General features: G+C 42.3%; 1 protein-coding gene across 1 annotated transcript; it reads left to right on the top strand.

The window, feature by feature from the left end:
• Positions 1-24,151: 24,151 nt before the first annotated feature.
• Positions 24,152-71,384, top strand: DCP1A (decapping mRNA 1A). The gene is made up of 10 exons (XM_054978673.1): positions 24,152-24,311; positions 27,185-27,225; positions 31,321-31,448; positions 45,705-45,771; positions 48,868-49,006; positions 53,910-54,020; positions 55,651-56,406; positions 57,452-57,517; positions 58,881-59,099; positions 67,375-71,384. The coding sequence occupies exons 1-10, from the start codon at positions 24,177-24,179 to the stop codon at positions 67,453-67,455; spliced, it is 1,743 nt and encodes a 580-aa protein (XP_054834648.1). The 5' UTR covers positions 24,152-24,176; the 3' UTR covers positions 67,456-71,384.
• The last annotated feature ends 705 nt before the right edge of the window (positions 71,385-72,089 follow it).

Genomic DNA, 72,089 nt, shown 5'->3' with positions numbered 1-72,089 from the left:
TGAATCCACACACCCGCGGAGCATCCCGGTGTTGCGCTAAATGTTCGCTAAACACCTGGAAGTGTAGCGTCTTTCTAGCACGATTCGCTAGAATTGCGCTAGAAAGACGCTACCAGGTGTTAAGCGAACATTTAGCGCAACACCGGGACGCTCCGCGGGTGTGTGGATTCAGCCCTTGTTTTAAATTAACAATTGCCTTTATCATGGGGGAAATTCTGTCAAAACTAGCCTCTCTCTCTCTTTCTTTCTTTTATTTTGTCTCCAAAGTGTTTACAGAAAAAATGGCAGCTAAATCTCTGCCCTAGACGATGTGTACTGCTGGTACTTCTCAACTTTTTTCTTGCAAAATAAGCTGTAAATTTTATTAATACAGTTAAACTGTATGAACAAAGAATGGGAGGAGGGCATCACATTCACAACCATCTTGATGCAAGTATGAGATACTGAATATATTTGCGAATAACTACAAGTTCTTCTCACTGACACCCCCACAGTTCCAGTGACATCAGCATATGTAAGTAGAGAACTAAGCCTTCCTTATCCATAATATTCACTACAGCATACATATATGACACAGCTTCACTACCTGCCAATTTAGATGGATGGATGGACGGATGACAGATTGACAGACAGAATCACTGGAAGACCTGTTGTGAGGCACTCCTAGGTACACAAAAAGGAACACCCATACTGCCTGCTGAAGAATTATAATGGATCATGGCAATAGAAAAGCCTGATTGTGTTTCCACAAAGCATATTCCATCCAATGATACTAATGACTGTTCCATCATCAGGCAAGCTTGTGTGAATCTATGAGCATTCAGTTCCTTCCAGCTGAAAAATGTCTTCTATTTTCATCTTTGGAAAATGTTTTGAATCCCTGAAATATGGGTGGATTTCTTTTTACTGTATATATCTACAATATACTTTTATTTCTTTAAATCTATAATATACTTTTATTTTTTTTATTAACATTATTTATAGTCTGCCATTCTTACCAACTCAAAGCGGATTACAAAATGTAAATCAATACAACCAATAGTATTGTAATACGATGTAATAAGTAATGTAATAGGACTAGAAATTGCAGAAATTTGAAACAGCGGTCTGAACAAAACATAGTGTAATGATTATATAAGCATCACTACCAGTAGGTGGTGCTATTGCACATCTGAGTGCTTGAGTTGCTTCTATATTGGTTGTTGCTTTATGGAAGTTGACATTTTATCTTAGGGGACCCCAGCATGGCAACCATTGGTGCCACAGTGGCCATCAATTTTTAGAAAGGATTTTAGAAAGGGCCAGGCAGGGCTTTTGACTGGCCACTGGAAATCGGATTGCCTGTGCAGATTTCTTTTTTTAAAAAAACATTGCTTTGGCAGCTGTTGGTGCCACAGCACAAAGATTTTCACTGCTAGAATGAAAGTAAGCTGTGAGTATTCAATTTTAAAAAAATACATTCATTTTAAAAGGTATCCTAGTGAACAGAGCTTATGCCTGATGAGTTGAAGAGTTCTTATTAGAATTATGCATGGCCTCACTTCTTAACACTTCCTGAGGCAGCCATTTTGTGGTTGCACCAACCATCCTGTGTCAGAATTCCAAAGGTACCCACAGGCTCAAAAAGTTTGAGGAGCCCCCATTTAACTGCAGTAATGGTTTTTAAGATCTCTGCTAGATAGGATTGCGAACCTCCAAGTGGTTGCTGTAGATCTCCCAGAATTACAAATGATCTACAGTTAGGGGTCCCAAGACCCAAGATAACCATGAACTCTCTGAGAGTTCTGAAGCTTCTTAAGTGCAAACTGTAGGCTACTTACACTAGCTCTCAGATGTACACACTGAGTGGTTGTGCAAACAACAGTTTTGCAGTTATTCTATCTACTTTCATGAATTATCAAGAGGATGCAGCAGGACTTGAGTCCAGGGGCACCTTAGAGACCAACAAGGAGAGGATGTGCATGAAGGGATGAGCTGGTGCTAGGCTCTTGTGGCCCTTTCTTATATGCCCAGAGTAATGCCAATCACCACTTTGGGGTCAGGAAGGAATTTTCCTTTGGGCCAGATTGGCCAGGGCTCCTGGAGTTTTTTTACTTTCCTCTGAGCATAGAGCAGGGGTCACTGGGAGAGGTGAGAGGGGCGATAGCTTTGAATTTCCTGCATTGTGCAGGGGTTGGACCAGATGACCCTTGGAGACACTTCCAACTCTTATGTTTCTATATATCTAGAGTGTAAGCTTTTGTGAATCAGAGCTCCCTTCTTCAGAGCGCTGACTCTCAAAAACGTACACTCTGAAAATCTTGTTGGTCTCTATAAAGTGTCACTGGACTCAAATCCAGCTGTTCTACTGCAGACCAACATGGCTACCCACCTAAACTATCCCCATGAGGATACAGAGTCTTGTAACAAACGTGTACCTGGTATCTCATCTCTGTTCTGTCTCTCATGATTTACAACTTGTATATAATCAATTGTGGAGAGATTGTTTGTCTGTACCTGTTGTTCTATTGCATTGTTTATATTATTAGTAGATTGTGTACCTTGCATTTGGAAATACACGTTGATAATTTTAGTCTTGGGTAACCCATCCTTATTATTCCAAGGCATTATGTTATCTTAAAACACATATTCCAAATTGGGTGGGTTATTATTCTGCTTTCCATACCTGTTGGCTTTGCTTCTTTTGTCTTGCCTTTGAGGACTTTTTGGCTCTGCTCTATTAGGGTGTGGTGGCCTACTTGGCAACAACCTACCTGGCAGGGGCAGAAGGCACCTTTGGGGCCAGTAGCAAGGCTGGATGAAGCAGAGAGCTACCAGGGCCAGAGGCTGCAGCCAGAATAGCCTTGGTGACAGGGCAACTTGGGCAGCCTGCCATAGAGAGGCTCAGAAGGTAAAGAAGCAGTGAGCAAGCCTCGGTGGAGAAGCCCTGGCTCTTTGGACCTGGGTAGTATAAAGCAGGGCATGGCTATGGGAGAGCAAGGGCTGGCTAGCCAGCAGAGAACAGAGTCAGGGAAGGTGGAGCTCAGCTCAAGGCTCAAGCATAGAGCTGGGTCTATAAAAAGGCAGGAACGGAAGCTGGAAGGAGGTTGGCTGGAGGGAGAGGGCCCACCAGCAGAGAAGAAAACCCAAGCAAGCAAGGAAAAGAGGCAGGAAGGTAAACTGCAGCATCACAGATCTTTTTCCAAGTAATGCTATGTAACCTGAAGGTTTATTCATCAATAAAATGATCTGTGTAAGAAAGGATTGACAGGGCTGGTTCTTTCAAGTCCCCATGGACCTCAGGTATGATGTTCCCCTGCCCTCAAAGGGTGCTACAGTGGTGGAGAATGCAGGCAAAGAGGCAGATATGGAGGTCCAGGGGATCCTAGGGAAGCCCCACAGCTGTGGTGAGCCTGGATGTCTGAACAGCAAAGCACCCAGGCACAAGAGCAGGAGAAACTATGGCAGCAGCTGGTAGTTCTGCAGGCCTAGATATTTGAGCAGATGCTGCAGTCACAGCAACAGGTTTTGCTGGCATGTGGAACTGGGTGCCAGAGACCCTGCAACCCTCACTCCAGTAGCTGCTCCTGAGAAAAAGCCAAGTAGCCTGAGCCATGGATGATATGCTCTGGAGTCCATCCACATTTGTAAGATGGGTCTGGAAGATGACTCTGAGGCGTTTCTGAACACATTTGAAAGGATAGCGACCATAGCCTGGTGGCCAAAAGACCAGTGGGCCTTAATATTGACCCCATGTCTGACTGGCCCCACCCAAGAGGCAGTGGACACATTCACTCCTGAGGAAGCAGGAGTGTATGCTAAGATCAAATCACCTATCCTGAGCATACGATTGCCAGGGGGCCCAGTGACCAAAGTGGAGGTGCAGGGGGCTGGAGGAGTTGGGCAATGGGATACTTACCTCCCATACTCCCCTGTTGTGCCAGAAAATTACATCATTTTCCAGCATGATGGGGCCTGCTGAAGCTCAGTTCCGTAAAAATTGTCCATTTGGAGCATAATGGGCATGGCAAGGGAGGATGTGCTTCTTCCCCCCTGTGCCCCCCATTGGTCAGCTAATTATTATTATGAATACATTCAATGTGAATGAAGAGACTTACAGATGGCAGTTATGCAGCATTATGTAAACTGAAGGAGCCAACTCAATGGCTATTTACCAGAAGATTTGGGCCAGTGGTCTTGCAGTACATACCACAATAGAGATGGTACTGCTGATTGAAACCTGCAGTACATACTACAACAGAGATGTCTGATCTGATTTTTCTTGAACAGTCTGCTGCCATCCTACCAGCAGCAGCACATAACTGGGTGTTGTGCCAGTCCCCAAAGGCTTCAGAAGTGGCTACCCAGCTGATGGAAGCCTATACCACAGTGGAGCCCCTCACCCATGGCCAGTGCTGTTGGGCACTGGACCATAATGAGAACATCAACCCCTGTCAGAGTTTCACAGAGGGGCTTCTGCGAGGAACAGTGCATCTGTACAGGCTCCAGAGTCAGCACATGTGTTAGCTGCTTCTCATCAGGTACCTTCAACGAACTTTAGACATTACCCAGCATCCATCCTTGCTGTGGGGCAACCACAATTAAACCTCATCCCAAAGCGCTCCCTAGTGTCCAAAAAGGTGCTGAGGCCCACCAGATCAGGTTCAAGGTTCTGGTTCTGACCTATAAAGCCCTAAACGGACTGGGACCAGCATACCTGAGGGACCGCCTCTCCCCATATGTACCTCGGAGAGCTCTTAGATTGGCAAGTAAATACCTACTGGTGGCCCCTGGCCCCAGGAAGCTTTGGCTGGCCTCGACCAGGGCCAGGGCATTTTCTGTCCTGGCCCCAACCTGGTGGAACTCTCTGTCTGAAGACACTCAGGCCCGCCAAGATCTTGCATCTTTTTGGCAGGCCTCTAAGACAGAGATGTTCCGCCAGGCATATGGTTGAGGCCAGCACTGGATCCATCTAATTAGCTTCCCTGCCGGTCTCCTGCCAATGGGGGGGAGCATATGGTCCATCTGCCTCCCTATGCTTGAGGAGTTAGAGGTTCACCAACTCACACCTCCACCTTTTTCTTCCCATGTGTATGGTGGGCAGGGGAAGGGGGAAGGGTGTACCACCTGGAATGTTGAAATCCATGTTGGTACTGAGTTGTATTTTACTGGGTTTTTTGTTGTAATTTATCTATGATTGTAACCCACCCTGACCCTGCTTGCAAGGAGGGTGGGCTAAAAATCCAATCAATCAATGTTATGAATGTGGACAAGCTGGATACATAGATTGTTCAGTGGCAGAGGCCTGGACTACTGCACAGATAGGAGATCCCACTCAAGTAACTGCTCCAGTGGTAGAAGCCTGGGTGGAGGTTGAGGATCTATTAGATAATAGCTGTGGTCAGACCCTAGTCACTCAGTGGAAGGTGGACCCCTGTGGGTGAGTCACCTATATAAAATATATACACAGGGATGTGAAATTGTATAGGATCTGACTAGTCCAGATCACAGTAGCCGGCAAAACCCAAGCATTGTGAGCAGGGGTGAGTTCTCAGTTACACCACTCATTGGCCGTCGTCACATGGCCATAAATTTAGTGCCAAACTAATTTGACGCTAATTTAGCGCCATCTCCCACTGAATTCTCACCTTATTCCGGCTCTCTTGCGATTTCGCCATTCTCCCCAATTCACGCTTTGTGACTCTTTATGTTGTCTTTATCCACTTCCATGTGAATGCCCTGGATCGAATATGAACGCTTTGCAACAGCAAAACGCTCACTCTCCCTGATCATCTGTCTCACCTAACACTGATTCTCCTGCCCTACACTCCCACAAGCCCTAGTGCGACCCGCAATTAAGCCTCAAAGTAATTTTTTTTAAAAAGTCAGCCTTATAGCACTATAACGGTATAGCGCTATAGCGCTATTCTGCCATGGGTGGGAAACCTCTGCTACCTATCACGGTTGGTTTTTGGGTTGGCCCAGCACAACATTATAATAGAAGAGTGATATAACGCAAATATGCAAAAAAAATTTTTTTAAAGGGGGCGGGATTTTTAGGGCCCCATTTCTGGAAGCACTTTGACTGACCGTCGAATTGTGCTTTTCCCTTTTAATGTGACTGACTGGAAGCACAAGCAGCCATCAAAAGATGGGAGAATCCGTTCTAATAATGATAACAGAAGAAACGATTTCTAGTGCAAAACTGTCGAAATAAGGGCCCGTGTGATGACGGCCATTAATTGCAGGCAAAGATTAGCCTGATCTCTCTTCTCTCATTGGACAGGCCACTTCCCAGGGACCTTAATGGGAGAGGTAGGGAAAGACCTCATCCCTCCAGAGGTAGGGCACTGGGGTATGTTACTGCAGGAGGATTCAACCTTGGGTTACATCACCCTATGGGAGGGTGCAGCCCAGAGGAGGGAGCAGCCTACCACCTCAGGGGAAGATTGGGGGACCATCCCTCAGGGTCCTTACTTAATATTAGACCAGGGGTTGCTATATTGCATTCCCCAGAATCCAGAGACTGGCAAACATTGGACTCAGCTCCTGGTACCCCTAGGACAACACCTCCTCTTGGTGTGGTTGGCACATGGCATCCCCATGGCAGACCACCTGGCATTTGAGAAAACCTTAGACCTGCTGACACAAAGATTTTATTGGCTGGGTATCCATGAATGGGCATGGTGGTATTTTGCTTCCTGCCCAGGATGCCAGCTTACTCTGCCTGATTCAAGGAGAGCTTCTTTGGGTCTTTGAGGCTTCTTCACTGGTCTGAACAGTTAGGTCTGTTTTGGCTGCTGTCTTCAGCCTTTGACCTGCTCTTGGCTGCACAGGATCCATGTCTGATAACTTGCAGGTTACCTTACTGGCACGTGGCAACCCATTGCTTTGGAATCATTGGGGCTGCTTCTAATGGCAGCAGATTTAAAAATGGATAGACAAACAGTACAAAAGCTGTAACTGTGACTGAATAGTGTACAAATTTGCATTATGGCTCTGTAGGCTATCAGGAAGAAAAGTCCTTAGAAGGCATTGGAGACAGATTAAATGAGGGCTTTCCACCCTTGTTTTATCAACTGTGAGAAACACTTTTGTGGCTCTGTGGGAAGAGAACTGCTTTTAACAAACAAGCAAACAAAATCTGTGCTGATAAAATGTTAGATGTCCTCAGAGCACCAGTTAAGGACACTTGTTCTTTAGATAGTAAATTCACATCTGAAGTATGTGATGCCTCCCTTTTGCGTTGGATTTGTAGGGAATGTGCCTTTGATTCGTTTTTTTCAAAATTACTGCTTAATATTCACCTTCAGTCATCTCCCGGCTGGTAAACAGCTAATGATGCAGTAAGAGCATGCTGCACTGATATGAGCTTTAAGATGAAGCTGCTAAGTAGTTCAAGTTTCAAGTGCAGGATGATGCAAAGAAAATTATTTAGAAATTAAAAACAAACATCCTAAACAATGAACTTAAAAGGTATAATTCTATTTAGGATTGTACTGTAAATTCCTTTAAACAATCTAAATAGTTCTTTTCCCAAAATAAGTTATTTCCCATCCCCCCTCTGGTCCTAGAATATCAACAGGCCTAGCAGGCAGCAAGACCATAAAAGTTAAGGGTAATGAATCCCAATGTGTTAAGCTTTCACAACAGTATGGAAACCTCTTTTATGCTACATCTGGAATGTCTGATTAAGTGAGGTCATAAAAAAAGACAAGACAAGCTGTTTATCACAGGGAATTCAGCTGAAAAAGTGGGGCAGTCCTATGGGCAGGTGACACCTTCAGTATATCAAAATTAGGCTCTGTACTGTTTCTAAGACAGTTGGAATTTAAATAGTTTTGCTCCTTTAGTTTAAAATTGAATGTTCTGTTCTCTCTCTTTTATGAAGACAGTAATACAGCTAAAGGCTAAAGTAAACAAGAAAAAAAATCAGAGTTCTCAACAGTAAAGAGTGTGTTAGTTAGGGCAAAGTAGTTGATCAGAGAGCTGCCTGACTCTGACATTAATATTATGCAGGTTTCCTTCCTCTATCACCTTCTACCTCATGCCTTTCTCCTGCGGGGGAAAAACTGTTGGTGAACTCTATTCTTCCTCTTTCAGCCTACTTGGAAGCATCATCAATAAAACTGAAAGCCAGTTTGGTGTAATGGTTAAGAGCGACAGGACTCTAATCTGGAGAGCCAGGTTTGATTCCCCACGCCTTTGCTTGAAGCCAGCTGGGTGATCTTGAGTCAGTCACAGCTCTTCCAGAGCTCTCTCAGCCCCACTCACCTCACAGGGTGATTGTTGTGGGGATAATAATAACATACTTTGTGAGCCACTCTGAGTGAGTGTTCAGTTGTTCTGAAGGCAGTATATAAATTGAATGTTATTATTAGAACTAATTATTCCAGTAGGAACCTGCTTGGTAGTTGGAGGCCCTACTCTTGGTATCCCATCCTCAGAAGTAAGAATTGATACAAGTTGCTTTCTGTGTTAGGGTTGACTAGTTTAGATTGGGAAATTTGCTGAAGATTTGGGGGAGGGGGAGTTTAGGGAGGGTGGGGGTTGAGGAGGAGAGGGAGTTCAGAAGGATGTAATGCCAAAGAGTCTACCCTCCAAAGCAACCATTTTCTCCAGGTGAACTGATCTCGGTCATCTAGAAATCAGTTGTAATTGGGAGAGATCTCCAGGCCCCACCTAGAGGCTGGCAACCCTATGCTCCAAGTCCCTTTATTTATTAGAGACAGGCCACATTTCCAGGTCACTGGCAAATCACTAACTCTCTTTTCCCCTGTTTTTGCCTTAATAGACTCTTCTTCAGTTTAAGAATCTCAGGCTTTTCCTGGCCACATGCTCCAGATTATCCTGGATGTAGGAGAAACCTTGAGAATCTTGTTTGTCAGAGTAATTCATATTCTACCTTTTCTTTATACTGTGGTAAGCATGGACCAAATCAGGCTTTTATGTGGGTGCAAACTAGAGCTGCCAGGTTCCTAGTTGGCCTGGGAGACCTCCTTCCCCTGACTAGCCCTTCCCATCACCTCTCAGTTGGGTAGCAGGAGAAAAATGGGGCTGAAATATGAAGGGCAATCACCAGCATCCTGATGTGATAATGACACTTCTAACATGACTGGAAGTAACATTATCATGTTGCCAGTGACACTCTAGCATTCAGTAAAAACTCTCTGATCACACTAGCAGTGATATTATCACATCAGGATGCTGGCTAATCTCATCATGTTGCTGGTGAGGCAACTCCTCAACTGGTCACGGCTCTCCAGTTACGGGCTTCATCCTAGCAACCATAGTGCAAACAGGCCACCATAACATTAATTTTTAGTCACTGAATGCAAAAAGGGAAAAATACAGATGAGTGAAAATTATCTGTTACTGACAGACAGAAAAATAGAATGAGAAATAAGGCAATCCTCTCTCTCTCTTTATGTCTAAATTTTGCCTTTATAATCAAGAGGAATGTAGGATCATCTTAAAGGTAACAGATTGCTGTTTCAGGCACTGTTTAGGTAGTGTCTTCCCCAGTCAACCCTAAGTGTTTTAGGTGCACTAGACTTTTCCATTCCAAAGTCAGTTCTTCTTCCCACATCAGTGCCAACTTATCTTCTTTTCCCCCAAATAAAAAAGGCCTCCTCAAAAGGATAAATTTTCCCCTTTGAATCTCATTGGACCATACCCATCTTACCTAATGAAAAATTACTTCAAGCTCTAGAAAGTTCCCTAAAGTTTCATCAATTACACGAAGGCAGTGGTGCCACAGGAGCTGTTCTTTTGTTCTGCTGGTTAACCCACATTAAATTAGGAATTATCCAACTCCTAGACTGGCAGACTGAAGACTAGACAAAAATCTTTAATGTCTTACCTACCTGTAAAAGTGTTTTTAAGTTCACCTCCGATCATTCACAGAATACAAATTAGACATCTGCATTAGAAAGTTTGAACTGTTTTTATACAGATGGCAGCAGCTGAAGTGCCTATTCATAACAGTTGCAATTTCATCTGTGAGAAGGGTATGTGGGTTGCAGGGACTGTATTACTTCAGTCTTGATCCATCTACACTGAATTCCCATTTGTTTCCAGGCCCAATTCAAGGTGCTGTTGCTGATTTTTAAAGCCCTGTATGGTTTGGGGCCAGCATAATTTAAGGACCATCTACTTCCATATGAACCTACCCAACCACTATGGTCACCTTCTGAGGCCCTGACTTCTGAGGTTAGACAAGAGAGAAAACCCAGATAGAGTCTTCTTGCTAGGGTTGCCAGATGGGGTCCAGAAGATGGGGTCCAGAATAATACCGGACCCCAGGGGCAGCGCTGACCTTTCTTTCACATTCATGTATGCAGCATGTGTGTGCTCAGGACGGCATGACGACGTCCCTAATGAAAGTGATGTTATCGTACCGACCCACTTCTGGGCCCACAGGCTGGCTGGCCATGGCTGCTAATGCCACACAGGAGGCAGGGCATCTGGACTGGCTGGCCACTTCTCCAGGCCAGCAGCAGCACCATACAGCTGCAAGAGGCTGGGTGGCTAGGTTGAGTAACAGAGCAGTGGGGGAGGGAGGGGAAGGGCCAGGTGGACGTATTTGGAGAACAGTTCCCCTGGACAGTCCCTCAAAATACCAGACTGTCCTGGTGAAAACCGGACACCTGGCAATTCAGCTTCTTGGTTGTGGCACCAAAACTGTGAAACTCCCTCCCAGGGATATTCATCTATTCCCCTCTTTCATTGTCTTCCACCTGCTGGTGAAGACTATTTTGTTTCGTCCAGCATTCCTTCAACCCCTACTTCTCACCCTGTGTTTTAATTGCTGGGTCTGTGTCTGTATATATGTATTTTATGATTGTTTTTATGATTTCTTACACTGTTTTAATTGTTAGCCATCTTAGAGGCCCTGGTTGGCAGAAAGGTGGAACATAAATTCAATGAATGAATGAATGTAAATATGTTGTGGTGCTTTATTTGGGGGAAACCCTTTCCTCTATCTGTTCTTAACACGATATATGATTACTTTTTGAGCCCAGGCCAAGAAATTTTTGTTTGCTGGGTGGTGGATGTAAGTATATGGGGATGTATTTTCTCTTTTCTTACTCCCTGTCTTTATAACTGGCTGTTTTGTGCTAGTTTAGGGATACCAGTCCTCCAGTGGTAGTGGGGGATCCTCCACTCCCACTCTCTTCCCCTGCCACCCCTTACCTGGTGCACTCCTAGAACAACATGATGATGTCACTTCCTGGGAGTGATGCCATTGTGCTGGTGACATCATCACGCAGAAGCACTCACGAGAGAGACACAGAGAAGGTAATGGGTGCCCACCCTCCAGCCAGGAGGGTAAGGGGACCTGGCTACCCTATGCTGGTTTATTGCCACTGTTAATAATTTGATATGTGCCTTTTACATTTGTATTACTATTTCTGGTCTTTTTGCTTCGTTCAATGTTTTATTTTCTTGTATTTAATTTTATTGTAAATTGTATCATTTTAAATATTTTAATGATGGAAAGCCTCAGTAATGTTAAATTTACATTGAGGTACATAATATATCAAGTAAATAAACAATTGGTTCATTATGGTTAGTAAAAGAAAGCTTAAAACTATGTACTCACTGAAAACTCATTAAAAATATCTATGAAGTTCTCTTTTGCACAGTACAGAGCTTCAGTATGATAGTCCTTAAAGCAATTATACAGCATCAGCACGTTTTACATGTAGCAAACTGAGCCTGTACTCTGTTCCTGGGATGTACATGAGATATATACATGCACAGCATTCTGAGACAAATGCAGTTAATTACAGCAAGAAAAAAAATCTGCTTTCTAAGAGGAAAAGGCTATTTCTATAGTTAATCGGAGAAAACTGCTGATAATTAAAAACATTTGTATTTAAAACACACAGAAAGCAATACATTGTTATCACCCACATTGATTCATGAATACACATAAAAAATCGTGCAGATAGCACTTTTTAAATTGTGTATGTTTAGACTCCTGGATCATGATGACAATTGTGCCAGAATGCTGAATAACCTGGAGGATTTTAGTACATTTGAGTCCACAGGGATATTCTAAATGACATTGTTTTGCAATGCTCCTCTAGTTCTGATGACTAGAGCTTGTAGACCACTTTGTGTGTCAAATCTGCTGGTCACAGCATATACTGATTTTTATTTTTTATTTATTTACATTATTATGAATGTGTTAGATAATTCCTGACATTCGGCTCTTTACTTCTCAATGGAATGATTAGGCAGTCAGTTATTTTTGAAAGATAGTCAGCTTTGGTGCGCCGACCACATGTAACAGGAGCAAATGCCCCTCCCAATATGTGAGGTCACCATTTTGTGTTAGTGGGGCAATATGCATAGTTAAATATGTGTACAGCTTTGGGGAAGACATTTGTGCATACCAAAGCTGGATGCATGTAGAAAAATGGTTTGCTCAAAATGGCCACTACAAGGATAAAGGAATAACAGTCACATTCTGGCACTTATATAAGCATAAATTATATTTCTTAATGTTCATCAGTTGTACTATAACAAAAATGGTTTTCAGTACAATAACACCAGGATCCGGTTAAGCCTGGAGGTGGCAGCTGGGATAGTTAGCTCTCTCCAAGACCCGGTGGAGCAGAACCATAGCTGAAAACAAACCCTCCTCCTGATCTGAGATCCCATAATAGATGGGAAGCAGGGAAAACATCTCTCCAGCAACAGTGGCAGCATTTCTGTAAAAGGGAGTTGAACTATCTATGTACATTCTTTTTATTTCAAGGGTCTCTCAGCCACCTGTCCTCAGACATAGAGATCTTGTGGTAGAGAGAAGATAGAGCAAGAAAGATTTCCAGGCTGATATCCATCAGTGGATGAGAGAAATGAGGAAGCTGCAGCAAGAGCCAGGTTGTGGCCAGGTTTCCCAGGCAACAGCAGTCTGGCAAGCTGAAGAAAAAGCCATGATGTCTCATGGGGTATCTGTGCAAGGCTGGATTTAAAATTAAGGGTTGAGGAGGATGCAACTGGAAGTGGTAGCCCGGGTAATAAGCTAAAAAGCAACTGGAGGAAGAGCATCATGGTGAAAAATTGTGACATTGTACATGAGCAGGGAGGCAGGAAACACATCCCTATGGGAACAGTGGTAGCACCTCTAGAAAGGGGACTGAGCCATCTAGGCAGATTTTCCTCTCCCCAGGGGTTCTCACCAGATAGGTGTCCTTATTTTACGGTTTGTAGCTTGATATTGATAGCATATTTTGTCTACTCAGACTGGCAGTGGTTGTCTAGGGCCTCTGGTAGAGTTTTTCACATCAACTCTCACCTGAACCTTTTACCAGGAGATGCTGGGGATTGAACTTGGGACTTTCTGCATGCCTAACAGATGCTCTGCATAGCCTCGCCCCCAACAAAATTCCATCCAGAACTGACTCTGGGTAATGTGACGAAACCTTTGACTGTACGTTCAGCTTGGGGTACTTTTAAAAGTCATTGGCAAGAGACAGTTCTGATGAACATGTGAAGCTGCCTTATACTGAACTGAATCATACCACTGGTCTATCGAGGTCAGGATTGTCTACTATTACTGGCAGGGGAGCTCCAGTCACCTACTACCTGATCCTTGTCACTGGATTTGCCAGGGATTGAACCAAGACCCTTCTGTATGCAACACCCATGCTCTTCCACTCAATGCCCCCCTCCTGATAAATGTGTTCTCTGAAGGCTAATGTACCCCTAACCCATCCCCTCCTATGACTGCTCATAGAAATGTCCATGCTATCAGCATATGAATACTTATGCAGGTGTGACTGTTTACTATACTCCAGCCTTCCTGATTGTATTGTCTGATAAACTCTTTATGAACCAATGCTCCATACAAGAACAAGGAAATACAAATCAGCCCAGACCATGTTGCAGCTGTGTCCATCAAGGGATGGTCCCTGCTTACAAAGCACACCAGCACCTTTTACTAGCAGAATGTAGGACTAGAATTGTTCCTGCTACTATTCCAGAAAAACAAACCTGCCTAAGGAGACCATCCATCCTATCCCACAGTGATCTTCTTGGCTGAAGGACTGTTGGCTGAAGTTAAGTCCATCAAAAACAGAAGTCATGTAGCTGGCTCGGTCCGTGACGATAAAGGAACCTGCTCTTCCATCACTTGATGGAGTCCAGATTACAGTGGTGGACTATGTCAGGAGTTTGGGACAGTGGCTGGATTCCACACTATCCATGGACAAGCAAGTGTCCATGGTGGCGAGGTCAGCATTCTATCATTTCTGCCAGGCCCGCCAAATATTCCAGTATTTGCCTCAGTCTGACCTTGCCTCAGTGATTCATGTTATGGTCACCTCTCATCTAGACTACTATAACTCACTCTGCATAGGGTTACCCTTGAAGGTGCTTTGGAAATTCCAGTTTGTATAGAATACAGCTGCTAGACTGCTGACGGGCCCACCACGGTCAATGCATATCACTTTGATCTTGAAGCAGGTGCACTGGATTCCAGTTGGCTTCCGAATCTCATTCAAGGTGTTGGTATTAACTTTTAAAGCCCTTAATGGTTTAGGACACTCATACCTACAGGACCACCTTTCCCAGTATAACCCCCCACATGCCCTATGGTCCACAACTCATTTGTAAGATCCACAAGAAATGGCAAGTTTCCACATGTATAGCATTTCAGAGACTCAGACCCTATGCAAAGCTGTCATAATGGTAATATGAATGGCAGGCAGTTGAATGAGCACGGTGCAAATTCCACAGCTCTCTGAGGCATTATGCCAGAGAGACAGATAGAGGACTTTCTCCTTTTCTCTATATGCATGTTATTTACATAGTAACTCTCAGAAAGATGTGAGTATTGTGGCATGCTTATTAGTCATACAATTAAATATAGATTATAGTATATTTATGAAACTGAAAGCAAGCATTGAACAGCCTGTCAGGGCCTTGGAAGATATATTACAATCTATCATGTAAACTGGTACTTAATCTTTAAATAATCTCTTTTGATAATTACAGTCTACTGAGAATTTTTTTTATTAGTTCACTAACCAGTGACCTGACACAATCTATTACCCCTGCACAAGCTCCCATCTTTATTTTAGCAATGCACTAAGGCCACATGGTAGCAGTTATTTCTGTCTGGAACAGTTGCTAGGTCTCCTTACCATCCTGGCAGGAGGAGGGAGACCTGGCTCTTACTTCCTTCTTCCTTTCTTTATGTTTTACTCAAGCATGTGCAGTGCACGTGGTCCCACGGCTGCATGATGATGTCATTTCCAATGTATGTGAGCTTCACTGAAGGCCAATTTGGGTCTCAAACAGGCCAAATTCAGCCTGTTTGGGGCCCAAATCAGCCTGAAGCAAAGCACAGGAGTGCTCTTAGGGCGACGCGATGACATCAGTGACATTGTTGCGCTGCCATGGGAGTGCGCCCAGGAGTCCTGTTCCTGTGCCTTCTTCCCCAGCTAACCAGGTAAGTGGAGGCAGGGAGCGGAGGGTGAAAGCAGAGATCCCTTGCCCCCACTGGGGGAATGAGATCTCTAATTTGAAATATTGCTTCAAGAATTTAACAGAATTCATGTTGTACAAAGACATTTTAATGGAGCTCTTATTATCAGGCATGCACAACACAGGACCCAAGTGGGGCACCAACAATGAGTTGTGGGGGGGATTTCATTTCCCCTGCCCCACTATGTCCTCTTTCCATAGCAGCTCCCATACCTCTCCCCTTTTCCTGCTTCCTTCTCTTTTCCCCACCTTTCAGCCAACCTACCATTATTTGTCTCCCTGTCTTTTTCTGTAGAAAGATCTGTCTTGTCAGTTCATGGCTCTAGTCTTGATTTTAGTATCGACAGATTTGGCCATGTTAGATTAGATTATATATTTATTAGATTATAGATTATTTATTTATTATATATTATAGATTATATTATTATTTATTATAGATTATATATTTATTTTGGGATACAATGACTTCAAACCCTGAATGTATTATTCTGGCACAGTTCAGATTATACTTGCAACTCTGGTTTCTAATATTTACAACTGAATCACAAATATATAGATATGTGCGTACACACACCGAACTCCACAGTGTGGCTAGAGCACAAAATACAGTTTTCAAATAAGAAACGCATTGTTCTAAAGAACATTTGAGACGACAGCTGGTATCAAGAAGCTCATGCGTACAGCATTTCTAATTCTGTCCAAAGAGAAAAACGGTGGTGTCTACAATAGGGAATACATTCTGCTTCAGTTCTCAAAGCTAAATTTAATTAATTGGATTTCATCACTTCCTGCTTTCTAGTAGCTGCTATGTAACTACTTTCTAGTAACTACTCATTTTAATCAACAGGGATACATACATAAACTTGAAGTAGTGAGATCAAACTCTGAGAGGGTATCATCAACCCCCAATGCAGATTTTAAAACAACAAAGACTATTATAAAATAGTAAAGCTTCTTTGTAAAAAAACAAATAAAAATGAACAAACAATGCTGGATTAAAAGCCAAACATAAAATCTGCATAAAAGTCTTTGGCAGATAAAGCCCAGGATTATTCCACAATAATAACTGCTTCAAAACAATCTGTTACTAATGTAAATGATACTAGTACACAACCCATTACTCATTTTCTAGTTAATGTATTCAGTAGAGGCCAATTTATCCTCAGCTGTAGAATCTGTTTCCTTTCTAAATCACATACAAAAGATGGTAGCAATAACCAATATAAGGAAAGCTTTGAATACTGGTTCCTATTCTCCCCATGTTCAAAACAAGTGTAATTATCATTATAAAATCCATCACACTTGCCATAATTCCATTGTGCTTATGATTGCTATATGTCACATCTAAATTCACAAGTTTGTTCTGGGCGCCTTCTAGGTGGAAGTCATGATTCTAGCAATAGTTGCTGTGGAGACTGCACCACCCAGAGATCACAGATGTAATGGCTCCTTCCTTAGTAGGGATCCCATTTCCCTAGTGGGGTGGGGGATCCCCTTCTCCCATTTTTTGCCCCCTGACGTCATTGTGCTGCTCCGAGAGCGCTTCCACACTTCACAGTGGGCCGATAAAGGCCCCAAACTGGGTCCGTTTGGGGCCCAAATTGGCCCATTGCAAAGCACGTGCATGCTCCTCAGCCTTGCACGATGTTGCGTGCATGCTTCGCATGCAAGAATGATCCCAGCAGCATAGGGAAGGTAAGCGCTGGGTTCCCACCCTCCCTCCCCTCCACCAGGAGGGGAAGGGAATCTGGCAACCCTGTGTCTTTAAATACTTTTAGGATACTGAAAAACATACGCTGAACAAAGATAGAAAGCTCAGATGACTAACGAGGTTAGCCTACAAGTAAAGGCTATTGATGTCAATGAGACATGCTACTTCATCCAAAGCATTTTTACTGAGGAGTCTTGTTTTGTTCAGTGGGGTTTACTCCTACTTTGAATACGTTGCAGCCTTTTCCCTAGTAAACAAGAATGAAGTTAATTCTTTGGTGACTTCTTAAACCAGAACACTCAGGAAACTCTGATTCCTAGTAGTGAAATGGCAGTGTTTTGAACTACATTCATTTAGACATTATTTCTAATACAAAAAACTGGAATCTCTCTGTTTTGTTTTGTTATGTTCAGCATCTATGCTATGTCCAAAGTGCTCCAGCTGCTTACTGTAGACTCAGAGTATCTTGCTGATTTCAGTGTATCTACTTCTCAGATATTTGACAGCTCTAAGTCTGTATTATCAACATTCAGGAAAAAAGAAGAGCAAATATCTGTATACTGTCCTGTTACAGTGACAAAGATTTCTGATATTTAATGGACTATAATAATTGAACAAAATGAGAAGACTGTATATAAATCTATCACCTGACCAGAGAAATGAGTAACATTCTTACCACATACACAAAAATAAGCAGAACATAAATGCAAATTGTAATCTCTGACAGGTTATTTGTTTTAATAACTAGTTGTCTTTACTTTGTGCTTCTTTCAGAATCAGATTATTTTCAGAGTAAAAATGAATACAATTTGAGAACCAAACATTTATAGTTGACAAATCTCCAGGTTTACCTCTGTGATTAAACCACTTACCGTCCTCAAATGGAAGATGTCCTATTCATGAGGCAAATTCTGGCAATTTGTATGTCTCCAGCTGGCAGACCAACACTGCCTTTCTATAAAAGTTGTCACCTTTACACAGTCCCTTGATGAAATGGCATCTCATGTCAGAAGGATATAGGAGATTGGATTACCTACCTACATCAGATCATTGTTTCTAAGAGATAATCCATAAATTATTAATCCTTCTAATGTTCTTGAGCAATTTAAGGAGGGCTGCTTGTGACCTATTTCAACCTTTTTGACTGTTGCTGTGAGAACTGCTTGTTGTAAAAATAAAACTGGCTATTCTTACCATCAGCTATTAGTGGATCATCAATGCAGTTTACAGTAATTTTCTTCAACAATGGCCACTTTACATCTGTTATCTGAACCCAAATTTGTGATGATAATTTTACTTACAACTATAGGGAAACACAAAGATATTTATGTTGTTATACTTGTACTTTATTAAATTACACAGTTCAATTAGAAAAGAACAAAAGACCAATAGCACCTATAACTCACGGAAGCTCATCCCCTACCACAAATTTTGTTAGTCTTATAGATGCTACTGGACTCTTGCTCTTTTCTGCTGCTATAGACAGACTAACATGGCTACCCAACTTGATGGTTCAATTATTAATAGTTGTTTTAATGCTTCCCCATTCCATGTAATTTCCTGAATGTTTTCATCAGCTTCATAGGAAAGAACAAAGCTTTAGCTTCCCTAAACTTAGCTTCCCTAAACTTACTCTTCCTGGTAGGGCTGGAGGTGGTAAACTTCAGGGTAAACAGAGGAAAATGCACCTTATATTCCAATGCATTACATTCAAAATTACATGCTCAAACAGTGTAGTTGAATAAAATAATTTGTCTACTTTCTGTTTTTCTAATTTTTCACTGTTTCTACCACTTGGTATTTATATTGAAAACTCTAAAGTAGGATTCATTACCCTAAGAAAAATGATAACTTTTTACAAAAAATCACAGTATACCAGTATAAGGACCTTAACTGGTGGCATATAAGGGAAGAAGCATCACTGAGCCATGTCCCCTAGGGTACTGTCTCTGACTCTGTGATGGACTGTACTTTTTAAAGGCCTGGAAGTGCTGTACAGCTGAAGGACTGTTAAGGGTTAATCCCTCACAGACACAGAGAGCTTTTGAGTGGCAGGCTACTCCAAGGAATCTGATTGGATAGCATGAGCTGAAAAGCGGAAGGTCTGTTTTCAGTCCTAGTTGAGAGGAAACCAGTGAAAACAGTTGGGAGATGGAGATGTAACTGAAAGCAGTTTGACACTGACGGGAGAACTGGGGAAAAGTTGGCAAGGAAGTTTGGGCAGAAGGTGCAGTCTCCCATTTGGGTCAAAGAAAGGGAATAGATCTTCTTAGGAGAGGAGACTTTCCCTACCTAGCTAAACAGGGAGGCAGCTCTGGAGAGTAGAGAGATCCCTGATTGGGTGTGGTTGGAAACTGCCTTTCAAAGTCTTAAGATTCAATTTTAAAAACTGAAGGAAAGCCCTGGTGTTGGAAGAAAAGGGGAAGAGAAGGCTAGTACCCACTAGAAACTGGGTACTAGCCTTCTTAAACCCAAAAGAGAATGAGAATAATAAAGTGTGCTAGAGTATTTGAGGAAAACACGGAAACAAGAATGTAAGTATCCGTGAAGAGCATAAGAACTAAAGACTGGGCATGTACTGATGTCATCGGCGACGTCGGATCTTAACCCGTCCTGTATTGCGCGATTCTACCAGGGATGTGGACGAAGTATAGTGCGAGGCAGCGGCAGCAAGAGAAGAGATGTGAACACAGACTGGGACATTGCGGGATAGAATCCAGTGCGATTAATGCACATGAAAAATGGAAGGTAGGGAAGTGTGGATTTGGCCAGTATCTATGGCAGTGTTTACCAACATTTTTTTCCTCATGTACAAATCCCTAAATTAATTTTTGAAATTCCAAGGACCCCATACCTATACAGATGTTTACAGGCCAGAAAAAGGTGATGACAGGGAGCACAATCCAATTACTGCGCAATTCAATTATTGCAGTTTACATTATAGGGAAAAAAGTGAAGCATTTTTCTTGTCTGTTTTGTATTAACTAAAATATCAAAATACCAAATCAAAATAGTTCAATCAAAATAGTGTTCACATCCAAAGTCAATATAAGGTTTGCTTTCAGTGTAATATTTGGGCTTGTTTGTTTTTCCTCAAATGTTGAATTCTTGATCGATTTCTTGCAGAACTCAAAACCCTGGTTGAGAAACTCTGGCCTATAGTGTTGAAAACATGGAAGTGATAGAATACGAGTGCAGCATATGAGCATGGACACCTTGACACAACTAGGTCGGGAGGTCACATAGGTCAGAAGGACATTCTTTCATCATCACCACTACCTCTACCATCACCACCAATATAGCTAATTCTCAACATAGCCAAATTTTCAGATACTTAAATCCAGAGATTGGGGCCATATACAGACAAGATAGATCTTTCTACAAACCTGAAAAAATCCCAGATTTGCAGAAAATCTGAAATCTAAAAAAACAAACAAACATGGGGGGATAGTTTATGTAACAAATGAGCAAGCACCCATAGCTTTATGTAACAAATGCCCTTGGTAGCCACTGTAAGGAACCACAACAGTATTCAAGCCTTGGGTGTTTTCTGCATATGGTCAATTTACAGCGAATCAGATTATACTCTGCTTCTCTTAATCTCCAGAATTCCACACAAGAAACACAGGCATCAGATGCAGAATCAAACTTTCCCTCGCTTTTCCCCATTTTTCCCTGCGCACTAGAGATGGGCATGAAATGAACCATGGAACGGCCGGTACGTTTGAAGAGAAACACGTGTTCCATGAGACTGCGTTTTTCTGGAACAAATGAATTTTTCCAGCCATTCCGTGGCCAGTTTGGAGTTTCACAGACCCTGCGCTAGATTCAGCCCGTTGGCTGAACCCAGTGTAGGGTCTGTGAAACTGACAGCCTCTTTCTCCTGCCGCTCAGGCAGCAGGAGAAATGTTTCACAGACCTCCTGCTGGAAATGGCCTGGGGTCTGTGAAACTGACAGCCCCTTTCTCTTGCTGCCCAGGGCTGAAACCGGTGCGAGGTCTGTGAAACTGACAGCTTCTTCTGCTGCCGGAGCAGCAGGAGAAAGGGGCTGTCAGTTTCACAGCCCCTGCACTGGGTTCAGCCATGGGATCTGTGAAACTGACAGCCTCTTTCTTCTGCTGCACCGGTTCCAGCACGAGGTCTGTGAAACTGATAGCTCTGGCAGCAGGAGAAAGGGGCTGTTGGTTTCACAGACCCCACACTGGGTTCAGCTGATGGGTTGAAACCAGCGCAGGCTCTGTGAAACTAACAGCCCCTTTCTCCTGCTGCCTAGGCAGCAGGAGAAAGGGGCCGCCTGTTTCAACCGGCTTCAGCAGCCAGTGTGGGGCGGTTGAAATGCCACGAACCACGAACCAATTCCCAAACTGGGAAAAGGTCAGAAGTTCGTGGTTTGAGGTTCCGTGGAATGCTACAAACCACGACTCACGTGGTTCAAGTTTTTTTTGGTTCATGCCCATGTCTACTGTGCACATATGGCAAATTGTTTTTGAAGCTACCATTAAGTCAGCATTGATGCATCCTATATGTGCGCTGAATTCTTAGTTCTATACTACTTCGCGAACTCCCCTTCTGTGGTTTTCGTTTCCCTGGATTCTGATTGCAGTAGAAAAGAGCAAGAGTCCAGTAACACCTATAAGACTAACAAAATTTGTAGTAGGATATGAGCTTTCGTGAGCCATAGCTCACTTCTTTAGATACAACTAGAAAGTGAGTTCATCTGTCCTTATACCTTGGAGAGCGGAGTTATTACAGAAGCGGAATGAGTTGGGGTTCTGATTTGTTGGCCACCCAAGGGAAAGCATTCCCTCCCTCCATCCCTAGCTCTTCACATTCTCCCCATCTCCTTTAAACGAGGTAAGAGTTGTTACGCTGCAACGTCATTTCTCATACAGCTGTACTGTGAATCAAGACTGTAAATTCATAACCTTACAAACTGTGCCTGCAAATTACATTTTTCTCATCTGACCAACTCTTTGGCATTAGGAGAAGCCTGACAACAAATCCCAGGCAGGTGACTATCCAACCCCCCTTTATTTAAATTAGGGGAGAACCACAACACTGTAACATTCATGTGTTCTACCCCATTAAGCTGTGTCCTGTTACCTGATGGCAATCCACATTTCCAGATGATAGCTTCTTGGGTTTATTTTTTTATTTCCTTTCTGTATAACCATGGCTCATGATCATGGTAACTTGGAAACAGGGCGGTGGCGGGGTGTGTGTGCTCATCTCCAGAATCCATCCTCCCCATCCCAGAATATGGCCATATGATGTGAGGAGGCCAATGAGAATCCTGGTTTTTGGGGGCATCAACATTTGGACATTTTGCTCTGGCAGATGTCATGTTCAGAAAACTTTCATGTATGCTATTACCAAAGAGACTCCATTTTAATCCCTTCAGTATTATGAGTGCTTTCTTCACAGGTGCCAAGATGTTCCCAAGCAGCTATCTCACAGAAGAGGATTGTTTTGGCTACCGCTGTTCCAGCCTTGAAGAACTTTCACTTTCTTGGCTTCAAAGGGATTGTTATGAGAACTATGGGGGGAGGTTGGGCCTGCTGGGTTCTGTTACTTTGTACCTCATGCTTTGCCTGTCATTGGTAACAATTCACATGTACCATCCTGAATATTGTATTCAGGCTCGTGGACTATAATGAATTCTTTCTTCAGTAAACTTTTGAAAACAACGGGCTTTTGTCTGATTGCAGAAGGTAGTCTGGAGTAAGGACATTATCTAGCCACAGTTCTGACAGCAGAGAGGTGTCACTTTGCGCCAAAGCAATTCAAACCACACATGGCAATCACAGAGAACAGCAATGGCTGCAATCTGCTAGTGGAACAAGCTTTGTAGGTTCCCCCTAGAACTTTGCTGCCAATTGCCTCCCCAGAATTAAAAAACAAACAAACAAACAAAAAACAGGTCGGCACAGGACTGTCCAATCAGTGAATAGGGGAAGTGGGATGGTAGGCACAACGGCAACATTACAACACGTGTGATTTTTTTTTTTTAAAAAAGTGACATTGGCTGCAACCCTGACAAAAGGCAACTTCAAACAGACACATAACACATCTGGAATAAAAAAGAAGATGCATATTCAACTAAGTTCCCTCGCCTTGGCCCCTTGTTCTTGGGCCCTTGGGCCCACCTGGACTCCGTCTTTGAACTTTGAGGGCTCCACCTTGCCCGCATATCAGACTTTTTAAAACTACCAACTCTGTTATCTTTTTCTACAGGGTTGTTGTGATATTTAAGTACTGCTGTTAGACTCTTGAAGGAAGCATGGCAATGCCTCCCTCCTCACAATAAAAGGGGTTTTTAATGAGTACATTTGAAATAATTAAAACACTGCATTTTAAAACGTTTTCTACTCCAGTATTCATCCCAAAACGCTAACTGCTACATAAAAGGGTTAAAGCGACTATTTAAAAAATCAGATTACTATTATTTTAAATCTTTTTTAATTGCCAGGTTGAATTCTTGCAGTAGGCAACACAGAATTACCAAATGTACTGCTTCTGCGGCTTAAAATGCTTGCATGTTCTAAGAAGAAAAAAAAGGTTTTAAAAAGTTTGCCCTTAAACTTTTTTTAAAAAAACCTTTTTGTCCTTAGGGACGCAGAAAACAACTTGTGCGTCCCCAAATATAACATAAACACTTTCGTGCATACAGGAGAAGTTTTTATTTTTTAAAAAATCTTATTTACAGATGCGAAGGTTCCAGGATTTCTGACACTGTTTTGGGGGTACCCAATTCGCCTCCGGTCCTGGTAAACAGCAGACGGCGAAGCGAGCGCACGCAGGCGCAGAGACTTTTCAGCTCCTTGAATTCCCGAGAGAGGGAACGGAACGGAAAGCGCAAAGCAGCCGTTTCCTGTCGGCGTAGGGGAAAGTTGCTCTTGTGACTCCATGCTGCTTGGCTTCGTCTTGGCCTTCCTCGACTTTCTTCGTTCTCTGTAGTTACCGCTGCCGAAAACCCGGATCCAAAATGGAGTCTTTGAGTAAAGCGGGGCAAGAGATGAGCCTGGCGGCCTTAAAGCAGCACGACCCGTACATCACCAGCATCGCCGACATAACCGGCCAGGTAGCCCTTTACAGTTTCAGCCCCAAAGCCAACGAGTGGGTGAGTAGCTGCCAGGGGTGGGGAGCCGGGGACCGTCCTCAATTTGACGCGCGTATTCCCCCCCCCCCCGTCGCACCAGGCCCGTCCAGTCCCCCCAGAAGATTCACTCAGTTCTAACACCGCTGCCCCGCACCCCTCATTCTCAACCAGAGGTTCCCCAGTGGGAAGGCCAAGAGGGTGTCTCTTGAGATGACTTAAAATATGCCCTGTGTAGCCCTTTCCTCCCCCAGGAGGAAGGAGAGGGCCAGCACTAATTACTCGACATCCCCACCTCATGCCGTCTATCCCCACCAAGAGCGAGAGAGGTCAGCTCAGTTGGCCCCCCTCTTCAGAAGCGCGCCCACAGTTTTCATGCAGATAGTCACTAAGCCCCCCTCCCCCGTGCTTTGGTTTCATACTGAGCTACATGCGGGTCTCAGTCTGCGATGAAAGAAGTTTCCTCAGAGTAAGCTCCATTGAATAACACGGGACTTACTTCCAAGTAGACCTGCTTAGACTTGCTTCGTGGCCTCTTAATATCGTTTCAGCCATCCTCGTGTGTGTGTGTGTGTAAAGTGCCGTCAAGTCACAACTGACTTACGGTGACACCCCTCCCCCAGCAAGGGGCTTTCAAAGCAAATAAAAAGCAGAGGCGATTTGCTGTTGCCTTCCATGGTAGAATTCCTTGGTGGTCTCCCATCCAAATACCAATCCTGCTTAGCTTCTGAGATCTGACTAGATTGGGCTATATCACCCTTCCAGCCATCCTCAAAGTACAACTAAAAACAAGCAGTACTTCCAGAGGGGTAGCCATATTGGGTTTTTTTGGCAAAATCAAACAAATTCAGTGGCACCTTGAAGACTAATGTTTTACTAAACAGATCTCCTGTGGGTGAACACATTGGATGAAGGAACTCTGACTCATGTAAATGTTTGTTAGTTTGGTAGTCTGGGCTTTGTTTAAAAAATAAGTAGAAATTATGAGTTTCCCCTAACTTTTCACTGTTTTTATTATTCATAATAATTCACAAGTTCAATAAACAGAACATATATACAGGCTGTATCAGAAGAAGTGAGCTGTGACTCATGAAAGCTCAGACAAATTTTGTTAGTCTTATAGGTCTGTGGTCCCCAACCTTTTTGGCACCAGGGACCGGTTTTGTGGAAGGCAATTTTTCCAGGGGGGGAAGCGGGCTGCCTTGCCGCTCACCTTCCTGCTCCTTTACCGGCACTGCTGGGCTCCCCGGCGGCGGGGAAGCAGGGAGGCAAGCGGGGAAGCGGGCTGCCTCACCACTCGCCTTCCTGCCCTTTGCCAGCACTGTCAGGTGCTCTGGCGGTGCAGCAGGCAGGGAAGCAGGGAGGCAAGCGGGGAAGCGAGCTGTCTTGCTGCTTGCCTTCCCACCCTTCGCCGGCGCTGCTGGGCGCCCAGGCGGGGAAGCGGGCTGCCTTGCCACTTGCCTTCTCGCCCCTTCGCCGGTGCTGGTGCAGCCCGGTTGCTAACAGGCCACGGACCAGTACCGGTCTGTGGACCGGGGGTTGGGGACCACTGTTACAGGCGCTACTGGATTCTTGCTCTTTTCTACTGCTGCAGACGAACACAGCTACCCATCTTGAGCTAACTTCATTCTTAAACACATATGAATAAGATGTATGCCAAATGCAGAAATCATTAAAACAAAAAGGAAGAGTCTGTGCGAATCATACTCCTGAAATTTTAATTAAAAGTACAGTAGTAACAGGAACTAATTTTTAAATAAAACTACTTTTATATTGGTGCACATTCTAGAGTGGATCTTTATGGCACACCACTTGATTGGGGTTTATGTATTGGGAGAGAGAGGATATTTCCTACACTTTGGGTTAGACGCAGCTGCACTTGCATAGGAGTCTAGATCATTAAAGGACCCCGTTTACAAAAGGACCTGGTTATATGTTGTATGGCAGACTTATGCACTCTATAGTGTCTGTTTGCAGGATTATGTCCTGCTTTTTTCCCTTAAAATAATTATACAGTGTGGGACAAGCTCTGCCTGGTTCTAAGCATGCAGATGGTATAGGCCCAGTAAAGCATCCTGCCGGCCCACATGTGCCAATGCAGAATACACACATGAGCACAATAAGTTGCCTTGTCCTAAATCAGACCATAGATCCATTGGGGTCAGTATTGTCATCTCAAACTGCTAGCAGCTCTTCAGGGATTCATATTAAGATCTTTGACATCATCTACTACCTGAGCCTTTTAACAGGAGATGTCAGAGATTGAAGCTGGGATTTTCTGCATGTCAATAAGGTGCTCTACCACTGAACCTTGGCCTCTCCCCAATACTTACGGGCATGGTGGCCAAGGAATGAATCTAGTACTTTGCCACCTTTCCACCATCAAGTACTATTGTCCCCGTTGCATCAACCTGACAGAAATACAAATGGATATAAGGAGAACTCATTAAAGTACAAAATGTCAGTGTCTGGTTGACTGCTTACACAGCAAGTCTTAAGGTCATACTTTCAACACTTCTGCATCTATTTCCTAAACTGAACTGAGTGAGAAATATAGTAGACAATCTGTATTCCTCCCCATTTCTCTCAATATCCTGCAGTTTATATTTTGCAGCCTTCCTACTTTGGGATCCTTGACTAGTTTCTGGTAATACAGATGTTAGTATGACTAACTCAGGTGTTTCTTTGCCAGCACAAAAAGTCTTGGGACTGGGCTTCAATATATTTATGCTTAAGCATTCAAATATATAGGACCTTTTACTTTTCAAATGCAAAGCTTATAAATGCTATAAATGCTCTGTATAAAGAAATGATATAAACATATAAAGAAACGTATAAAGAAATGATATAAATAATTAATAAATTTAATTTATTATTATAATTCTTGTCTGTTACAGGAGAAGACTGACGTAGAAGGTACCTTATTTGTATATAAGAGGTAAGTTTATATTGATCTAATTTTAGGGTTTCATCTTTACATTGCAGCTTTATAAACAGCTAACCTTTTATGGTGCTGTTTGTGTTTGAATAAAAATCATCCATACTTAGATTATAAAAAGACTTAGCAACCAGGTGCGTAGTGCTTTTTAAAGCCCCTGCTTTCTTTTTCTCCACACCAAAGCTCTTCTTAATAATCATGTACAAGGGAAGTTGCCAGTTAATTCCCTAAAAGAGGTGATCCCCAATTCCCTAGAAGAGGGTTAGTGGAAAAAATATTTTTTAAAAAATTAAAAAGCAAATGTGCTGTTGCTTTCTATATGTGATATGTTAAAATGTTGATAAATCCAGTGATTTCCAGGAGGTGGGCTTTTGTCTTTCCAGTGCTGAAGTATAAGTTTCTTAGCAACTGTAAGGGCACGGAGGGTCAATTTCTGTTGACCATTGGTTAGGTTCCAAGAGACCAGGCATATAGTTTAACAGTGCATTAACATTCTCAAAAATAAATGAATTTTCTAACACAAAATTAATATGACTAATAACTTCCTCCCAAAAGGGCTGAATGACTAAATATGACCAAACCATATGCTTAAGCGAGGCATTTTGTGAATTAAGCAGCAAACGGTTTGACACTGTGCTTAAACCTTTAGTAAAAAGACGCCGCGGTGTCCGATACACCCTAAACATAATTTTTTGCTGAATAAGTCACAACTTAAGGTCTGTAGTAGCAACAGGTGTATGTCTTATGGCTTTATCCCATTGCTTTGGCAAAATCGGAAGCTCCAGACCATTATACCATTCATCTCTATGATTCTGTATATCATATTTATTAACCCACCTCAAATATTTATATACAAATATTGTAGATTTTGCTTTCTGTATTGATTCAGTAAGAATCTTCAAAAGTGGGGGAACGTTATGAAGCACTCAAAGCTGCTGGACAATTGTGGCAATTATGCTTTTGCTATTTGGCAGACGTTGGCAAATCATATTTAGACCTCAGTTGGAAAAATGACAAGGATTCATCATCATTACCTATCAATTGATCTAAAGTAAAGTAAAAATTCCCTTTCTGTCCAAGCCTTCCATAAGAAAAATGTCTTCCTAATTTTTAAATTTGGATTGTACCATGATGTTAATTTAGCATGTGAGAATGGGTAAAATTAATATTGTTGTGATATTATGTGCCACACTTCTCTAGCTGTAGAAATTGTTGGAAGAATAAAATCCATTTTAACATAAGTAAATCCTAATGCATTCCACTTAAAAAGTGGTTCCAAAACAGAGGCCTCTAAAACAGAAATCTTGGGTTGTGTTGAACCCCACATAAATTTTTACAACAAAGTATTAATTTTATGAATATATTCCTCTATTTCATGATGTGGTCTGCCCTCAGACTTGAGTCTGCTGCACTTGAATCTGCCAGTGGTGGTACAAATTCCAGCTTGGAGTCTTTGTTTATTTAGTAAATTTATACCCTGCATTTCTCCCCAATAGAGATCCAAAGCAGTTTACATCATTCTTGTCTCCTCCATTTTACCCGCACAACCACCCTGTGAGGTAGGTTAGGCTGAGAGAGTATGACTGGCCCAATGTCACCCAGTGAGCTTCCATAGCAGAGCAGGAATTTGAATCTGGATCTCCCTGATCCTAGTCTGACACTCTTAACCATTACACTGCACCAACTCTCTGGTATAGCATGGAAATGGTGTTGATAGTTCTTTATTGTTATACTTGTTGATAGGCCAATTGGTTTGAAAACTGCCATATGCTTGAAGAATAAATAATGTATGAGGAGGAGGAGGAGGAAGAGTAGCAAGCAATAGTAAAAAAAAATGGCTTCACTGTTGTAATCTGACATAGTAAAAGGAAGTGAAGGCTTTAAATTTTATTTTTCAAATTCATTTACGTACAAGGTAGGGGGAAGTTAATCACTAATATGTGGTGATCTTGCTTGTTTTAACCCTTTGTGCATACTGAATTTTGAATCTGTAATTTTTTTCAAATCTTATTGGCCATGGTTACAATTTCTGACAGTGAGCTGTGGAAGTTAGTTGTGTGCAGTGCACATAGACTTTCTCAGTCTTGTAAAGGTGAGTACTATGTTATAATGAATACTACAGTCAACAGGTCTTGTGACCTGTGGAAAAAGTGGTTAGAAAATGCCCCAGTTTCTAAAAATGTCTGATGTTACACAGGCTTTCACTATAAAAATGTCACTTTATCATTCAAGCGGCTGGACCTATTGCAGTGATTGGAATGGCAGAGATGAACAGGGAATATATATGAATCTTAACTACTCTGTCTGATGGCTAAAGTCCTTAATCCTCACTTATTTCTTGATCTTATTTATTTATTTAAAACATTTATTAGCCACATTTCAACCTTAACAGGAGCTCAAGGCAGCTTATAAAACACTTTGAAGTAATTGCTTATGCCATTATAACATTTATGTTGGGCTACCTGTAGATTGATTAGGGATTCCTTGAGGCTGGATCTGGTGCACAACATAGTGGCCTATTTCTTCTAGGCAACAAAAAAAAATACCACTTCTTTATTGGGGTTCTTTTCCAACCTTTCTAGAAGTCTAACAAAGATAAGTTCAAGCCAAAATGTTATTCTCCCTGTTTACCCTGTTGTAATGCCTTTGGGCATTCTACAAATGCTATTTCCAGATCTCTACCACTTAAATCATGAGTTCAGTTGAATTTTAATTATTTTTGATGTACCAGCTCAGGCTGTTAGTCCATCTGTTCTAATAGAATTACAACAATAAAGGAAAACTGATTTATTGGAATGATTTTTGTATTTGCTTCAAGGACACAATCCAGTATACTATTATTGGCATTTCAGTCTATTAACTTCAGTGAGAGAACATGTTTAACCTCATGCTTGATTATAGCCTGTGTTTATCACTTGTATTCACAAGAAATATTTTAATTTGCTTTTGTTTTAGTTGTCTTATTGCAGCACTTTATATTAGGCAGGTTTCTATTCTTATGTACAAAAATGTGTACATAACAGATGAACATATATTTTGGTTATTCATGATCATATGCAGGAAGATAGTGTAAGTCTAAAATGTAAACTTTGCCTTTCCCATTATGTGATGTGCTAGATTCTATTTCCTACATTTTCTTGGGAAGACACAGGTGCTTTTCTGTTAGTTTATTTTAAAAGTACATTTGGACTTTCAACTTTATTTCAAGAAAAAAAATATGCAAGCAAGTTATATCCTATATAGGCAAACAGCTACTCTATCTGAAACAGTCAGAAGACAGTTTGTATTACAAAAACAGATACCTTTCATATTTCACAAGTTTAAAGTGATTTTCCAGGGTCCACTAATGTGAAACCATTTATTATGCAAATCTGTAGTCATGCTTGCATTATTTTCTATGCGCCTTGTCACTCAAAATAATTTTTATTGCATACAAAACATTAAACAGCCATTCCTCTGTTTTAGGCCTGGTTGTACTTTTTACAGTGTTAGGCTCATGTTATGTTTGCTGCTAATAATTCTTTTTGAAATCAGATATGACCTGCTAGTTATGAAGTATGGGAACTGAGCAAAGATGTTGTAGTTCAGAGCAGTATGTATGGCTTACGGAATGTTTTACTCTTCTGCTGTTATATCATGCATATTAGAGTGTAATAATACATAACTGGATAGTTATGTAATAACTAATAAGTTTTTAATTTTTTGTTTTGACAGTATGTGAAACTTACTCTTGCATGTTGTAAAAATATATGCAGTTCTGTAATCTTTTAAATGAGAGAAGTCATGTCCATGCCAGTAATGGCAGATTGGATATTAATTGTGGCATAGTATAAATCTGGGAATGCAGCCAGTATCTTTTTAATAATTTTATAGGACTTTACAATAATATAATTTTTTTAAAGCCTACTGTCACCTACAACAAAGCTCCAAACGATTATGCGAATCATTGTTTTGTGTTTGGTATTCTGATGTGGAGATATATCTTGAGTTCTAATGCATCCATTGTATAACATTCTCTGCTGATACTATTGATTTTTCCCAAAATATACATCATTGCTATTACTCAGTTATTTTTTGTTTTCCTGGATATAACAGGTCTGCTTCTCCCTATCATGGCTTCACAATTGTGAACCGTCTGAACATGCATAATCTGGTGGAACCTGTAAACAAAGACCTAGAGTTTCAACTGCATGAACCTTTTCTCCTCTATAGAAATGCTAATTGTGAGTATAAACTTGAAGAACTAATGGTGACTCCTTTTTTTTCTAGTTGTTGTGCAGTATTTATGCTATTTGTGGTAGAGCAGTAGTTAACTAAGTTTCTTGGAACTAGTGTCTGTTCATGGGGTGCTGCTCTTTAAGTGTATTTGTTTATTAATATGCTTATAAACCAACATCTTTTCCCAAGGAGCTCACATGCAAAACAAAACAATATCCCTTATTAAAACAGTCTATCTAATAAAATCAGCAATAGGCTTTCTTGCCTCCTTTTGAAAACCACCAAAGAAAGTGCGCTCTCAGCCTTACACTCTAATGGCAACCCATTCCAGAGAATTAGAGCAAAACTCTCTAGAATAGGCCATTGCTCAGTGGACATCCATTTGAGAAAAAGCTGTAAGCTATTGCATATAACAGGAGAGACAGTCATTTAGATATGAGGGATCTAGACATAGAGGGTTTTATAGGTCAAAACAGGCCTTGCAGTCTATTCATACTTGAGCTAATAAACAGTTTGAATTCATAATCTGTTTTCAAACCCCTGGAAAGTGATTGTTTGCACACACAGTTTGATTGCACCCAGGAACATCTGTCTCAGTTCGTTAGCTAATGAGGAATGATGGCCCTCATCAAGTGTGATGGCCTTCGTTAGTGTCTGAGGCTAGTGGGTGAGGAATGAATAGAATTATTGCTGCATAGCAGGTAGTCCATAATATAGATGAAAACACAGGGCTCATTTTGAGGGGGAACGCACCGGAACAGTGTTCCAGCAGTTCCCTCAAGTCAGGTGGCCCCACCCACCTGACTTTAGGGCCGTTTAGGCCTCGATTGGGGCCAAAATGGCCCATATCTGGGCCAAAACGACCTGGATCGGGTTGGTGCCGGGCAGGGGAACCTTCCCTCACGCGGGCACCAACTCAATCCCGGCTGTTTCATCCCTGATCCAGGCCAAAACGGGCTCAAAATCGCCATTTTCTGCCATTTTGGGCCAGTTTCAGCCTGGATAAGGGCCGAAACAGCCCAGATCGGGTCAGTGCCAGGAGGGGGAAGCCTCCTCCACCGGGCACCAACCTCATCCGGGCCATTCCGGCCCTGATTCTGGCCAAAATGGCCCCTCAGTGGCAATTTTGGGCCATTTGGGGCCTGTTTTGGCCCAGGTCGGGGCTGAAATGGGGCCATTTTCGACCATTTTGTGCCTGTTTTGTGCCTTCTTCCCCGGCAGCGACTCAGCCCTGGTCGTTTTTGGCCCAATCCGGGCCCAAAAGGGCCCAGAAAGGCCATTTTTGGCCCTTTCTGGCCTTGACCAGGGCAAAAACAGCCCGGACCGGGTCAGTGCCAGGCAGGGGAGGGTTCCTCCACCCAGCTCCATCCTTTTGGGGCCATTTCCTGCTGGGATTGGGGTTGAAACGGCTGGGATTGGGTCGGTGCCAGGTGGGGGAAGCCTCCACCTCCCGGGTGCCGACCCAGTCCCGGCCATTTCAGCCCTGATCTGGGCCAAAACGGGCCCAAAATGGCCATTTTTGACCATTTTGGCCCCATTCCTGCTGGGATCGGGGCTGGAACAGCTGGGATCAGGTTGGTGCCAGGTGGGGGAACCTTCTCCTGCCTGGCAGTGACCTGGTCCTGGCTGTTTTGTCCTTGATCTGAGCCCAAACGGGGCCCAAAAGGCCATTTTATGCCATTTGGGGCCCGTTTCAGTCGGGATCAGGACCAAAGCCACCAGGATTGGGTCGGTGCCTGGCGGGGGACCCCTCCCCTGCCCAGCACTGACTCTATCTGGGCCATTTTGGGTTCAATCCAGGCCAAAACATTCCCAAAATCACCATTTTAAGCCATTTTGGGCCTGTTTCAGCTTGAATTGGGGCCAAAAGGGCCCTGATTGGGCCACTGCCAGGTGGGGGAACACACGCCCCCATCTTGCAGCAGCCAAATCCCGGCTATTTTGGCCGGATCAAGGGGTGTAGCATATGCTAATGTTATGCTAATGAGTTCCTGCAGAACTTTTTCTACGAAATGACCCCTGTGAAAACATATCCTGTAATGTGTTTGCTTAAAGATGATACTCAAGACATTGAAAAACCTTGTATCTTGTTCTCACAAATAGCAGAAGAACTAGTAAAGATGTTAGTATACCAGCGTGAGGGTTCATATGATTAAAGAGTTCCTCACACAAAAAAATTTGTATGTGTAGATAGGCTAAAACCCGTTCCCTTAATATCCAGTCTTCTATTTTTGGAATTTTTATTGTATTAAGGAACATTATCAAGCTCATTCTGAAGTGGTACACATGATCTTATGTGAAACACGTACAAGCCAAGGGAGACCTACCAACTGTCTAGGCACGCTTTTTCTCCAGCCCACATATTTAGTATAATTTCATTGGTGTGTTGGAAGGCTTAAATTTTAATTTGAATGCTTTTCAAGATGTCCCCCCCCCCCCGCCCCAGCTATAACATAATCTTCACAGAATGTGTAAACCAGAAAAATTATTTGGAATACAACAAAACTTACATTCCTATATTTGAAACATTTGTTAGCAATACAGCAAAGCTTAGTATTCCAAGTATACTTGGGGAAAGTATGCATCTCATAGAGAAGTTAAAGAGACCCCCCCTCCCCAAACATCAACCAACTGTAGCACATTTCAAGTGTTCAGAGCTCTTCACATACAGTCTCTTTAGTACTTACAATCAGGGCTTTTTTTCAGCGGGAACGTGGTGGAAAGGAGTTCCGGGACCTCTTGAAAATGGTCACATGGCTGATGGCCCTGCCCCCTGATCTCCAGACAAAGGGGAGTTTAGATTGCTCTTTGCGCCACTGGAGTGGCGCAGAGGACAATCTAAACTTCCCTCTGTCTGTAGATCAGGGGGTGAGACCACCAGCCATGTGACCATTTTCGCCAAGGGTGATGTAAACTTTTAAAAACTCCCCCCTTGTTCCAGCTGACCCAAAGTGACAGCATTGGCCCTGGGAGCGTGCGTGCACTTTGGGCGCACACATGTGGTACCAGGGGCACCACCTCCCACCAAGAGTTGCCCCCTGTGCTGGCAACCAACTGAGTTCCACCTCTTTTCCCAGAAAAAAAGCCCTGCTTACAATGGTCATATAGGGTAGGCTAGGGTTATCCCCATGTTTCAGATGTGACCAATAGTAAAAGCTTGTGGCTATAAGGCTTGCATTGTCCCTGATACTAACAATGGTTACTGCCAATCAAAGTTGAAACTTTCTTCAAATCATAGTTAGGTTTAACTATCGCTCAATTTAAATATGATGCTGATGGGCAAGAAGAACTTACTCTCATGTTTTTTATACAAGCCCAGTGTCCTGTTTGAATTGGGATCTTGGCTGCCATTCATGCACTTTCAGCGCCACAGATATCTGTAGGCTGAGTGACCACTGTGCTAGCATCCTAATATATATATTACTTGTGTAATGGAGTTGCATGCATGGTAGTGGATAAGGAAGGATGTGGTGCTGTTGCTTCTAGTCCCTTAACCATTGTCTGCAGTGGCTGTTGCTGCTGAGGTGAAATTTGAATTGAGGATTTCATGGTGTGTTCACATAGTTTACAGTATACATTTCCAAAATGAGGTGTATGTTATTAATAGCTTGCATAAATATCCAGCTGGAGGTAATAGCTGAGGAAACTGTCCATAACCGTTTTATTAATGCATAATCTCAATAACAGCACATTTGAATGTTCTCAAACATGATGACACCTTACATTCTAGAAAAGGGTTATTAAATATTTCTGCCCAGTGTGTCTGGGTCACTGTCTTACAGTACTGTCTTACAGTATTGTTCAAAAGAACTTGTGATACCAAATATCATGTATTTAGCATAAAATGCTGTATTGATTGTTTGATTTCTGTGGAACAGAATTTTTAGAATTGCACAAAATGCATTGTTTGGGAACAATATTGAATAAATTATTTGCCAAAGTTTCTTTGATATGTAAATGTACAAGGAAATCACATTTACAGTAACATCTTTTGAGGAGCATCAGTCTTTGACTGTAATGGGCGATCTACTGTAAATGAAATAAACATTCAGACTGTATGTATGAAAAATACTTGTCAGGTGTAAGTAGAAATAGGTAAAAGCCATAAGTGCTGGTCATCCCTTCGTTGAGTTCCTTGGCATGCTTGCATAGATTTGTATTTATTGACAATTATAAGTTGTCTTTCTACTGATATCTACTCAAAGTTTTGCTTTGTGATGTGGTTTTTCTGCTGTTTGTGTGAGAGCAGGTGGGAGAATATTGTAAAAGTCAGTTCTCAAGCTTTTTTAGGATGCAAAAGCTATATAAAAATATGAAGTACATCTGAATTTTGGCTGAACTGAAACATTTTAAATAGCAGTTGCTATTTTTGAAAAAAATGTCCAATTGCAGATGCAATTAAACCTTTGGGAAATTTTATGAAGATATCAGGTAGTTATTGAGGACTGCATGATGCAGCTTCACTTTTTATTATCTTTGTTGACATTTGACATTGAAGTCTTAGTACTTTAGTAATACATCATCCTAGTTATGAAGGGCATTGTAGTAATTCAGATATTTGGTAGCCCTTTTTAATTTGTCTAGCTGTAGAGATCTGTAAGGCTGCTTCCAGTATTTCTCTCTATCCATGTAGAACAGACTTAGCAAAACCATGGAGAGAAAGTAAAGTCTTACATAGCAAGTACATATAGATGTCACTTCCTGGTGGCTATTTACGTGAGTAAGATATCTGCCTAAAATTGGTACCAGCCCAAATGGTCACCAGGAAACATTTATATTTGTGGGCATACTGCACGGGTCTCCAACGTTTATGAGCCTGTGGGCATCTTTGGAATTCTGTCACAGGGTGGTGGGCACAACCACAAAATGGCTGCTGCAGAAAGTGGAGCCAACCATAAAATATCAGACAGCGAGATTATGCATAACTCTAATAACTCTTCAAGGTTTCAGGTAGAAGCTTCGTTTAACAAGACGCCTTTTAAAATAAATATATTGTTTTAAAGGGTTTTCTTGCATAAAAGTGTATGCAGTGAAGATCCTTATGTTTTGGTAGCAGCTGCTGCAAAGCAACTTTTTAAAAAATCTGCAGAGTCAGTCAGATCTTCAGTTGCTAGTCAGAAACCTTGATGGGCAAAAGCCCCATATGGCCCTGCAAACTTCCTAAAAACATTTGGCAGGTGCCTGGAAAGGTGTTGATGGGTGCCATGGTGCCTAAAGATGCCACACTGGATCAGGCACTGTTTCTTCCACATACCTTTGTTGGCGATGCTGCTCTGTGTGTAGATCCAAATGTATTCATTTTGCATCTTACAATTTTGGATCCTGATCTGAATGGCCCAGGCTAGCCTGATCTCATTAGATCCTGGAAGCTAAGTGGGGGCAGCTCTGCTTCGTACTTGGACAGGAGACCACCAAGGAAGTCCAGGATTGCTAAGCAGATGGAGACAACAGCAATCCACCTCTGATTGTCTGTTACCTTGGAAATTCTATGAGGGGCTGCCATAAATCAGCTGCAACTTGATGGCAATTTACACACACACACACACCTCGTGCTTTATACAAAATGCAACAGAGGTCACCTCAAAGTTACAGCTATATATTTGCATTTTGAACTGTACTGAGACCATCTCAGTACTAATTTTTATGCAAACCACTTTGGGAATCAATATGAGAAGTTTGGATATATTTATATTGGTCAAAGTACAATTTTTAAAGCTTTAATCATATATCCTTGGGTTTGAACTCCATTGCCTCTTTACTGACCATTATGTGTTTCTGTGGCTGATGTTGAAAGCATTTTCTTCAGCCTTGCCATTGTTTCTTGAGAAGAGCAACGAGGAATGAGGTGCTTTAAGGGAATTCCAGTTTTGGAAGCATAGGAATACTTTGATCAGTATCTAACAGTAACAGTCAAATTGTTCTTTATATCTATTAAAATAAATTATAATTATTTTAAATCAACATAGTCGCCCATGTAATCTTTAATCAGTACTGAGAAAAGTCACCAAGCTAACTTCTAAAGTGGTGAAAAAGACTTGTACAAAATTCCCATATTTTTTTCATAATGTATGTTTCTGAACTACATTCATGATGAAGTGGAGAATGATCTCTTTGTTAATTACACCAATTAAGGTGATACTCTGGTAGAACTGGAGTTGTCAGGCTGCTTATTGGAAGGAGTACAGCTCAATAATTGCAGGTGAGGAGGAAACCCCTACATAGCATAAACAGAAAATTACTGTAATTTATAGCAAAACGAATAACCACCCCTTCATTTGCTTTTAGTTTCTTATGGGATTGCTTGTGCATCTGTTATTCATAAAAGGCTTGAAAGTCAAACATTCTATAGTCTTAAGAAATTAATACACGTAAAGTTGGCTAAATTATTTCAGAGGCCCAGCTACAAAAATATATGAAACAATTTTGAACTTACCTGTAAACATCTCTAAAAAGTAGGTTTCCAACTCTGTTTCACTTACAACTTTCCCTTTGTATCTGATATTTTCTTCTTGATGTACAGAACAAGTTTCCATGGTGTTAAAAGATGGGTTTGGTAAAGAAATCTGATGAATCTCCTATATTCCCCTCACATACACACCTCTGGCCCACTTGTTTGTTGCTCTGCTTCCTTTTTCGCTGCTGAGTGCAGCACTGAAGATTTACTCCTTGAAATACAAGTTACTTGTTCTCTTTGTTATAACAACTGGTTCCTTCCTAAAATTCAAGTTGGAAGCCTGGTAGTCTTTATTCCTTAAGTGAAAATATCAGTGTGTACAGCAGGTTTAAAACTATCACCTATTGGATATCGCCACCGTTGTCAGAATGGTATGTGTTTTGATCATAGACAAAGAAAGAATCTTTAACAACTGCTTTAGCTCTGCCTTCTGAGCAAGATAAGGAACAAGAATGCTGTTGCTATTTTGGTAGAGAGAAATGGTAAAATTGCATTTAAGATTTTTATAATGGAGTTTAAGCTGAGGGCAGCCAGACATGTAGAACAGTGTGATCCAACAAGTGAATGTGTTATCACCATTCACTTTCTTGTTCTGAGTTTCTATTGCAAAGTAGTTATCTCTGTCCTGTCTGTCTTAGATAACTAGCTTTGTTTAGGGCAAATCCATTAGTACTTGGCTTTGATATCCACTTTAAACATGTGTTTTATTTCACCATGCTAACAACTTCAGAATAAACCTAAAGCTTTTCTGTCCAGAATCAGTGTTCTTTTCTCTGGCACTCATTTTTTAATTTGTTCCTTTACTTAAGTTGTCAAATGCTGCGTTCTCTAGATTAACATGGGTCGTTGTAGCTAGCTAACAATATGCTCGAGTGTATTTCTTTGTTGGGCTAGGATTAGTGAGAGAATACTAAACTTTAATTGATGAACTATATGGTTTGCATACCAGTTGAATAGGTGGTATACTTTGTCTGGGTGTTTGGGACACACCCATTAACATTTTCCCCTTTTAAATAGAAGGCTACGGTTGAAATGGCTATCACATGCTCTGCAGAGTTGTGGCCATGAAGTAATGGAATTTGGTTCACTCTTATTTTACAGAGATACGATAACACCCTTCTTAAACTGAAGTTCAATCTCTCTTACTGATTGTGGATGACTGCTGTAAATGAAAACTAGCAAAATCAACTGGGCATTAAACCTAAGAGCAAGTGACCAAAGATTTAGTAGAGTTAAAATTATGATTGTGGTACTTTGAAGTTTTGTTAAATACCATGCTGTATTAAGTACTTTTCAGCTTTAATAATGGGAATTGCAGTAAAATGAGTAATGAAAATCCAACAATGTATGAATTAAACTAATTCATGTTTTCATTTTGACTGTAGGATAATTAGGAGTACTGCAAAGTGAATACTGGTTCTGTCCTGGGATGTTAGGAAGAGAATACCTTAAGTTATGGCATGTCTATTTCTAAACACAGAGCACTTGTCTTATGGGTAATCTTTGAGAAGCTGCTTTGATAATGTGCCTTCCATCTTAAATGGTTCTGATGGTTTTTCAGGGCAATTCCTTGAGGCTCATAGCTGATAGGAAATACTGACTTACTTGATATGTTGTCAGAGAGGATTGATTTTTGGATGCAGGCCTGTTTCTGCTTCAGTGGACAGCCTTGAACAGTTCTTCTTCCTGCTCTTACCTTTTGCCATGAAAACATTTCCTTCTTAACACATTTCAAGGAAGGCTTCATCCTTAACGCTTATTCTTCCCATTGAAGGTAACTAAGTAGACATTTTAGCTGCTTGGGCTTACTGTAGCACCACACACCTGCCAAAATAAATGGTTGGTACAGGATGATAGAACCTGTTTAGACATACAGGGAGATGTGAAAAGTGCAGTGGTAAAGATAAAAGGGAACTTTGCTGCGCCGGAGTGATAGAGAACTTTGCTGAGATGGAATGGTAGAAATAAAAGGGAACTTTGCTGGGACAGAGGGGTTGCAATACAAAATCCCTTGTATTTCAGTCAGACTGAAGGCCTGAAACTGGGGCAGGAATGAAGGTATGGGAAAGACTTTACAACATAAACAACTTCCTGTGCCTGCTGATGCATACTTAATTTAACATTTTCTAGATTTCATAATTTTGTGTTTCAGCTTTTAAATTAAGTATCATTCATTTCCATATTGACACTTTGATCCAAATCCTTGACTCTTCAGATTTTGCCACTACAGCAACAGCACATTTCTTTTGCTGTTCCTTGGAGATGTATTTCCATACCTTTTTCATTATAACAGAAACTCTGAGCAAGACATTTCCTCCTTTCCCTCTTGTCCTCCTCCCTCAGTTGATTTGCAGTTGCATTCAACATTCTGTGTCTCCTGGAGCATTCTCAGTCTTTATCCAAAAATGCCAGTTTCCCCCCCTTCTATATAGTATTATTTTTCTGCAGACTGTTTTCTGCAGTATGCAGAAAATGCTCCCTCATCTGTGGGTGGCTTGGTTTTGCTGCTTTTGTGATCCTCCAATTATGCTGTTAGACATAGTAATAAAGTAACGATGTGTTTGAAATGTACGTGTGGTAAGTCTTCCGTAAGATTAATGAGGGTTTGAGGGAAAGGTTGCTTTGAGACATGTTTTGCATTTTCCCCATAAAGAAATACCCTGACATTGGAATACTAGGCACTTTTATCATTGCCTATGTACCTGTTGTGCATCAGTGTTTGATGCCAATCTTAAAATGCTAGTAGCATCATGATAATTCTTTTGATTTCTTCTGGAAAGTTTTCCAGTGAGAATGCAATTCATGTTTGTATTGTGACCTTGGTGTTCAACCCACCTTTTAAAAGATAGCCAAGGTCCTTACAGTGCAGTCCTAAGAACCCTCTGGCGCCTGCGGCCACATGTCACTATAAATACAGCGCCACTTGTCTGCTTCCTAAGGACTTCTGCGGGAGAGGTGGGCCAGCCTGGCAAGGCGCAGCCAGGAGTAAATGTGGCGTCGTTGCCCAGGCAATGCTGCCAGGATAGACCAATTGCAGGGCGGCAGCAGTTGACAGCACTGTGAGTGGCAGGGGAAAGCATAGCCAGTCCCAGGTTGCGTTTTCCATTTCCAGCTGCCATGTCCCTGCCCCACAGGGAGAGACCTCCACAATCAGGCTTGCCGCACCCCAACAGATGCACCTGCCCTGGGAGGAGCCCCGCCCCAAGGGGTGGGACACTGATGGTGCAGATGGGGTGCTCACCCACCCGCTCATCCACCCCATTCCCAACAAGGAGCAGGCTGGCGGCAGAAGCAGTACTCGCATGCAAATTCCACCTCTGCCGCTGCTTCCGCCCCAAGGAAGATACACCCCCTCCCTGAACAGTGAACCCGGAAAGGTGGCAGGACCCGGCGAATGCTGCACTCACAGCCTGCACCACTTAGAATCAGCTCCCAGGTCCTGAAGAGGCGGGAGGGGGCAGGGTTCTTCAATGTGTGACAGAAATGCCCATTGGAAACCATGCGAGAGGCCAGAAGGCCCATTGGAGGTGATGGGAATGACAAATGCCCACGGACTTGCAACAGCACCATTTGAACACAGCACTGCATTACAAAGATACGAGGAGAACGCTGGTTGGACCTCGAGAGCCATATGCTGGTCCTTGGGTGATGCCCCCCCCTATAATGGACTGATAGCCTGCAGGAGCAGAGAAACTGCTCCAGGGGCCATCGTCCGCCCCCTGCACCAGATTTCCAAGTCCATCCCTGCCTCTGCAAACAGCAAAAAGGAGGGGGTGGTCCATCCTTCCAGAGGCGGAGCCCCAGAGATCCCAAGATGTCGCTGCACATCCTGGCAGCAACCCCCCCCCCCTTTCCCTGCATGCAGTGGTAAGCTGCCTGGCTTATGAGACGCCAGCAGCTCTGTCTGTCAGAGAATGAGAGTCCTCAGTGGTGCCCCCACCCCTCCAGACATACACCAGTCACACTACAATTCTTACTCCACTGCCTGAAGTTACGTTGATGGAGGAAAGGGGCAGGGAAGCTGGATGGGGCCCAAGGCGTCACAGGATACCTACTCCTTCTGACAACAGAGCCCACCCCATCCATCCCAGCCCTGCGCCAGGAATCTTTTGCCAAGATGTTTGAAAAGACATCCCTATGGGAGTTGGGAAGGAGCTACTGTCACCTACAGGCAAGCAAATGGACAGGCAGTTTATTTTTCAACGCATATTTTTTTAAACTGGAAAAGGTGAGAAGATTGTCCGGACATGTGTCTTGCCAATGTCCCTCGTCTGGAAAGGGAGCAAAGGCAGTTTGCGCAGCAGTCAGAGCCACAAAATCCATTCCTCGTCCTGCCCTCACAGGGGCAAGGTTGAGATGCGGGCTGCTTTGGGTAACTATCTCCTGAGCTGGACCTGAATGGAACTCGAGGAAGATCATCGGGCTGGAACAGCCATGCTCCTTGGTCTCCCTGATGAGTTGCGACCTGCCTGTAAGGGAAACAGATGCATATGTGGCAAGGGACCCAGCCTGGTCCAAGGACAAGCCCAGTCTGCAACGTTCTGGGAGGGTGTCCATGGTTGAGTGTGGCGGTGGTGGCAGCTCCTGTGTCACAGGTGCAGCCCACAGCCAGATGATGCATGAGCCTCTGGTGAGAAAGTGCTCTGCATTAGGATGGTCCTATCCTGTGAGGGAGAAAGTCAAGGAGCTGAGCACCCTCCATCAACAGGGAGTTATGAACGCTCAGTAAACCTGACCTGCGGCCGTACTTTCTCCTCTGCTGGGAGGAGCCACGGCTGAGGGAGTCTGAACAGAGCTCCCAAATGGGTAGCTGACCCCTCCCCAATGGCTGCATCAAGAGCAGTTTTCTGGGCAACTGTCCCTGTGGCAGGCAGGTGCTACTGCCGCCCCTCCCCCCACCGGTGAGCCTCACCTGCAGAGGCTGGGGTTCAGGATGGTTCAGGTGAGGGGGGCAGCTGGCACAAATCAGCAAGCTGTATTAGTCGCCACCCAAACTCCTTACCTGTCAGTGCTCCATCGCCCCTTCCCGAGCCAGGACTCCAGAGTCAGATAACCTGCAAGAGGACTTGGGTGGTGGTTATTAGTCAGACATTCTGGACTTTGCTCTTCTTCCCTTAAGCGAGTGCAAAGTACTCCCTATTTTCTGTTAAGTTCCCCTAGTGCACTCATGGCCTGCCACCATGGAGCACCCACTCTCCTACTTTGCACTCTTAAGTCCCTGCGGCAAAGTGTCGCTGGGCAGAGCCTCCGGCTGCCTCCCTACTTACCTGGGTTCATGGGCATATAGCCAGAGGTTCTGTAGGGTGCCTGTGGAGCTGATTGGGCACACAGAGAGGGGCTTGGCCACCACAGGGGCGCATGCGGATTGGTCTTTGCGGTAGTTGCCATCCTATGCTCCATCAGGCCACGTGGGCGGGGCGCCAGGAGGGGGCCCAAGTTTTCTCGTTCAGTGGGCACCTGTGGGCTACACCTCCTTTTTTTGTGATGTAACTTTCTGCTACTGCAGGGGGTTTCCCAGACGTGGGGCAGCTTTGGAAGCTGACTAACTCACAGCCCTCCTCCTGCCCTGCTTCCTCCGGTGTTGACACAGGCACTTGAGCCACATTTACATCTCCCTCTGGTCACCAAGTGTGGCTTCTGGCGGTGGCCCATCAGCAGCAGCACTCCTTAGGCAGCCACTGACATAGAGGGGGTTACGCCTGCGTAAGTGCAAGATACGCCTGCGTAAGCCTTAGTCCTCTCCCTGAGTGCTTTCCATTGCCCCCTTAGGATTACGCTGTTAATGGAGTGGCTGAATGAGTAAAATCGGGGGGGGGGGGGTCTAAGTATTTGAATACTGTTATATATATTTGTCCAAGATTTTGTAAAGAGCTTGCATGTAAATCTTATAACTGAAATATTTCCTAAGGAAAAATGTGAGGATTTTTGTCACTTTTGGTATGGCACTGCTCCATATTATATCCAAGACAACAATCTTGACAACCCCAGAAAATCTGCCAACTGAAGGATCTGCTGTATTTACTTGTTTGCATGCTATTTGTTGGCTGTTCACAATTTGCGTGGGAACATGTTCAATATACGTAAATGAAAAATTTGTTATGAAGCAAATCACTGTACTCTTTGAAATTTCCTGGTATTCAGAATTTCCCCAGACTTGTTTTATGAACACATCCATTCTGTAAGACAGATAATTTTTAATAGTCTTGATAGGGTTTATATATGGAATGAATATTCTACCTTTTCAGAGACCTACTTGAGGCAATTTATAGAGTTAAAAAAAACAAAACAAGACCACTGAATTACCAAGCAAGAAAGAAATATTCTGACTGGGAGATTCTGACATATTTTTAGGAGAAGTGTTTTCTTTAGGTTCTAATTTGGAAAAGCCTGTAGGATAGGGTTTATCCTAACATAATTGTAATTCCCTCTAATAGCAAAGTTAATGGTGTTGAAATGAAGACGTCCACAAATGTGTGGTTTCTGTATACCCAAGGTTCCCTTGGTTTGCAGGAAAATGTTTGTTTTTACATTAAAAATGAACGGCCTGATAACTGCTGACCATTCTCATTGATATCCAAGAGCTATTGATTCTTGAGATCAATTAATTTTTTATTTAAAAGCCAAATGGAGGTGGTGGTAGTCACTGAATCCCTACTTGCTTATGGTGCTGACAGTTTGCATGCCCTAAATCCTAACTCCTTCTCTCTCCCCCTTGCAGTCCAAAATGCTGAAAGGGTTCTGACTCCTTTGAACCTAAAAGAGCTTGTGTGTGTATGTGTGAGAGGGAGAGAAAGCTTAACTAGCACTTCTTCCCTCAGACAAAATTGTAAAGTTGTTAGTTTGTATGCCCTTGACTTCACCAGTGTCCTATGGGTGAGAAGAATGGCAGTAAAGACAAGCAGATTTTTGTGTGTGGGCAGGGGGTAGATCTTTGAACAGAGAGTAAGAATACAGCACTATCGGTGATAATGGAATTTTAAATAAATAATTTGGTTGTGTTGGAAACTGAATAACTGAATGGAAGCTTTTTAGTTTTATTTATTCTATTTTTCAGATATGGATCATGCCCTCAAAACTATGCATAATTTTTATTTTAGCAAAAAAGGATTTCTTATTTTTATTAGCACTTGCAATTGTGTTTAATGTTTCTAGAGTACCAATGAGACTAGACATTCAAAAAAGTTTTAATGCTTATTCACAACCTTTAACAGCAAAGATTTTAAGTTAAGTTTGTTGTGAATTTCTGTCACTAGATTATGTTTGATTCTAAAAAATATTATGGCCTGTGAGCAATAAGGCAAAAGAGAAAGGAGAGCTTGTTATGGTACCTAGATCTCAACGGGGGATTCTTGTTTCTGTGAGCAATAAAGCAAGTGATTAATAGTTTTAGTATGTGTATTAATGGACTGAAGTTGTTGAGTGACACTGTTTTTTAATGTTTTGTATTAGCTTAAGTGCATATTTTATCTTTCACTTGTAATTAACCTGTCAGATATGGAAGCTTTGGGCATACGATGTATTTATGTCTTAAGGTTCAATTTTGTGGCTAGTCTGTATTTAAACCATTCACTAGTAAGTGTAATTCCCTAAGCAAATATTTGCAATTATATGGGTCAGTAATGACTCGGTGCTTGCACCTTTACCTTTACTGCTTTTAAAAATATTCAGAATTTCACAGTAATATTACTTTTTCTTGGAGAAATGATGGTATGTGATCAGCTAATAATTTAAGCATCTTTTGGTTTCTACTTAAAGGTTTTTAAAAATAATTTTATGGTAACCTTTTTAAAAAAATTTCTTTTTCAAGTGTCAATTTACAGTATCTGGTTCTATGACAAGAATGACTGTCATCGAATAGCAAAACTCATGGCTAAGTAAGTACAAGTTTGTGGTGTTGCTTTCCTGATTTTATAGCATTGGTGATGAATCTGAATATTTACTATCAATCACACGTCTGTCAAATTATATAATATCATTTGCAATGCTGCCTTCTTTTCAGATTCTCTTAATTCTTTATTTAGAACAAGCAGTACTTAACGAGGCACACTTGTTACGAGAACCCATTTTATTAATGGGCATGCAAAACATTTCTGCTTGCTCACTAGCAGATCAGAAATGAAGACTTAACTTTAAATTTAAAAACAAAGAAAAAATTTCCAGAATTTGGTTTGGAGTTCACTTCATTTGCTGCATGAAGTATACACATATACTAAAAGCTGTAAACAACAGATGTGTTGGTGCGAGGGGCAGTGTTACATCAGAGGTTAGTTTAAAACGAGATCCAATCACAAGATTTATTTGAGCGGGTGAGGATATGATGGACCCCCCCCCCCTTCACTCCCCCCACTCTGAGGCAAATTTTCCTGCCAAAATCTAAGTTTGCCTGCTTTGGCTGAGCAGCCACAAGTAGCATGTCTCTATTTGTGGGTTTAAAGTTTGTTTTATGTCCTACCCTGATAAGCAGTTGTAATTTTGGCTTTTTAGCCCAGCCCAGAAACTTGATGGAGGAAAAGCAGGAGCCCTCTTCCTCTGTGTTTGAAATGGCACTGGAGACTGTATAACGTTTAAAAGAAACAACAGCAGCAATCTGACATTAAAAATTACTATAGTCAGAAGCAAGCGAACATTTTAATTTTCCAGGGCATTCTGTTGCTGATGTAAAAGTTACTGTTCACTTACAAAAGAACTTCATGTGGAGAATCCAACATGAAATTGCTGAAGTAGGATTCAGCAATAAGTTCAATACTATATATCCCCCTCCATCATATCAGCACTCACTGTAGGTGATAATATCGCTCACTGTAGGTGATAATATCATCGCATATCTTACTACTTACACGTTAGTTCAGCTGCAGTTATATAAATTTCTAATTGGGTCTGTTTAGCATATTTTACCCTGTGCTTTCCTACATTAGGTCTGATTTTGTTTATCCTACTTTGCCTATCTAGCTACAGTTGGGAGTGGTCTTCACACTCTTAATGATGTGAAGTTTTGGAGTACACGAGGGCACTCCCCGCTGGTCAGCCATGTTGAGGGGTGTGTCCCAAGTGACCCCTGGCTGAATGTGGAGTGGCTGGGTGTGACTAGCCAAGCTGCCAGGCAGCCTCCAGGGCCTCAGGCTAGAGAGCTTGCCCTGTATTGGCCTCAGATGTGAGGTGGAGAGCATCTAGCTGGTGGCTTCTCCCTACTCGGGAGGCTGCTGTTCCATCAGGTGCAGCTCTTCCTTTTTCTACTCCCTGGCCTGGGGTTCCTGAGCCTTCCTGGGTCGCTGGACGGCGAGAGGATGCATGGTTTGTGCTGCACTGCGGTGGCACTGCTGCTGCTTGCCCGCCGTGACTCGCCCTGGCTGGCTCCGCTGTTGTTGCCGCCCGTCGCCCTGTCTCCTGCCTGCGGCGCCCCGTTGCTTCCCAGGTGGGTGCGCTGGGCTGGCGGGGTGGCATCTGGGGGCTGGGTCGCTGGCAGTTGGCCCATCCCTGAACAAATGAATTGGTTACTTTTTAAAAAATGGATCTTTTTTTAAGCTGGCCTCTCTTTCTATTATCTGTCCCCCACAGCCTTTCTGTGGTTTGCAGCTTTTGGTATAAGTATGTCTACATAAAGAGATGAACACTTACTTCTTCTTTATCCATGGCAAAGGTAATTCTTGTGTTGGGCAGTTTCAATCCATTGGAAAATCATTGTCTTTTGTGAAAAGAAGCACCTGGTATGGGAGAAAACGGGCTTTGGAGTGGAGGAGTTCCTTTGTCATGGAAAGCAGCACTGCACAAGCAAATAAGTCATTGGCTATAAGCAACTCAAAATGGGCAGCAAGCTTAACCATCTTCTTCAAGCTACAGAAACGTGACAAGCTCCTGTAATCTACAACCAGTTTCAAATTGGTCAGCAGACAAATACTGCATTTAAGTGTGCACAAACAGGGCTTGCTCCCATGTCTTGCTCTTTTATTCTCGTATGGAATTTGTGTTTAAAAACAATCTGATTATCCATAACACATGAATGTTAATTTTCTGGTTAGTGGGTCGTAAAGTTAACTGGTTAATCCATACTCCTTTGTTCATATGTCATGGGTAAGTAGAGCTAGTTTTAAGTTGTGATTCATTGTGCAAGAAAGAAAGAAAGAGGAGTGATTTGTGAATAAGCTCAAGCCCGGTGAGTGCACATCTTTTAGTTAGCCACAGATAAGACATGTGACTGCTGCCTAAGCATAGGCAAACTAGAGGGACAGGATAATCCTACAGCCAGCCCACAATCTTTTAAGTGTATTTAAAAGATTAGGTATCTTATATACTATTCTGGTAATGTAAAATTCAAATAATGACACTTGAGTGATGTACATTTCACATGAAGATGGTTTCAGTTGGATGGCTGTGTTGGTCTGTAGCAGAGGAGCCAGTTTCGGGTCTAGTGTACCTGAAACTTGCACATTTAACATGAGTATGTAAAAGCATGAATTTGTTGGTCTTTGTGAATACAAAATTTGGTGGCTTTGTTACAGAGTATACTGAGCAGAGGTAAAAAGATAAAAGACTCACACTTGGCCTAAAAAAAAAAGACTATACCAAATCTTTAGGTTAGAATGGTCCACCTGTGCACTCTCTAGTAAATGCTGTGATTTCTGTGGTCTTCAGCTTCTACGAGCTTTTCCATTTAGACTAGGAAAAATAATGAAATTATGGAGCATGCTGAACATACTATCATAAGGAGTTCATTTGTCTTAGCATCCTTGGAAGCAGAGTTGTGGAATGATTGACATCTTCTGTGATTGTTATGATAGCACCTTTTGGCTTTCCCATGAGCTGTAAGTTATATAGCCTAATATGACTGAAATGACATTTTCTGCTTTGGAGCTCAGAATTCATCAAGCGTGTATTCAGATTTTTAATGCAAATAGAGTGCTCCTTTCATGGGAATATAGGTTCATGCATAATAAAATTATAAATCATGTGCAGCATTTTCTCCTCTATTATAGAGTGGTACAAGAAGAAGCTCAGAGATCCCAGCACCTGTCGCAGGATAGAAAAAGTCCAAGTGGAACTAATGGTTGCAATGAAAACAGGTCAATTGATATCCTAGAGATGCTTAGCAAAGCCAAAGTTGAATATGACCGGGTAAGGAAATTGGGTATATAGTTCTTAATTTGTTTTTTAGATTGCACTAGAAATCAAATGACAGTTGTGTACAATTGAGCCAAAGTGTTGCCATGTCAGGTTCAGGTTCTTATTGCATATTTTGGTATATAGTTTAGATTTGTCTCACAGACTTGTTCCTTTATAATTTTATCAGATATCCTCAGTGATTTCTTACTTGAGACATTCATTCTTCTTTATATAAACTTTTTCTGTCAGTAGTATTTGCAAAATTGGGATGTGGCATCTTGTTTCCCTGAAAATAGTTAAGTATTTTTTACATGTGCTATACAACAGAAAACAGAAACAGACTTTTGCAAGTTAATTTTAATTTTACATTTGCTGTCTTTTTAAACAAATAAATGGACAATTTATGCTTTTGTACTATACATTTATCTATATTCGTACAAACGTGGTTAAATTTCAGATAATTTAGGAAAAATTGTTGCAGTTCTGTTGTTAAGTATTCCTTAGTAAATTTAGACTCAATGGTAGTCTCTGGAGAATCTTGCTATAACTTTCCACACTATAAGCAATCTGTTTTCTTTCTCCTTCCTCAAACCTGCTGAGGGAAATAGAATGAGTAGTGAATCATCATAGGCCAAGCATCACAATCTTATAATGCTTCAGGGAATGTTGAATCATAAGGCAAAAGGGGAAAGGCTTAAAACTTCCTCAGAACAATAGTTTTAGGCACACTGAATTTTATCCAGGCTAGAATGACGCTTCATTTAAAAAAACTAAAAACCCACCGTAGATTATTTTTAAGAATAACATGATAATGCCAACATCAAACGAACACAGATTGTGCCCTAATGGCAGTGGCTGCAGAATTGCAAGAGGAAACTATGAGAAAATATTTTGGCAGTTTGTGGTTATTTTGGAGGGAACAATAGTTTAGTTCTGAAAAATATGCAAATGGATTTCCCCCAGGATTTTATGTTTGGTTGGAACTCCTCCATTCTACATTTTAATACTCTTTTCTTGGGCCTTTTAGTACTGCATCTTAGGCATGAATCCAGCAGTTCCAATGGGTTTTTTCCATTACCGCCCAGATTTGCAAATGGGGACACATTCCCCCCACTCCTGAGATATACTCGGAATAACAATCAGCTCCTTAAAGAAAGCAGGCATAGTTAATCCCACACTTGCTACTGTTGCTAGCAAATACAAGTCCTGTTTTCCCCACTCCTCCAGAACGTGGTCATGGCAGGTGAGAGAATGGAACCAGAACTTGGCAAAGGGGGAGAAAGAGACAAGTTATTGTAGAAAACAAGACAGTTTAAATGGGGCCCTTGACTTTAAACAGTTTGAGAGAAATTATGAAAAAGAGAAGCCAAACTTGTTCCTTTATGATACTGTTCTTTTATGATACTCTTTTCAAGTTCTGCTTGAAAATTTGGTGGTTTTATTTTGAGTACCTCATTAACAAATCTGCTTCTCTTATAAAATTGTCACAAACTTGGTTTCTGTTTAAATCAGCGGGTTCTTTCCCCTCTCTGTAGATGGCTAAAATACAAACAAGGTGAATTACAACAACTGATTAAAAAGTGTATACTACCCTGTAAGCTCAGAACAGCTTTCATCTGTTATGCTTTTTTCAGGGGGTCTTGATTTATTTTATTTATGTAATTTATAGTCCATCTTTCTCACTGAAACTCAAGGCTGATTACACAGTGTAAAATTAGTACAGTCAGTTTCAAGGATATTTCCATAAACAATGCCATAGGGTAAAGAAACACAATTTTACAAAGACATTGCATTAGTAAGAATCCAATACTGAGTTGAAGAAATGCTGAAACAACATAAGCAGTTTAAGGGCTGACATTAGACCACATGAAACACAAGTAGCTCATAGGAGCACATATTTAAGACAACAGGTAATACATAAGGTAACATAGTGGTGAAGTCTATGGTCCTGAGAGCCCCTCGCTGCAATACAGAAGCCTTTTTGAATAATTGAGTTTTGCGTTGTTTGCGGAAAGCTAGGAGGGTGGGGGCTTTCCTGACCTCCTCAGGTAGGCCGTTCCACAGGGTAGGGGCCACTACAGAGAAAGCCCATGTATGGGCTGCTGTTGATTTCACCCATGTGCCGGGTGGCACCCGCAGGTGACCCTGTTCAGATGTGCGAAGCTGCCATGAAGGAACATAGGGAGGGAGGCGGTCCTGTAGGTATGCCGGGCCAAGACCGTGAAGAGCTTTGTATGTGATAACCAATGCCTTGAACTGAGCACGGTAACTGATAGCCAATGGAGTAACTGCAGAAAGGGGGTGATGTTCATGCTCCTGCTCACTCCCGATAGGAGTCGTGCCGCAGCGTTTTGCACCAGTTGGAGTCTCGTAGTTAATTTGGATGAGCGACCTATGTATAGTGCATTACAATAGTCAAGTCTTGATGTTACCATAGCCTGGATCCAGGTGGCCAGGTCGGCCATGTTGAGGTAATAAGCCATCTTCTAGGCTACAGTGAGGTTGTAAAAGCTATTTTTTGCAGCTGCCTTAACTTGTTGTTCTAGTAGTAGCACAGGATCCAATATAACCTCTAGGCTGTTAACCGTGTCTGCAAGGGTCAGATGAACTCCATCGAAAGTGAGGAGTACAATGTCATTCAAGATCTCTGCCTTCCCAAGAAGCATCACTTCTGTCTTGTCTGGATTTAATTTCAATTTGTTAATTTTTCACCATTTCACTACAGCTATCAGGCAGCGATCCAAGATTTCTACTGCATCCTGTGGGGGACCTGGATAGCGAGATCCAATATGTCATCTGCATATTGGTGATATTTAACTCCATAGCTGCGAATGAGTTCTCCTAAAGGCTTTACATAGAGGTTGAATAATGTGGGAGAAAAGATTACACCCTGCAGAACCCCACAAGATAGTTCCCATTCCGGAGACAACTGATCTCCTTTGGGCCTGTCCCATGAAAAACGATTTAAACCAGTCCAGGGCACATCCTTTGATGCCCATTTCTGTCTCTAGACGCCTCAACAGGATGGCATGGTCTACTGTGTCAAAGGCTGCAGACAGATCCAGGAGGAGCAATAAGTGGGCATGGCCTTTGTGGGAAGCAGATGCTCAAATTCCATATTCTGTCCCATATTCCTTAACCATATTTTGTGATCAGAGATGATGTTCAGTTTTAAAATATGAAGAACTCATCTATTTCCTGTTGAAAGGAATAAACACAAGTAGTAACAGGAAGGAAGCTTAGGGTTGGGTCCTCTAATTCCCTTTCAAGTTTTCTTCGAAGAGACTTCCTTCAACAAAAATACTTTTTTATTCCTTGAGAGAAAGACTTCATCAGAAAATTTTTTGCTTCATTGGAGGAAGGCTTTCTCATTCAAAGTGAGACTTGGCAGAAGAGTAATAGAATCAGAGCCTTAAGAAATGCACTTTTTGTGGTGTAGATTGGCAGTTTACATTATTTAACCATAGATCCTTCCTATTATTGCATCATGTATTTTCCTTATTATTGTAATATGCTTTTAGTTACTGTTGACTTGTAGTGATGTAGAGCTGGTGGTGGTGGTAGGTGGTCTTTGAAGTGTGAGTTTCATTTTTCTTAGAATCTTTGCCAGTTATCACTTAATAATTATAGATGAATTTGCATTTTAGCATTTAAGAAAATTAAATACTTATCTTCCCAGTACATTCCAGATGGAGTAATCCTTCTGTGCAGCCCACATGAGTCTGGCGGAGAGTCTGCATGAGAAGGGGCAGAGAGGGAGTGAGAAAAGAGATTTTATAAAGGCCTGACTGATTTAATCTAGGAAAATCAGTTTAATCCTTAAGATATTCTCTATATCTAGTCCCTGTGTGAACATGAATGAATTTGGTGATTTCCCCCCCTTATATTTAACTTTTTTCCTCCTCTTTAGAGTCTTAATTATTGTAGCAGGTGACATGACACATAACAGTCATGGTACTTCAGAATCTGATGAATAAACAGTAAAATTGAAATGAGTATTTAAAGCCACTATTTTGAAACCACTTTGAAATCTTAGAAGCTGAGAGAAGTAGCAACAGGAGTTGCTAGAAGACAGATATGGGAGTCTGTGCAGAGTGCGTTTTAAATCCGCAGCCACCATGAAGAAACTGAAAACAGAGCTTAACCTCTACTTTAATGTATAAATTATATATATATTTAGGTGCATAAAAGGGAAGTAATGTTGGTATGCTCCCATTTGCTGGTGAGCTCTATGACAGTGCACAGTTTGCACAGATTGTTAATCTTTGATGCTGATACTTGGGAATAGTTTGGCACAAGATGCTCTGTAGACTGAAGTTTTCCCAGCAGTATCCTCTCCCATCAGTGGAATCTGTTAAAATGGTACACTCAAAAGATTTAAAGTGGCAGGTCTTTTGAACCATGAAGCTGAATCATCATTTGTTTTAGTGCTGTTAGTACATTAGCCTAATGTCTAGAAAAATGCTGAGATATGCAGTATCAAACTAATCTTATAATTATTCTCTTCCCACCTTGACATGTATTGTTACAAGTGGAAGTTAGTTTTCCGCTAAAGAATATGTATCTAATTGTGTAGTGCTCCGTAGATGCTTTCTTCATTTACTTGGGTTTCCCAGATGACAAAGACATGTTCAGCTGAGTAATACTATCCGTGACCTTGTCAATTTTTTCTGTAAATTAATTCTTTTGCCATCATATCATTGTATATCATAGCATAGACTATACTGCTTTATATCACAGATTGCTTTATGATCTGGGAAAAGGAAAGATGAGGTGAGGTATATCTAGGATGGTACTGCCTCCAGGGCATAGACCTTTGTGGGATACTTCCAGGGAGCTGCTAAGCATCATATAAAAATGAACTCTGTGTGGCCTGAGCTGGAATTTGAGGGATTTATGTACTTTTATCTTTTAGAGTCAGAAGAGTGATTTAAGTTATGGAATGCAGCAACGTGCAAATTCTGCAAAGGCTGAAAATAGCGAAACTCTGGAACTTGGATCATCAGTGTTACAAATGCATGACCATGTAAGTTCAGTAAAACATTCATTCACTGTTATAATATATGTAGCATGATCACTTCCTTGGTTCTGATGTATACCTCTGCTCTGTTTGATCTTGGAGCAGCTTTCGTAGAACTGCTGTAGTTTATAAACAGGGCAAATTTGAGGGGGCCACACAAGGTGGCTCTAGCCCTGCCCCTGGTTAGTAAAATCCTTGGTGCCTTAATACAAAAACAGTAGTAAAATAAACCATGTTGGCAGATGTGAAGAATGACATTGGCTTCATTTAGTAGTTAACTACGGCAAAATAAAAATCCTAGAAATTAATTTAAAATTGAGTGTTAGAAAACAAGATTGTAAGCAACTCTTATGAGATTACTGTGATTATTTGTGGCTACTAATAGCACCATCTGGTGGAAGAAAAAAGTGATGCATCAGGGATTTTTCTCTGGAAAGAACTTTAGGACTATTCTGCCTTGTACCATTAAGAGAATTTTCTGCTATCTACATGGAGGGTGTGGGAAGAAGGATGCTTCAGTTCATCAAGTGGTGTATTTTGTCAAGAATGGTCTCCTTACCTTTTTAGTATACTTATGTGCACCAAGCTAGGCATGGAAGTCTTTGACTGTCCTTTCTTCCTCTTGACAACCAGTCAGCTTGTTCTCCCCTGGCCCTGTGTGCATAGCTTCCACCTGTTTCTGGTGTGTGTATCAGATATATGGGGTGGGCCACTGGACATCTTATAATGGAATACCTTGTTGCCATGCTTGGCCAGTACATTGCTATGCACTAACATGGTAGGAAGGGGTGGAGCTGTACACGGAGGGAAAGGGTTGTGAGCTTCATCCTGAGAACAATAGTTTTGTTGCATATTAATTTCTGTAACATTCTCTACATTAAGAATTGGGTCTGTCTAAATTAGTGCCAGGACAGCAGAAAGGAAAGATAAATAATAATTCTTCTGACTCGAGATATAGAACCAGCAGAACTATAACAGTGGCTTAGCTTGAATTATTTGACCTTGGTGATGAAAATTTTATTCTAGTCTCTGTTGCCTGATCTGAATGGTAGATGAACTCTCAGCAGACCTAAGCTACATAATCCTGAGCTAGGCACTTAGACATAGAAAAGCTCCTGAAATAGAAGAGGTACTTCCTCTGGTCAGTAAATGGAGCCCAAAACTCCATCTCCAAAGATGGGAGAAAGTTCTCCTGGATCTGCCTCCTGAGATGGAAGTGGAGTTAACCCTTTTGCTTCCTGTGTGCTGTCCCAGATTTAATCAGAAGGAAACAAGTAAGGCAACCTTCCCAATTTGTTGCAGTCCTGTGGGGCCTAATATGAACCAACATTTTGAACTATTTCTTTAGAAGAGCTCATGTGTGTTTTTACAAATACGTAAATTCTGTTGTGAGGCTTAACCTGACACGTTTTATCCTGTCATGTGGTAAGAGGACTGTGTTAGTACAGAATGGGTTTAGGGGCATGAGTAAAAATAATCATTCTCTTAAGACTAGTGTGGCTTAGGGTTCCATCATTTCCCGTCTCTAGGTAAAAGGTGACAACTCACATGTACTTTGCTGATTGAGTCTTTTTTATTTGTGTAAAATTTATTTTCCTATTTATAAAACTGCACTGCCTTTTCCTCCTCTTTCTAGTCATGCCCATCCATCCATAAACATTTGACTGTAGAAGAATTATTTGGAACTTCATTACCAAAGGATCCTGTTGCAGTTCCCTATTCCAACCCAGAGAAAGCAGAGAAGTTACAGAATGATGCTTCATGCAGAGAGCACAATTTCCTCTTACCTTTTTCATTTGAGCAGTCAACGGTGATCCATCAACCTCTGGGAAAATTGGATGGCCCAAGCTTCAAAAGTAGCTCTTGTACCTTATTGCCACAGGAATGTGTTCCTCCCTTGCTAATTGCTCCACCTCCTCTTTCACAGCCTGAGATAAGTAAGATTTCAAACTATGCTGCGCAGCTGAGTCCTGTCCTTAACTCAGCCTCTGTAGTAGACGCTCCTCCTGTTCAAATGCTTCAGAGTCTTCATACAAACAATAACATCATGCAGGTCATGCAGCAAGCTACCAAGCAAGGGTCTCCACTTGGGAGTCAGCCGCCATCTGATATGAACCACAGTCCACAAAATCTAGCTCCTAGTCAAAATCATTTTATAACACCTTTGGCTGCAGCAAGTACAGAAGCTTCAAATGCAACTCTTCCAAATATGGATCTTCTTCAAAAACTCAGGTTGACCCCACAACATGACCAAATGCAACAATCACTTAATAAAACTCCAGTAGCCCCTAACTTTTCTTCTGCAATCAGCCAGCTGGCAACACCAGATTGTTTCAAGGAATCTCACATCAAGCAGCAAGCTGTGACTAGTAAAATGCTTCCACCTACCCAGGTAATGTGTGGATTGAGATATATTATAGTTCTCAAGCAAAAATGCAAATACTTTGATAGATTGAGAAGTACCTATTAAAGTAGAAGCAAAACTCTGATCCCACCCTCCCAACCGCACACTAGTGGTAGAAACCTTTGAAGCTTACTGACTGAAGCAGTGGTGATAACTCTGATCTGACTTTGACTAAAATAGTTGTGTAACTTCTGTTTCTCTTGAGTGAGAGCCAGTTTGGTGTAGTGGTTAAGAGCGCGGGACTCTAATCTGGAGAGCCGGGTTTGATTCTCCACTCCTCCACTTGAAGCCAGCTGGGTGACCTTGGGCTAGTCACGGCTCTCTGGAGGCTCTCTCAGCCCCACCCACCTCACAGGGTGATTGTTGTTGTGGGGATAATAATGACATAGTTTGTAAACTGCTCTGAGTGGGTGTTAAATTGTCCTGAAGGGCGGTATATAAATCGAATGTTGTTGTTGTGATGATGATGATGATGAATAATGAAAAACATTTGCCTTGGATACTGGCTGGGCAGAGTTTGCTGAGCCTCTTGAGCATCAGTTTCATGCTCTGTAATTTTTAATAAGAGTGGACATTTGAATTATTTGTGGCTGGAAGTGTTGTTAACCAGAAAAATATGGCCTATCAAACTCAGTAATACATTGTAATGAGAGTTATTAATCTCACAATGGGTATAATCCAGACTCATGTCTCACCTTTACCCTAGCCCAGTAACTTGTTTATGGCTGCCCAGTCTCATAACCTCAAACACACACACAAGCCTGCCATTTGCCCACTTTAGTAAATGGTAAACCTTGTTGTCCCATTCAGAGTAATAGCAGGGAAAGGTACAAGACAAAATACAGCAAAAGAAACCAAACACATTTTCTGTACTTAACTGACACTACTTTTGGCGTAGGAACTTTTAATACTATTTTATTTAGCAAATGAATCTGTAGCCATTAGAATGTTTATAATTTAGTAAGAAAATATAACTAAATATGCTATTGCAAAGTAATTATTCATGTGGTGCTGTATTGTTCTTCCTTTGCAGTCTGCACAGCAAAATAAAGAACTTGAGACATTTCCACATCCCAAAGCTTTGTCAAAGGCAAACCAAGTATGTATTTAAAGTCTCACATCCTACGCTTCTGGCAGCAAAATTCTGTCTTTACAGAGGCTTGAGTTATTATAAACAGAATATGGTTCTTTAATTCTAGTTTATAGTCAGATCTCCTGAATCCTAATTCTGTTGGTACTTGGAATGAGGACGTTTCTCCACTATTCTCTTTCTGGAATTTATGGGGCTTACTTGAATGGAAGCAAGTTCAGTTATCAGCCCTTCTCACTACATCTCATAAAAGAAGATTGCTATTGGATATTGCCTGCAGTACTTTCTAATATATTATTAAAAAGTCCAGTAGGACCTTTAAGACTAACCAACTTTATTGAGGCATAAGCTTTCGAGAACCACAGCTCTCTTTGTCAGATGCATGGCGAGTATGAAGAAACTGGCCAGAGATATATAAGTGGTGAGGGGAGGGGGGAGAGTGTGAAGGGAGTGAGGATCGTGTAGATACAAGTCAGTTGCAAAAGTCATGAAAGAAGGGGAGTGCACAATCCAGGCTGGGTGTGACCCCTCCCCTCCATTGCTGAATCTGAATGGAATGCCAGAAAGGCAGTTACTTCTGATTTTGTGGAGTGTGAGTGTGGTAAGGGGAGAATCCTGTTCTGCCGAGCTCCACTCACAGTTCTCATTGGTTACAAGCCATTAAGTTTGCCCATGACAAGAACAATGAATGATCCATAGCTGTGTCAAATTTATAACTACTATGCAGGCTGAAGAATAATTGTACACTTGAAGCAACAGAAGTTTCAAGAACTACTAATTAACTTTTTACTTGAATTAAATCACCAAAACCATAGGATTATCTCATGGTAAGAAGAGTTTGTGTAGTATGAACCTTTAAGAATAGCTAAAGTCACTGATATGTGCGTTGCTTTTAAAGCACATTTTGTATAGTTTGCTTCATTGTTGTTTTTTATTGTGAACTTAATGAAAGCTTCCCCCTTAATTCTAGATACACATCAAGGTCTTAAGTTTCGATTGTTTGAATGAACTGAGTTTAAAAATTCTTAAAATTAAATCTCTGTTGTATCCAAGTAACCTTTCGTATTATGCTCTAGCATTGTAGAAACCCCTGCAGTATGTGTACTTATTGTACTATGGCAGATTATGTTACAAGAGCCAGTGAAACAGCTGCATCCTATGTGATCTTACTGGCTTTTCCCATATGGCCTGGGACTTTTGACAGTACTGGGGTGGAAAGAACACATGGTACCATATTCCCATACTGCTAAGATAATGTTGGAAGAAGCCTTCATATATACATACATATATGTATATGTATATATACATAAGTATATACATATACTTATTCAAAAATGATACATGTCGCTGTCTTGTTCCCTGATTTTGGTAGGTTGCTTCCTCGCAGTTTGTTCCAGCTACGGCTACAATGGCATCTTCAGTCCTCTTGTCACCTAGTGTTTTCCAGCAGTCATCTGTGAAGTCATCTGAAATGGAAAGCAAAGTTGACTCTTCTTCTCCCCTTACACTTGGAGTCACAGATGTTCAAGCATTACCTCCTACAATTCTCAGTAGATCTCAGCTTCAAGAAACTTTAATACATCTAATAAAGGTACTGCCTGTGACTTGGAATATGTAGCCAATGCTGAATGAAGCACTGTGCAAATGACTTAGTGAAAACATTAATAGCAAAATAACATGAATATCATTAATCCTGTTAAGTAACCTAATTTATTCCCCAGTTGGATTATTGATCTTTTAAAATGGACATCTGTTGGGGACAACACTTCAGAGATCTAAATCTGTTCTTTACAGTGTTAGTGCAGATACACACGTGTTTTTTGTCTTTGCACAAGGGCCTGATCCTGTGAAACAGGTTTGCATGCACAAAGGGGTGATGGCTTTCAGTGAATCGCCCCCTTCTGGGGTAGCTCTCCCACTCCCACTTGCTGTTCCTGTGGGTCTCCCATCCCCCAGTGCGCCCAGTGTTTTGGGTGCATTTTGAGCTTAGGCAGGAGGGGAGAGGTAAGAAAGCCGCGTGCTAGAATTCCATATGCCACATTCTACATGCCAAAAAATGGTAAATGTTGATAGGATTTAAGCTATAGTATGGAACCTTCTATTCATCTTTGTTCTTCTGTGCCTCCACACATGGGGACTGCGCAGGCGCAGGCCAGCCGCCAGAGAATTCTTTATCGCTTCTATAGCTCCGAAAGGGCCGTTTGTCGCGCGCCTCAGCGACCGTTTTCCCGCCCAAACGGTCACGTCTTCCCAGCGACCAACGGCCCCTTCCCTCAGTTCTCTTCTTGCTGCCGCTTGGAGAGAACGTCTGCTTTGCAGCTCCGTGCTTTAGTGCTTTATTGCTTGATCTGGTGAATCTGGTTTGTTGACTTCGGACTTCGGACTTGACTATTCTTCGTCTTGCTGATTTGGATCTTGTTTTGGACTCGGTAAATATAACCTCGGACTGTTTGACTACTCTTTTGCCCGACCCTATTATGGCTTCCAAGGCTTTGTTCAAGCACTGTATTCAGTGCCACACAAAAATGGCCCAAACCGATGTCCATGAGTTGTGTTTATTTTGCCTGGGGGAGACCCACAACGTTACGGCGTGTAAGATATGCCAGGGCTTTACCCACAAGGCCCGGCAGGAGCGTCAGGCCCGCTTAAACTCCTCCTTGTGGAAGAAAGTGATGTCGGAGACTACTCCATTGCCCTCCCCCAAGGCTGGCCCTAGCCCCTCTGCTGAACAGCATTCGAGAGCGGGCTCAGCGGCATCTGTGAAGTCGGCGTCGAAATCTTGGCCGACGAGTGCTGCGGCGTCGAGAGCGGCCTCTCCAGCGCGGGAGTCAGTGAGACCGCCCCGTAGTGCTTCTTCGACTCGGTCGGATCCGAGAGCGTCGGACTCGGAACTGAGGAGCACGGATCTGAGGCCATCGGTGGATCCGACGGCTGGTGCAGCGCCGAGACCACAGCTCGCCGCCGGGAAGCCGACCCCGAAGAAAGTGTCGGATCCGAAGCCGAGTTCGAGCAAGAGGCCGACCACTGAAAGGGCTTCGGTTCCAAGGGCCTCTTCCGAGCCTCCTTCAAAGAAACCAAAGAAGGCCAAGTATCGGCACTCTCGGTCACCACGTCGGGCGTCCGCTGAGGAGGTCGTGATGGTGGTCCCTCGCACGCCTTCCCCGCACCTGGATTCGCCCGCTCCGGAAGAGGTGCCGGATCTGGGGGCCTTCATTGTGATCCCTAGTGATCACTCCCCGGCTGCGGATCCGAGCCCGCCAACCCACCGTCGGAACCGACTGTCACCTGCTCCAGCTGCTCTCCGGTCCCCGGCGGCTTCCACCCACAGCCGGCGCCGTTCTGAGGCGGGGAGCGTTGGTTCCAGGCACTCCTTAGAGTCGCGCCATCTCCAGGCCTCATACATACCTCCGGCCTACCACTGCCATTGGAAGGGGGCACCTGCTGGGTTTGAGCTCTCAGAACCGGTGCCTTCGACTTCAAGGCAGGGTTGGCTGCCTCCACCCTTCCAAGGAGAGGAGTCGGTACTTGGTTCCGATGAGGAGGAGGCTGAGAGTGTCGGGGACTACAGGTCGGAGTCGTGGTCGGAGCCGTCCCCAGACGACAACGTGGCGCCCAGTACCAGCTCCCCTTACGAGGATCTTCGGATCTACTCGGATCAGATGGCTCGCATGGCACAGGCGCTGGAAATGGATATTTCCTCGGCGACGCCACAGACCAAGGATAAGCTCCTGCGTCGGATCTACGGGGACAACCCGGCGACAGTGAGCTTCCCCATGCTGGAAGGAGTGGAAGAGATTGTGGAGAAGGTGTGGAAGGTGCCCTGTGACCAGCCTGCTACATCGAAAAGAATCGAACAGCTGTATAAGATCAAGCAGGGCACCTGGCAGTCATTGGTAAAGCACCCTCCACCCTACTCGCTGGTTGCCGAGGAGATCCAGCTCCGTCGATCGGGCCCTTCTTCCGTGCCCCCGGATAAAGAGGGCAGGAAGATCGACACTATGGGTAGGCGCCAGTATTCTATCTCTTCACTGGGCCTTAGGATAGCCAACTACCAGACTATCATGGCTGGCTACCAACTATACCTCTGGGAGAAGCTGGCGTCCTTCGTCAGAGACTTGCCAGCTGACAAGAAGGCGGTGGTCTCCCTGCTGCAGACGGAGGCCGTCCGTCTGTCCAAACAGCAAATGAATGTGGGGAGCCATGCCGCTGACACTGCCGCACGTGGGATGGCTTCGGCTGTGGTCCTCCGGCGCCACTCTTGGCTCAGGTCAACGGCTCTCTCGCAGGAGGTGAGATCGAGGATCGAGGGCCTGCCCTTTGAGGGGGACTCCTTGTTCTCCACTACCACCGACGAGGCATTGAAGAAAAAGAAGGAGGACAGGCAGACAGCCCGGTCGCTGGGGCTGGCTCCATTGGACAAGCCCATCTCCAGGCCTTGGTACAAGGCTGCAAGGTACAACCCAGGCTGCAAGGTACAACCCGTACCACTATCAGGGCAGGTACCAGCAGCGGCCATTCTACCATCAATACCCTGCCTACCCTCAGCGCCACTTCGGTCCTGCACAGCAGCCCAGGAGGCATAGGCCCTTCAAGCCCCGCACGCCTCAACCCCCGGCCCAGCAGAAAGATCAGCAAGGGCCTGGGAGGCAGTACTGACGGGATGGTCCAGCCGCATCCTTGAACTTCTCAGACAGGCTGAAGCCTTTCCTGTCTGACTGGGAGTCAATAACATCTGACTCATGGGTCTTAACGATCGTTGATGAAGGATACGGGCTGGAATTCTTAGAACTGCCTAGGTGTAGCTCACCTCTGACGGCTGTTAATAATACTATGGCAGAGCTGGATGCGGAAATAGTGTCGCTCTTGGCCAAGGGTGCTGTAGAGGAGGTGCCCTGTGACAGGTCTGTGAGAGGCTTCTTCTCTCGGTTCTTCTCAGTCCCCAAGATGGATGGGGGTCTACACCCCATTCTAGATTTAAGGGGCCTTAATGCCTTTCTAAGGGTGACTAAGTTCAAAATGGTCACGTTATCAGCTGTGATCACCTTGCTAAGGAAAGGGGATTGGTTTGCCGTCCTTGATTTAAAGGGCGCCTATTTCCATGTGGGAATACGAGAGGAGCACAGGAAATACCTGAGGTTCGTTTATCAGCGAAGAGTGTTCCGTTATAAGGTGCTTCCCTTCGGTCTATCCACGGCGCCACGGGTATTTACCAAGTGTGTGGCTCCTGTGGTCTCCTTCCTTCGGGAGGAGGGCTGTACTATCTTTCCCTACCTCGATGACTGGCTCATCGTGGCTGATTCGGAGGCTAAGCTGTTGCAAGATGTAGAATTAGTACTGAGCACTTGCAAACGCTTGGGGCTCCTGGTAAATTTTGAAAAATCTAAACTGGTGCCCAGCCGTAAGGTCTCCTATATTGGGGCAATGTTAGACTCTGTAGAGGGTAAGGCACTGCTCCCCCCTGAGAGGGCTAAGTCTCTGAAGGGTCTGGTATCCATGTTTAAAAGGAACCGGTTCCAATCTGTTCGCACCATCCAGTGTTTATTGGGGCATATGGCAGTGGCCACCTCTGTGGTCCCCTTTGCTAGACTGCGTATGCGCCCGCTTCAGAATTGGTTCATGAGGAAGTATGACGCCTTCCGTCATCCTCCGTCTCTCAAGTTGTCCATACCTAGGGCTATTCTATCCTCCCTTGACTGGTGGATGTCAGATGGCAACTTGTTTAAGGGGACCCTGTTTGGTTACCAGCATACTGAGGTTACAGTGACCACTGATGCGTCCCTGCAGGGATGGGGTGCTTACTGTGGTGCTGCTTGTGTACAGGATGTCTGGACGTAAAGGGAAAAGAACCTGCATATTAATGTTCTGGAATTAAGAGCTATTCGTTTTGCACTTGTGTCCTTTACAGCGCTCCTACAAAATCGTCAGGTGTTGGTGCAGACGGACAACACGACTACCATGTATTACACAAACCAGCAAGGGGGCACAGCATCTATGACTCTCTGCAGGGAGGCCACGCTCGTTTGGCACTGGGCGATCCTAAATGGTGTGATGCTTTGGGCTATACACATAGCAGGATCAGACAATGTTTGGGCAGATGCCCTGAGCAGGGTGCAATTGTTGGACCACGAGTGGGAAGTGGGCGCAGAGTACATTGGGCCGATCTTCCGACTGTGGGGCCAACCGGACATAGATTTGTTCGCAGCTTCAGTGAACACCAAGGCCCAGATATTTTGCTCAAGGGCAGGGGGCGACCCCCTCTCTATTGGGGATGCCTTCCAGTTTACGTGGACCCACAGGTTGCACTATATGTTTCCGCCATTCCCACTGATACCCAGGGTACTGTGCAAGATAGAGGAGGACAATTCGGATTGCATACTTGTGGCCCCGTTTTGGCCGAGGCAGGTATGGTTCCCCAAGCTCCTGCACCTGTCCAAAAGGACTTATGTGAGTCTGCCTCCCCGGCAGGATCTCCTGCGGAACGGGAGCCTGTTCCATCACGAACCCACAAAGCTACACCTGTCAGCCTGGCGGATCCAGCCCCGCCTGTAGTGTTTTCAGAGCAGGTGGACAGGGTCTTGTTGAACGCTAGGAAGCTGTCTGCTAGACGGTCCTATGAGGCTAAATGGCGTAGGTTTGAGGCTTGGGCACTTGCTAAAGGAGTGGTGCCTGCCAATAGCCCCCGGGGCTCATATTTGATTATCTATGCCAGTTGAGGGAGCAAGGTTTAAGAGTTACCTCCCTCAAAGTCCATCTTGTGGCTATTTCAGCCTTCCATGCTCAAGTAGACGGTGGCACAGTTTTTTCACACTGTAAGTCCCGCCAGTTCCTGAAGGGGATGTTTAACCTCTACCCCCCTGTGTCACACCCGGTGCCTCAATGGTCACTATCCCTGGTGCTGTCAAGGCTGATGTTGCCTCCGTTTGAGCCGTTAGCCACATGCCCTTTGGACTTGTTGTCCTATAAGGTGACTTTTCTAGTGGCTATAACGTCTGCCAGGAGGGTAAGTGAGCTGTCAGCACTTAGGGCTGACCCGCCTTTCATTCAGTTCCACAGCAATAGGGTGGTCCTGCGGCCATGCCTCAAATTCCTGCCTAAGGTGGTGTCTGCCTTTCACCTATCGCAGGAGATAACGCTACCTGCGTTTTTTCCGCAGCCATCTTCCAAGGGGGAAAAAGCCCTTCACACTTTGGACCTAAAAAGAGCTCTGGCCTTCTACTTGGATAGGACTAGGGATTTTCGTACTAGTCCTCATTTGTTCGTCTGTTTTGGGGCCAAGGATAAGGGTCACAGGGCATCTTCGCAGACCCTGTCACGGTGGATTGTAAGTAAGGCCTATGCTCTAGCTGGGGTGGCTTGCATACTGCATGTCAAAGCCCATTCCACACGGTCTCAAGCAGCCTCTTCGGCACTCATCAGGGGTGTGCCGCTGGTTAATATCTGTAGGGCAGCTACGTGGTCCTCTGCTGACACATTTGTTAAACACTATGCTATGGATGTCAATGCAGAGCAAGAGGTTTCTGTGGCCAAAGCTGTCCTCCATTCCCTGTTTTCCTGAAGGGATACTGGAGGGTATTATTGTAATAACTGACCATGACACTATGTGTATATATGTATATATGTATATATTTATTGAACACGTTGAATATTACTGTACAATGACTTATTTATTTATTGGTCCTGGTACTAGGACTGTTATATAATAAAATTGAGTTGGATTTCACCCCACCTTCCTTATTGTGTGAAGCTTGGTACTCTCCCATGTGTGGAGGCACCGAAGAACGAAGATGAAAACAGGGTTAACATACCTGTAACTTATGTTCATCGAGTTCTTCTGTGCTGACACACATCCCTCCCTCCTACCCCGCTGTGAATTCCAGTGCACGATAATATGAGGATTATAACAATATTGATGTTTTAAAGGATTATGGCTATGTGTATTGGATAGCGGCGGCAAGGGAGAACTGAGGGAAGGGGCCATTGGTCGCTGGGAAGACATGTGACCGTTTGGGCGGGAAAACGGTCGCTGAGGCGCGCGACAAACGGCCCCTTCGGAGCTATAGAAGCGATAAAGAATTCTCTGGCAGCTGGCCTGCGCCTGCGCAGTCCCCATGTGTGTCAGCACAGAAGAACTCGATGAACATAAGTTACAGGTATGTTAACCCTGTTGAACTTTGGTGGGAAGTGCCTTTGCGTAGTGTTTATACTTTTTCCGTGTCTGGACATAGAAAGCAAGCTGACTGGTTGGAAAATTTAAGAGTACTTTTACTATGTACTTGTCTTCAGTTGCAATACTGCTTTGTGATTCATAGGATTTACTGGTACAGTTACTGGTACCTATAAGACAGGCTAGCATTCAGTTCTTAATTATCACTAGTGTTGCAAAACTTTGTGCTATATCAGTGCACTCCAGTTGTTTCTATACTATTGGTTAGTTTCATATATGGAGTACATATCTAAAAATAACAGGCCATCAAAGCATAGTACTCCTGTAATCGAATTGTTGGGACTAAAACAGGCTCATACTAAATCATATAATCAGCTTTGTGGCCTGTGTTTTGGTTTTTTGTCGTTTTTTTTTCTGCACAAGCTGCTGTTTCTTTTTCCCTGCTGGAATCACAAGTGAAACAAAGAAACTTGCTGACTGTGAAGGGGCGGAGGGAACCCCAGTGAAGAGAGTTCAACTGTCAGCAATTTTACTTTGTAATTACAGTCATGTGGCAGGTTCCTGCCATTTGTCTTGAGAATGCTCTTTGTATTGCTTTGAGCCTGTATATGAGTACAGCTTTTGATCTTACAGAGAAAGGACTGTATCATATAAGTCCTGTGTGCTTGTTTAAAAGCAGCATCATTAGAACCTTGTTTTATTTATTTTTAGTTTGATCTGGTATAATGGTTGCAAGGAAAAGAGTGTTCAAAATGCAAATATCGGGGCGGGGAAAAGTGCACTTCAATCTGCGTACTCAGAAGAATTGGTGGTTATAAAACAACAGTACTTTCTATATCTTTTTTCCTGCCTTTGGAAAATTAGTATATTGACTTATAATTACCAGAATAAAACACATAATTGTATCTGTTTATAGAGGAAAATTTGAAATATATAATACTGAGGAAATTCCTATTGAAACATATTTGCGCAATAACTCTGAGGTTGGTTAGGATAACAGCAATCCTGATAGATAAGATCAAAAGTCCATTGAGCCACATTTCTCACAATGGCCAGATGTTCCTGGAAAGATTATAAGTAGGTATGGATGCCAAAGTCCCCCTGTCGCTGCCCTACAGCAACAGATATTTGGCCTCTGACATGTCCTGCATGAATTTGATTCCCTCTTGCAACCATCTAAGCCAAAGCTCATCACTACATCTTGTGGTAATTAATTCCATATGTTAACCATGATGTGAAGTCCTGTACTACCCTGTATTTGACTGCACATCAAGTTAATTGAGTGAACCTGAGTTCTAGTATTTTTGGAGAGGGAGAAAAAGCTGTGTCTAAAACTATGCACCTCTATCATCCCCCCCCCCCCCCCCCCCGGTTGTCCGTTTCTTTTCTAAACTGAAAATCCCGAATTCTTCAGTATATCCACTTGGGGGAAGGTGTTTCTGCCACTTGATTATTTTGGTGCCCTTTTCTTTACCTTGCTCAGCTAAGGATGTCCTTGTTTGAGGTGATGACTTGCCAAAAAAGAATGCCCAGTCAATTTCTTGGCTGAACAAGGTGAACCTGAACTCTGTCATTTTGCAACATCCTTGTGTAGGTTTCAGCTGTTGCGCACATTCACTGCATAGAGATAGTAGATTAAGTAGAAAAAGCTTTTCTTGGGTGTTTGTTCATAGTTTGATTATGTGTTTTTTCTTTCCTTCAGAATGATTCGAATTTTCTTAGTACCCTTCATGAAGTTTATTTACAAGTCTTGACCAAGAATACAGACAGCATCAAATTGTAACAGAAGTTTTGTTAATTTCTTCAGATTCTTGTCTGCTCTGGAAACAATTATGCCTCTTCTGTAAAACTGTTTTTAAAGATTGTGGGTTTTTTTCTTAAACTCTTAATGTTCTGCCTCGAGGGAGGCATAGTTTCTTAGAAGAACTTCTGTAATGCTCTCAGAGGTAAGCTAGGCTTCACTGTGACCATCACCAGCAGGGCTTTATTTCTGCGTGGGAAAAATGTCTTATTGTTTAACAGCACATTATTTTGGAAGGGCTTTAAGTAAGTTAATTAAAATAATTTTGTCTGCTTTTTTCTTTCACTTCTGAATAATTGGAATAGATGAGATATGCTGTGCATTTAGCATAAAGATGACTACATTTGTTAAATCATTTGCTACTAAAAAGAGCTGTGCAGAGACTATCTTTAGGGCTGGTGGTGGGTTGGGGGGAGAATGGACATGCAGTTTTAAAAGTTGCTTTATTTTATCTTGGAGCTGAATGGACTTATGATGATATTGATCAAGAAACTGGTTCCCACAGAACACGGAGATTACTTGGGTATTCCATTTTTCAGAGACATAGTCAAAACAGGCTATTATCTATTCCTTTACCAATTGCCTGTGCATTTATTTTTAAAAGGTACTTTTAGAAAGAAGAAACCAGCAATGGGTAGAACATCAGTGTGTCAACTTCATTGTTCTATCCAGGTTAAATGCACATTTTGGAGGAGGTTTGCCTTTAGAAAGGATGTATCAGTACTGGGGAAAAGTGTATACAGTTTCATTTGTTGTTAAAACTTGGCATATGATCAGCCAAGCTATTGCCACCCACCCCTTTCCAGGGTGTTGTGCATAATTATTATAGATCAGTTAACATTCATAGTATACCACTGTAAAGTTCAAACTTCTTCCCAAAGGAAGTCTGCCTCTGATTTCTAATTGTTTTACGTGCTGCTATTGGATCTCTCTGTGACTTACATTTATTTCATTATGGCATGTGATAGTAGCTAGCAATACTCTAGTGTAAAATAGAACTCAATTTATTCAAGCAATAGTAGCTTCAAATAATAAGGGTTTTTTTTAGTAGGAAAGTCTTTGTTTTATATTGTGTAAGGTAATTTTCTAGTGAATTTAACCAGTTAACATGCACTGCTTATTTTTCAAAGCATTGTTGAAATTGAACAAAGAGCATTGTTTTTTGGCTTTTCATATTAGTGTTTCCTGGATGAGCTATTGAAATGGGAAGAGTTTGCAAACAAGCACAGCTGGGCTGTTGTGCAAACATCATACCTTTTATTAGAATTTGGAGAAGGTCCTGGGATAGACTGTACCATTTTAATCTTAAAATTAATGTAAAAATGATGACATCACTGAGGGGTGCAGATACTTTTACTAATTTATCAGCCAAGCTTTAATTATAAGTCCATACAATAGGCGTGTTTTGATATAAACAGTGTGTTGATTTTTTAAAATCAATCAAAATATGTTTGAGTGGTTTTATTGGATATGCTTTTGTTTTTATTCAGTAAAAAATTGCCTCCTTTTCAGCTTTGAACTCAGTGTTTCTAGTTAAACATAGAATTTTATATTAGAAAAGTGCAGAATTCAGGGAAATACATTGATAGTGACATGCACATTTTACTATTTATTGGCTTCAATGATAAAATTGAAACAAATCTCTCCAGGCTTTTTAACCTCATGCAAGAAACATGTTGTATATTAAATAGTGCGCCATGGGAGGAAATAGCTTGCTTTTCTTAGAGATTTATTCTGATCTTAAACCTTTTCTCAGAAAGAACACTAAAGCCAGAGAAGTAGTCTTACAGTGCAATCTTAAGAAGAGTTACATTTCTAAGCCCATTGACTGGATTTAGAAGGATGTAACTGGTTAGGATTGCACTGTAGGATAATTTTTCACTGACTGTATAACTGGAACCAAATATATTTGATGTGTGCACTGATAGCAGAGATTCAATAAATGAGCAGTGTTTAATTACTGCGATGAGGAAAAAATTTTAACAGCCATAAACATGAGTTTAATATATATTAAACATGTTTATATTGAACTTGATCACAAAACCTGTTCAAAGATCTGTAAAAAATTAACTAAGAAGGGTTCCTTGATACTGAATGTACTGTAAAGGTCCTATGTCTTCAAGGCTTAATGAAAAAGGAAATGAAGTTTCCATTGTTCCAGTGTACTTTCCCCCATTTAATATTTTGCATTGTAACTCCTGATCAACCTCTATTGGTCACTGGTAGATAAGAGTTCTCAATTATTCAAAGTCTGTATAGCAACAGGAATAGTTCTCCACTTCCAAAGAGGATATTGTTAACTAGAAGGTAAACTCTTTTATACTTAGGTTTTAATCTTTGAATTTTTACGCACATCGATGTTACAACTTTTGTGTACGTAGCAGACTCAAGCTGGGAGAACAGAGGTGTCCTACACAATATAAAGCACTGTTAGTAACATTCAGTGTACCACACTAGTGCTCTTATTGCTTGTTGTTATGTGACAAAGAAACCTCTTTAAGAACTGCTTTGGGGGAAAACTCAGCTGTAAAGTAAAATCAGAAATGTTTACAAAATTTGGAACCTGCTGGAAAGTTCTCGTTAAGAGTACCTAAATTTTTTTAGCCAAAGCTTGGTTTGTCAAAATATTTGTTTCCTGCATGTAATAACAAATACATAGCTAATTAACCAACCTGCTCCTCTAATTCAAGATACTATTTTGGAAAGGTGCTTCTTATTCTCACTTGTATCCCAAGAATAAAAAATTATTTAGATTATATTGCAAAATAGTGAATATTTATCTAAGCATGTATTTTTCTGTTGCCTATATGCAGCTTTTAAAAAATTCTTAATTTTGGTCTACTCAAAAGTGGCTTTAAAATTGGCAGTTTATTCAAAAACTTGTTGTTGTTATAGAAGTAAAGGCTATTACATCAACTATAGCGTTATTATGTGCCTGACATATACTTTGAGGACTTACTTAACAAAATTTAAATAGTCTGTGAAGGAAGTGAGGCAAATGAAGCAGAAAAGCAGTTTTTTTCAGCAATACATATTAAGATATCAAATATACTAAATTTTAATTTCCCTAGGTTGCTCTGGTTTTGTCTGTTCCTGAAATTCACCAGTACCACAGGCCATTCAGGAACTTCTTTTTTAAAAAGTATTTAATGAGGAGTGTTTTAATACAGAAAGTATTGACACAAGCATCCACTTTTCATCAGCTACCTGAGTTGCTTTTGTCAGCTACCTGAGTTGCTTCTTAAGCATATCTTAAAAATAGGAGTGTGTGCAATATATATTTCACCTCAGTTTTTTAAATCTTTGTGAAAATGTTAAGATGCAATATCCTTTAAAGTTGGGGAAAAGTTGCAATAAACTTCCCTTCTAGCTTGTTTTCTGTAACAATTTAACATATGGGCACATGGTATTTTAAAATGCACACTTGACTCAGTGTCTTGGTTTACCACTTTGATTTGCACTCACATGTTTGAGATTTTGAGGTGCTTCAGATCTTTGGCATTTTAAGTGATATTTTGGAAAACAATAGGCATGATCCCAGGGCATTTAACTATGCTCAGTAGAGTCCTGGATTTTCTTCCTCCCCCACTTTGGCATGCATACCAAAAGCTTTGCAGGGAGGGCAGTAGGTTCATGCATAGACAGAAGGGGGTGGTATAAAGGCTCTGAGCCTATAGGATTCCACATAGAGGTGCTGCAGCAGACTGGATCATGCCCAGTGTTTGAGCAATTTTGAAAAATGAAACCATGACTATAGTGCATCACTAACATTTCAGTATATGTATGTCATTTGTACCATCTTATGTTGGCAAATATTAAGTTATTGCATATATGTTTAAGAATGAACATTTTTCATTAAGAATTTTGTATTGTTTGCAAATATATTTTTGTAATAAAATTTCAAAGACAAATGTCTGAGTACCTCCTAAAATCTGGTTTGTTGGTAATTTGCTTTCTGAGAAGATTTCTGGAAATAGTATTGTGAAAATTATGCATTGCTGGCTACCAGTTGACATTTTCACATGACAGTAGAACCCATGTAGTAGTTAATAACAATCATAGAGCAGACTGCAAGCCCTTTTCTTATTCCTTGATGATACCCCACCTTTCTGATTAAAATAATTTTCATTCATTTATTTATATCCCACTTTTTACCTCAGTTGGGAACTCAAACCAGTTTATCACATTGTTCCCCCCTCCATTTTTTCACAGCAACCCTGTGAGGTAGACTGGGCTGAGAGTTGGTGATGGACCCAAGATCACCCACCAAGCTTCCATGGCAGAAGTGAGGATTTGAACCTGGGTCACTCCAGATCCTAATTTTCTCTTATCCACTATGCCATGCCAGCTTACAAAATGTGGCTTACAAAAATGTTTTGAAACATCACATTTATTTTCCCCAATGGGAATTCAGAACAGCTTACTTGGTATTTCTCACAATGATTTTGTGAGGTAGGTTATCTGAGTGTGTGTGAATGGCTCAGGCTCACAGAGCAAGAGTGGGTCTTCCAGATCCTGCTTTGATACTCTAACCACTGTTCTAACCACTGTACAACACTGGCTTCCCCATACAAAACATATAATCAATGTACATCACTACATTCACTGTCATCATT

The sequence above is a fragment of the Eublepharis macularius genome, chromosome 4 (genome assembly GCF_028583425.1).
Source record: "Eublepharis macularius isolate TG4126 chromosome 4, MPM_Emac_v1.0, whole genome shotgun sequence".
NCBI classification, from domain to species: domain Eukaryota; kingdom Metazoa; phylum Chordata; class Lepidosauria; order Squamata; family Eublepharidae; genus Eublepharis; species Eublepharis macularius.
The sequence above is the reverse complement of the archived record's forward strand: the minus strand, read 5'-3'. Positions and strand labels throughout refer to the sequence as shown.

Bases quoted from the DNA above. Each gene is read 5' to 3' on its own strand.
- DCP1A (XM_054978673.1), top strand. From the start codon at position 24,177: ATGGAGTCTTTGAGTAAAGCGGGGCAAGAGATGAGCCTGGCGGCCTTA. The intron at 45,772-48,867 runs GTAAGTACAAGT...CCTCTATTATAG, and splicing joins ATAGCAAAACTCATGGCTAA to AGTGGTACAAGAAGAAGCTC. The intron at 59,100-67,374 runs GTACTGCCTGTG...TCTTTCCTTCAG, and splicing joins CTTTAATACATCTAATAAAG to AATGATTCGAATTTTCTTAG.